The sequence below is a fragment of the Dendrobates tinctorius genome, unplaced genomic scaffold (genome assembly GCF_039654945.1).
Source record: "Dendrobates tinctorius isolate UK_male_01 unplaced genomic scaffold, ASM3965494v1 ptg000019l, whole genome shotgun sequence".
In the NCBI taxonomy this organism is placed as follows: Eukaryota; Metazoa; Chordata; class Amphibia; order Anura; family Dendrobatidae; genus Dendrobates; species Dendrobates tinctorius.
This window is the reverse complement of record NW_027361687.1, coordinates 9,560,582-9,632,670: the sequence shown is the minus strand read 5'-3', so window position 1 is coordinate 9,632,670 and position 72,089 is coordinate 9,560,582.

The window sequence follows — 72,089 nt, the reverse complement described above, 5'->3', positions numbered from 1 at the left end:
TGGGTCTGTGTTTTTAATTGTTTTTTCAGTATGTGTGCCAATAAAGCTTTTTCCTACAATTTTGCATAATAATTGGTGTAGTGTGCATGTTTATGGTAGTGCTTTCGCTCCCCTTTTTTCAATCAATGGCTGCCTGTAGATGAACTAATTACCGTGGGAAAGTTTCTGACTTTTCTCCCACGGTCATTAGTTAATTCACAGATCAGCCAGGGGACTCCCCGCAGCCTCAGTGACGTCAGCAGGAGTCCTCGGCTGATCTGTGAATGAACTAATGACCATGGGAAAAAAGTCAGAAACTTTCCCACGGTAATTAGTTCATCTACAGGCAGCCATTGAGGCTGCGCAGAGCTGAATCAATTCATTTTGTTGTAGATTACAGTGAGGCTGGTCGCATTAGCACCGGTCCTCATTGTAAACTATTTAACCCCTTCTGATGGATTGCAGCGTGGGACATGACTGAACAGCGGAGGGGTAAGGATAGTGATGATTTTTTATGTTATTTTTGTTGCAGGTCATGGTTTTATTTTGGATTACCAGAGTAATAAAAATTTGTGAGAAACTTGGCGTCTTTATTTCATTAAAATACTTTTTAATTAATGTCTGTATGTGTTTTTAACCCTTTCATAGTCTAGGGTTAATAATGGATTGGTTGTTTATTGACACCTCCTCATTATTAATCGGCTTACTGTCACCTTACAATCGAATGGTGACATTAACCCTTTGTTCTATTAACCCATTCGCCACCACTACAGGGCAATGGGAATAGAGAGGATAAGTGCCAGAATTGGCGCATCTTATAGATGCACCATTTCTGGGGTGTCTGGGGGCAGATTTTTGTAGCCGGGGGGGGGGCAAAAACAATGGTCCCTCTCATGGCTATTAAAATCTACCCTCACTCACCTGCTTTACCTCTCTGGTTGACAAATTACAGCGGGAGCCTACGCATTTTCTTACAATGAATTAACCCCTTAAATTAACACCTACACCTCCCAAATTTTGCACACACAATTATAAGTCAGGGACATATAAAAAACATGAAATGAAATGGTTTACTGTATGTAAACCATGTGTCATTTCATGTCGGGTTGGGGAATGATTTGACAGAAGCCGGCAATTGAATTAGCGGCTATTCTGCTATGAAGAACTCTGTGAAATATAAATATATAAATATATATGTGTCTCAATGACATGTGTGTATATATATATATATATATATATATATATATATATATATGTATTCTATGTATCTAGATCTATTCTTTCATTTCTTTATTAAACCTGTCAGTGTGATTTTACTGTATCGCTCACTGAATTGCCAGCTTTTCTAAAAGACACCAGGTGCGTATTTCTCGCAAGTTACACATGTGGTCCATGTGTAATGCGTATTTTTAGCGCACCCATAGACTTGCTTTGGCGCACTACGGCCGTTATACGCTGACAATCGCAGCATGCTGCGATTGTCACGGACCGTAAAATATACGCAACAAAAATACGGCTGATGGGAGCTGCCCCATAGAGAATCATTGGTCCGTGTGCAATGCGATTTTTAACGCCTCTCACTCATCCGTATTCCTCTCTAGTGTGAAGCCGGCGTAAGTCATATATTCTGATCCCAATCAATGTTTTTCAATCTTGCCTCATTTTAAGTGTATGGTACATACTGCAAGAGCAGCAGATGATATATTAGTACATAAGCAGAGACACTAGTCAGTATTGTATTGCAGGTAAATGCAAGTATTAAAACCATTGAGTGAAGTGCTCATGAGTGGCAAATTCTTCATTCATATTCAGGAACATGCTGTGTCTCTAGCAGATGGGTCATGCAGCAGTTGAAGCCCTGGGTGATTCCAATGTAAAGACTTTCTCAATTATAGGTCAATTATAGGTCTATGATCTGATTTTAAAGGCCTATATTGAATGCCTCATTGAATTTCTCTATGTGCAATATGTTTCAGATGTCTAGAACATGTTGAAAATTGTCTTTGTGTTTTACATCACTTTTAAAGTCATCGACGGCAATAGCAATAACAAGGCTGCTTTGACCTTTCCTGACAAGGTTTCAAGGAAAACAAATATATGGGGAGAAGTTTCAAGATTATTCATCTTCAAAAATCACATGTAGCGAATTGCCAGTAAAGGATGTATTCAGGACTTTTCAAAATCAAAAACAATGCCTCTAAGCACTACCAGGCTGGTAATTGCAATACAGGTGCCTGTTGTGCATGACACTCTTCTTTCCCAGCACAGAGAGGTCACAGATTGCTCCTGCCAGGAATTCCATTTCCTCTTCTGATGCGAGGAGCTGAGATTTCTCAGGTCACTCTGATTGACAGCTGGCTCCCCCAGTTAGGCAGCGTGGAATGGGCTGTCAATCAGAATTACCTCAGAAGTCCCTCCCCGTCTACAGAGCGGACTGGAAAAGAAGTCTTTGCTCTGTAGAAGTGATGTCAGAAGAGACTTCTGAATTCCCAGTCCTGAATTGACTGCTCAGTGCCGGGGAAGAATAGCCCTGTGCACAACAGGCAGGTAGGCTGCAATTACCTATCTGTTAGTGCTTAGCTAGATATATAATTTTTTTTAAAGTCCCAGATATCCATTTAACCACTTTCAGATGTGGGGCATAACAGTGCGCCCACATCGGACTCCTGTTTAGTGTGGGCTCTGGTGTGGAGCCTGCACCTTTCTGGGCACATGACTTATCTATACAATTGATGTGCCTGCAACAGACGCAAGTAGAATCACAATCCAACTGTGGCTGTTAGCTAGTTAAATGCTGCTGTCATTCTCTGACAGCGGCATTTAACTCGTGCTTACCGGAAGCGTGTCATACATACTGGCAATCGGTGACCCCGTCAAATGATCATGAGTCACCAATGTGTCGGCATGACAACCAGACGTCTGCAGCAGACATCTATGGTTGTTATTGCCGGATTGCTATGAGCGCCACCCTGTTGTCACGAGGACCCGTCCTGTGTGACGCGACCAGCAGGCCGGTAACTGAAACAACAAGACACGGCATGTGAAACTGTCCTGTGTGACACGGCCCGCAGGCCGGTAACTAAAACAACAAGTCACGGGGGAAGGGGAAACAGTTACAATGGTGGGCCCTGCGATAGGGAAACGGGGATGTGGAGACCTCCTGCACTCCCCTGAGTCAGTGTCCCTCACACTCCTAACGTTCCTTAGGCCAGTCAGGATACCTGTCAACCTAGCACACCCTACACCTATCCCTTGCTAGGGAGCTGGATGATGCAGGCACTGGCCCCAACACTGTACTAATACACACCAGGGAAAAATACAAACAGGGAAACACCACTTAGCTTTGCTCTGCTGCTCTTGCTCCCAGCAACAGAATCCACCACCAGAATGCAGCTTTCCTCCTGAATAGCTGCACCAAGCTTTGTCAGAGCTGCAAGGAATTCCCCTCTGACTCCTTCCACACCAGGGCTCTCACTGAGCTGCCAGGACCTCTCTCTAGATCCTTCCTCCACCAAGGTTGGCTGAAATGAACACTATCACCAACAGTGATTGCAACACCTGACACTCTTTTATAGCAGAGCCAGAGCAATCACCTGCTTTATCATCATGCACTAAACTAAAGAAACCAGAGTGCAATGATGCTCACCACCACCAGGGGCAAACTAGAACAAAAGACACCACTGTGTAATAATCCTAATGGCCACCGGGGGCAAAACCAAAACTTAAGCACAAGCTTAAGGAAAAAAAAGGTTACATGTGCTTTTATCTGTCATGATCCAGCATGGATCATGACAGTACCCTCCCCTTTATGAGGGGCCTTTGGACCCTCAAGACCTCATCAGGGAACCACCTACAGCAGGGATGCCCAGGTCCAGAGTTCACCCCAACAACTACCTGCACTTCAGGTTTATGACAAACAAGCACCGCTGGTGTTGGCAATGTATGTTCTGGAGGCACCACCCATCTCCAAAGCGCCGATCTGGGGAACGAGAGGTGTATGGGCAAGTATGTGGGTAGCTCCAGCTGCTAAGTCTCCGTCCCTGGACAGCCAACACCAGATACGGCCCCATCACCTGAGAATTCCAGACCCCCGCAACACACTTCCACTGGATGTTTTTGGTGGCCACCCATACATGCTCGTTCACACACAGGTCCAGACCTGAACATTTATTGCCACACATTCATTTGTCAAAATAGGGTGAACTCTTTCTGGCACTGACAGCAGAGGCGTCCCCCTGTGTCACCACACTCACACCCCCACAATTCACCAAGGGAAATGCCACCCTCCAACCCCTTTCTCCACGAGGTCTCCACCTCCCAGGGTTGGCTAATGGCGAGGGTTGAGACTTGCCCCTACTCTCGTGCAGCATCTCCGCTGCTCTCACTGGAGAGGAAGCGGACGATTGTAGAGAGACGGCAGAGACAGTAGCCCCTAGGCAGCAGACCTCACATGACTGCTCCCAGCTGACTACTTCCCTAGTCCACCAATCTAAGACCGGGGTGTGTTTTTTAGACCAAGGGGGGCCCACAATGATAGGCGCTGGATTTCCCTCCAAGACGTAGTATGGCTGGGACACATCCTGATGTCCGCTATGCAGCTCAATGTCTTCTATGACTTGGTTTAACCCCCCTGGCTCAGTGGGACAGAGTTAATGGCCTAGACGCTTATGGGTCTGTCCGGAGTCTCACACCTCAGACCATGAGTCTGGACAAACTAAGCATCCACCAGACTGACTTCAGCTCCACTGTTCACAAGCACCGGTATGCCCTCAGGTACCTCGCCAACATCACCTCTGCTGACATGGTACCTTCTGAGGGCGATGAGGAAACATACACTCCCAGGTCGTCGTCCTCCACATGACCAGGGGGGCACGGCTTCTCTGACAGTACAGAATTTTTGGCGTCAGTGCTCAGGACTAATCATTAGTCTGCTCACTACAGGGATGTACCCCTTCACCTTGGGGAACACCAGGCAGCACTATGGGGACACCGACTCCACCCACCTGCCTGGTGCGTCCGCCTGTATAAGCAAGTCCTGCTCCCCAGCAGGGACTCCATGGCACATCCTCGCTAAAGCCGTATATGGACTCTCTAGTTGAGGCAGAGGATAGGCCTCAGACCCATAATTCCGCTGCAGGTGCTGCTGAACCACATCATTCAACTCCTCACTAATCTCAGTGAGGGCCAGCAACAACTGCTCACTGGTCTGAACTTGGCCAATGGCTCACCAGAGGGAAAAAAATGTTATGTTTGGTGATAATGTCACATGGACCAGTCCTGTGTGACGCGACCAGCAGGCCGGTAACTGAAACAACAAGACACGGCACGTGAAACTGTCCAGTGTGACACAGCCCGCAGGCCGGTAACTAAAACAACAAGACATGGGGGAAGGGGAAACAGTTATAATGGTTGGCCCTGTGATAGGGAAACTGGGACGTGGAGACATCCTGCACTCCCCTGAGTCAGTGTCCCTCACACTCCTAATGTTCCCTAGGCCGGTTCCGCACCGGGCGCCGATCAGGATACCTGTCACCCTAGCACACCCTACACCTATCCCTTGCTAGGGAGCTGGGTGATGCAGGGACTGGCCCCACCGCTGAACTAATACACACCAGGGAAAAATACAAACAGGGGAACACCACTTAGCTTTGCTCTGTTGCTCTTGCTCCCAGCAACAGAGTCCACCACCAGAATGCAGCTTTCCTCCTGAATAGCTGCACCAAGCTTTGTCAGAGCTGCAAGGAATTCCCCTCTGACTCCTTCCACACCAGGGCTCTCACTGAGCTGCCAGGACCTCTCTCTAGATCCTTCCTCCACCAAGGTTGGTTGAAATGAACACTATCACCAAAAGTGATTGCACACCTGACACTCTTTTATAGCAGAGCCAGAGCAATCACCTGCTTTATCATCATGCAGTAAACTAAAGAAACCAGAGTGCAATGATGCTCACCACCACCGGGGGCAAACTAGAACAAAAGACACCACTGTGTAATAATCCTAATGGCCACTGGGGGCAAAACCAAAACTTAAGCACAAGCTTAAGGAAAAAAAAAAGGTTACATGTGCTTTTATCTGTCTTGATCTAGCATGGATCATGACACCTGTGGTCGGCACTCATAGCAAGTTAGCATTTCTGCTACACACAGGCGAACTATTGAAGCTACCAGTCTCCCATGGAGACTATTGAAGCATGCAAAAAGTAAAAAAAATGTTTTTAAAAATAAAAAGTATAAAAGTTCAAATCACCCCACTTTCACACCATTCAAAATAGAACAATAAAAAAATCAAACATACACACATTGGCATCGCCGCATTTAGAATCGCCCGATCTATCAAGCTATTAAAAGAATTAACCCAATCGGTAAATGGAGTAGAAAAAAAAATCATAACGCCAGAATTTTTTGGTCACCGCTACATTGCAATAAGATGCATTAATGGGCAATCAAAAGATCATATCTACACCAAAATGGTATCAATAAAACCATCAGCTTGGCATGCAAAGAATAAGCCCTCACCCAGCCCCAAATCACAAAAACTATGGGTATTGGAAAATGGCACCATATATACTGTATATATACAGCTCTGGCAAAAATTAAGAGACCACTGCAAAATTTTCACTTTGATTTTTCTCTTTATCTGTATATTATTGAGTAAAATGTAAATTTCTCTTTTATTCTATAAACTACTAACAACATGTCTTCAAATTTCTAAGCACTAAATTTTGTATTTATTGTCAGAAAATGTGAAATAGTCAAAATAGCAAAAAATGCAGTGCTTGCAGACCTCAACTAATGCTAAGAAAACAAGTTCATAATCATTTTGAAACAACAATACTAATATTTTTCCTCAGGTAGAGTTCAGAAATTAATATTTTGTGTAATACCCATGATTTTTAATCACAGCTTTGATGCATCTTGGCATGCATTCCACCAGTCTTTCACACAGCTTTTGGGTGACCTTATGCCACTCCTGGTACAAAAATGTAAGCAGTTCTTTGTTTGATGCCTTGTGACTAGTGTTGAGCATTCCAATACCCCAAGTATCGGGTATCGGCCGATATTCACTGTATCGGAATTCCGATACTGAGTTCCGATACTTTTAGCATATCGAATACTGGAATCAGAAGTTCCCTTAATGCTATGAGCCAGTTTGATTTGATTCAGCCAATGACAATCCTCAGAAGTGTGGGCACATCCTGTTAGGCATGTAGGCGTGTTAACTAATGGCATGGCTGTGATTGGCTGCTGAAATGATGTCATGATGCACTATAAAAGCCACCACCGCCGCCATTTCAGGTTCACTCTGCTGTGAATTTAGTTAAGGACAGGCTGCTGTTCAAGATTGTGAGGGACAGTTAGAGATAGCGATTTTTACAATCATAGTGTGCTTTACCCAGGCTACATAATCCACCACTGTAGCTTTCTTTTGCCTTGCAGCAGTGTTCACAGCTGTCCGCAAGGTCTGTGTGAGTGCAGCTCACGCTGAGTAGTGAGTCCTGCAGCCACGTCTGGTTGTAGGCCGCTCAGCGTGTGTCACTGCCTCATACATATTTTTCTTTTTTTGCTGCTCATTTTTCATTCTCCTATTAGTGTGCAACCATCCGTATCCATCTACATTGGTTGATTGCAAACACTATAGAAGTAGACAGCGGAGCCTCTCTGCAGCCTTTGAATGCTAGTGCCCAGTTTTCTGCACTGTTCACGGCTGTCTGAGAGGTCTCTGTGTGTGAGTGCAGCTCACGCTGTTGTGTGTGCTGCAGCTACGTCTGGTTGTAGGCCGATCAGCGTGCGTTACTGCCTCACACATATTTTTCTTTTATTGCAGCTCATTTTTCATTCTCCTATTAGTGTGCATCCATCCGTATCCATATACGTTGGTTGCAAACACTATATAGGAGTAGATAGAGGAGCCTTTTTTCTGGCTTGTGCCCTTCAGCCGCAGCCAGATTAGTATTACTCTATTTTTTGGAGCCTCATCTTTTGCATTGTAGGTTACCTTCCTGCATTGTAATAGCTCCGAAAAGTTTGTGATACTATCGCTTTCAAATCTTTGGTCACATTATTTTTGTTTTTTTTAAAAAACAAAATAAAGTTCACCAAACACTCCATTTGACAGTTGTGTAGGCCACATTAGCTCTTATTAAAGTGTAGTCCACACACACTTCATAAAATTAGTGTTTCCTATACCTGTTAGCAGCTGTTCAGGAATAAGCACACTAAGCCCCACTTTGTACTTTTCTGCCTATCTTTATCAGTCTACCGAGATGAAGAAGGCAGGGAGTAAGGCACGTGGCCGTGGGGTTTCAGCAGGGAGAGGACATGGGGATTTTGCAGGGAGAGGACGTGGGGATTCTGTGCCTGCTGCGGGCACCAGTGAGTCAGCATCCCCCAGTTTTACCAGGCAACAGCCCTTTATGCGCAGCTTTGTAGGACCTCGCCATACCCCACTACTGCGGGAGGAACAAACTGAAGCCGTTGTCGGTTGGATGGCAGCTAACGCATCGACTTCAATGACTTCCACGTCCTCTCAGGGCCAGAGCACTGAAGAGCAACCAACTGTCTCTTCACCACCTGCCAAAGTGCCCAGGCAGTCAGAGAGCCCTGGACAGGAGCCATCACAGTCTCTACTTCTGTTCTCTGAATCTGTTGGCATGGAAAGAGGGGGCCAGCCAAGCAGCATACAAGAATGTGAAGAAGAGGGAGTATGCATTGATGCGCAACTGCTTTGTCCCTCTGAATCTGAAGAGGCAGGTGGGCCAGTGCCTATGGTCAGCACACCTCAGTACGCATCAGATGATGACGAGACTTAGGTGCCACTTTCTGGTGCGTACGGTGCTGGCGAGACTACCCAGGAGAAGTAGGTGTTTGAAGAGGGGAGTGTAGATGATGAGGTCCTTGACCCATCATGGCGTGAGGAACAGGAAGGTGGTGGGAGCAGCTCTGAGGAAGAGATTCCCCGAATGGCCAAAACAGGAGGGAGAGGGAGGGGGCAGATTTGGTTGCCTGTAGCCTCCACTTCGGCACCCATTAGGAGCATTCCTATTCCAAAAGCCAAAACGGGCGCTCCCAAGACTTGCAGTGCGTGGTCCTTTTTTCACACAGTTGCAGATGACATTTGCTTTGTCAAATGCAAGCTGTGTCATCAGAAAGTCAAAAGAGGGAAAAATGTCAGCAACCTCAATACCACAAATATGTGGAAACATGTGCGGACCAAGCACGAGCTGGAGTTACACAGACACACTGAAGACGTACAGCACCATCTACCACCTCTTCAGCTCGTGTTGGGGCCTCTTCCTCCAGCTCACACACAGCTGGTTCGGCTTCCTCATAGGATCGCCAAGGAAGAACCTCTGGCACTGTTGTCCAGAGACCCAGTGACATTCCACCTACAGCACCACGTTCCCAGTCATCCTCACACTCCCAGGCCACTCTACAGCCATTGGTAGCACAGGCATTGGATAAAAGGTGGCCATACTCGGCAAACCATCCCCGAGCACAGGCTCTGAATGCTGGCATTGCCAAACTACTGTCCCTTGAAATGCTCTCATTCAGGCTGGTGGAGACTGAAACCTTCCGGAACTTCATGGCATTGGCAGTCCCACAATACACCGTGCCCAGCCGCTTTTATTTCAGCAAGCAAGCCATCCCTGCCCTGCAAAAGCATGTGGAGGGAAAAATAAAACATGCGCTACTAAATGCCGTCAGTAGCAAGGTCCACCTGACCACCAATGCGTGGACCAGTAACCATGGACAGGGATGATACCTTTCCCTCACTGCCCATTGGGTCAATGTTGTGGAGCCGGGTACTGATCTGGAGAGTGGCGCTGTACGTGTTCTGCCAACTCCATGGATTGCAGGAATCCAGTCTGTACACATTGACTCCTCCTCCTACTCAAGTTCATCAGAATCAGTGCTGCAGGAGCCTGTTACGACCGATATGAGCACAGCCGAGGCCAAACATCAACAGGCCGTACTGAAATTAATTTCTTTGGGAAATCGAAGCCACACAGCGCTGGAGCTCTGGAATGCCATCAAGCAGGAGAGCGACATGTGGTTTCTGCCAGCGAATCTCCAGCCAGGCTTGGTAGTGTGTGACAATGGCCGAAATCTGGTGGCAGCTCTGGGCCTAGGCAACCTCATTCACATCCCATGTCTGGCACATGTGCTCAACTTGGTCATGCAGAGCTTTCTGAGGGACTATCCGGATCTTGATGCACTGCTGCACAAGGTCCGCATAGAGTGCGCTCACTTGCGGCGTTCCAGCACAGCAAGATCACGCCTTGCAGCTCTGCAGTGCTGATTACGCCTTCCGGAACATCGCATCATATGTGACCTACCCACCAGGTGGAATTCAACGTTACATATGTTGGAGCGGTTGTGTGAGCAGCAGGCAGCAGAAATGGAGTACCAGCTGCATCAGGTGCAAACAAGTCGCACTGTGCGCCGGTCACACTTCAGCACCACTGAGTGGGCCTCTATGAAGGACATCTGCCTCATTTTGCGTGCCTTCGATGATTCCACGCGGATGGCGAGTGCAGATGATGCACTAGTCAGCATGACTGTCCCACTTATCTGCCTGCTTCAAAAAACACTGCAAGCACTAAGGGAGGAGGTTTTGGAAGAGGTGGAGGATGAGGAGACCCAAATGCCATCTGCTTCTGGACAGTCTGCTCTACGTGGTTCCTCACAAAGGCCTAGGCAGGGGACACTTTGTGAGGAGAATGAGGAGGGGTCAATGGAGGAGGAAGACATCTCTCCAGAGGAGGGAGGTACACAATGCTCTAGTCAGTATGTACAGCGAGGGTGGGGTGATGCAGAGCAGGCAGAGATGACGCCTCAAGCAGGGGACAGCGTTTCTTGGGCAGTTGGGAGTCTGCAGCACATGGTTGATTTCATGCTGCAGTGCCTGAGAAATGACCGCCGCATCGCCCACATTCTCAACACGGCTGATTATTGGGTGTACACCCTCCTAGATCCTCGCTACTGGGACAACTTACAAAGCCTCATAACACCGTTGAACCGGGAGCGTAAAATGCGGGAGTACCAAGACACTCTGGTGCAGTCCATCATGTTCTCCATTCCACCCGAGAGCAGTGCTGCTAGTGCTTTACAAAGCAGCTCTGTGCGTCGAGGCAGTGGAGGAAGCTCTGCACAAAGAGGGAGCAGAGGCAGCGCCTCAGCACAAGGCAAGACCAGTATGGCCCAAATGTGGCAAAGTTTTTTGTGTCCGCCACGAATGTCTACACCATCACAGACGGCTCCAGTCAACAGGAGGCAACATTTCCGTCAGATGGTGACAGACTACATATCTTGCCCTGTCAGTGTACTCCCAGACGGCTCTTCCCCCTTCAAGTTTTGGGTCTCTAAGCTGGATACATGGCCAGAGCTTAGCCAGTATGCATTGGAGGTGCTGGCTTGCCCTGCTGCCAGTGTATTATCGGAACGCTTCTTTAGTACCGCAGGTGGTGTACTAACAGACCGTCGCACGCGACTATCCTCCGATAACGTTGATTGGCTTACTTTTCTGAAAATGAACAAGGCCTGGATCTCACTAGAATTTGCCAGTCCTCTTCCAGAATAAATAATTGGTTGGCAACAGTATCCAGGTCTCCTGTTGTGTTCATGTTTCTACCACCTGAACTGTAATCCCTGGGCTTCAACACAGCCAATTGTTGCTCAGAAGTGCTGTCTGCACAGAGAAAAACACTAGCTCCTGTGTTAGTGGGGTTCAGTCACGCCAGCTGCTCCCCTGCTGTGTGGACGTCAAAGTCTCCTGCTCCCTCCACATTGACACAACATCCGATTTTCTACTTGTTCCAAGTAGGCCTCAGCCTGCTGCACCATTGATCCTGGGCTTCAACACAGCCAGTTGTCGCTCGGAAGTGCTGTCCGCACAGAGAAAAACACTATCTCCTGTGTTACTGGAGTTCAGTCATGCCAGCTGCTCCCCTGCTGTGTGGACGGCAAAGTCTCCTGCTCCCTCCACATTGACACAACATCCGATTTTCTACTTGTTCCAAGTAGGCCTCAGCCTGCTGCATCATTGATCCTGGGCTTCAACACAGCCAGTTGTCGCTCGGAAGTGCTGTCTACACAGAGAAAAACACTAGCTCCTGTGTTAGTGGGGTTCAGTCACGCCAACTGCTCCCCTGCTGTGTGGACGGAAAAGTCTCCTGCTCCCTCCACATTGACACAACATCCGATTTTCTACTTATTCCAAGTAGGCCTCAGCCTGCTGCATCATTGATCCTGGGCTTCAACACAGCCAGTTGTCGCTCGGAAGTGCTGTCCGTCCAAAGAAAAAGACTAGCTCCTGTGTTAGTGGGGTTCAGTCACGCCAGCTGCTCCCCTGCTGTGTGGACGGCAAAGTCTCCTGCTCCCTCCACATTCACACAACATCCGATTTTCTACCTGTTCCAAGTAGGCCTCAGCCTGCTGCATCATTGATCCTGGGCTTCAACACAGCCAGTTGTCGCTCGGAAGTGCTGTCCGCACAGAGAAAAACACTAGCTCCTGTGTTAGTGGGGTTCAGTCACGCCAGCTGCTCTGCTGCTGTGTGGACGGCCAAGTCTCCTGCTCCCTCCACATTGACACAACATCCGATTTTCTACTTATTCCAAGTAGGCCTCAGCCTGCTGCATCATTGATCCTGGGCTTCAACACAGCCAGTTGTCGCTCGGAAGTGCTGTCCGTCCAAAGAAAAAGACTAGCTCCTGTGTTAGTGGGGTTCAGTCACGCCAGCTGCTCCCCTGCTGTGTGGACGGCAAAGTCTCCTGCTCCCTCCACATTCACACAACATCCGATTTTCTACCTGTTCCAAGTAGGCCTCAGCCTGCTGCATCATTGATCCTGGGCTTCAACACAGCCAGTTGTCGCTCGGAAGTGCTGTCCGCACAGAGAAAAACACTATCTCCTGTGTTACTGGAGTTCAGTCATGCCAGCTTCTCCCCTGCTGTGTGGACGGCAAAGTCTCCTGCTCCCTCCACATTGACACAACATCCGATTTTCTACTTGTTCCAAGTAGGCCTCAGCCTGCTGCATCATTGATCCTGGGCTTCAACACAGCCAGTTGTCGCTCGGAAGTGCTGTCCGCACAGAGAAAAACACTAGCTCCTGTGTTAGTGGGGTTCAGTCACGCCAGCTGCTCCCCTGCTGTGTGGACGGCCAAGTCTCCTGCTCCCTCCACATTGACACAACATCCGATTTTCTACTTGTTCCAAGTAGGCCTCAGCCTGCTGCATCATTGATCCTGGGCTTCAACACAGCCAGTTGTCACTCGGAAGTGCTGTCCACACAGAGAAAAACACTAGCTCCTGTGTTAGTGGGGTTCAGTCACGCCAGCTGCTCCCCTGCTGTGTGGACGGCAAAGTCTCCAGCTGCCTCCACATTCAAACTACTACTGATTTTTAACTGTGCTCCACTTAGGCCTCTGGCTCCACTGTCTCTAGTATTTCCCCTGGCCTCCAACCACGCCAGTTGCTGCTCAGAAGTGGCGTCTGCACAATCCACACTTGTTCCTGTGTTACTGGGGCTCAGTCACATCAGTTGATCCCCTGATGTGTGTCCGGCAATGTCTCCTGCTTTTTCCACATTCCCATTACTAGTAGTGGGAAGGTGGACAGAGCAGGAGACATTGGGGAAACACAGCAGGGGATCAACTGATGTGACTGAGCCCCAGTAACACAGGAACAAGTGTGGATTGTGCAGACGCCACTTCAGAGCAGCAACTGGCGGGGTTTGAGGCCAGGGGAAGTACTAGAGACAGAGTGGAGCCAGAGGCCTAGTTGGAGCACGTTTGAAATCAGTAGTAGTCTACAACAGATATTAAACTTGATGAAATTAGGCCTCAGCCTGCTCCATGACTGATCCTGGGCTTCAACACAGCCAGTTGTTGCTTGGAACTGCCATCTGCACAGAGAGAAACACATGCTCCAGTGTTAGTGGGGTTCAGTAATGCCAGCTGCTCCCCTGCTGTGTGGACGGCAATATCTCCTGCTGCCTCCACATTCAAACTACATCACCTATAAAACTTGCTGCAATTTGGCCTCAGCCTGCTCCATGACTGTTCCTGGGCTTCAACACGGCCAGTTGTTGCTTGGAAGTGCCGTCTGCACAGAGAAACACATGCTCCAGTTTTAGTGGGGTTCAGTAACGCAAGCTGCTCCCCTGCTGTGTGGACGGCAATATCTCATGCTGTCTCCACATTCACACTACTACGGATTTCAAAGTTGCTCCAATTAGGACTCTGGCTCCACTCTGTCTCTAGTATTTCCCCTGCCCTCCAACCCCGCCAGTTGCTGCTCAGAAGTGGCGTCTGCACAATCAACACTTGTTCCTGTGTTACTGGGGTTCAGTAACGTCAGCTGAACTCCAGATGTGTGTCAGGCAATGTTTCCTGCTCTGTCCACATTCCCACTACTAGTAGTGGGGATGTGGACAGAGCAGGAGACATTGCCTGACACGCATTAGGGGAACAGCTGACGTTACTGAACCCCAGTAACACAGGAACAAGTGTTGATTATGCAGACGCCACTTCTGTGCAGCAACTGGCGGGGTTGGAGGCGAGGGGAAATACTAGAGACAGAGTGGAGCCAGAGGCCTAGTTGGAGCACGTTTCAAATCAGTAGTAGTGTACAACAGATATTAAACTTGATGAAATTAGGCCTCAGCCTACACCCTGATTGACCCTGGGCTCCAATATCGCCAGTTGCTGCTTAGAAGTGTCTTTGGCACAGGTACTCCCTTCCGCCCATCCTGGTTCCAGCATGCCTGCTGTTTCCGGGGACTGTCAACGTCACTTTGCCACCAATACGTTGTCCTGTCGTGTTGCGGTCAGGTTAGCCAAACCTATGGTGCCTGCAGTTTAGATGCTTCCTATGTGGGCTGTGGGTTCTGGTAATAAAGGCTGGTTCCGTAGTGCCAATAGGACAAGCACCCCCTGTAGGACTGTGGGTTTCGGTAACTGGGGCCTGCTCACGGCCTTGCAACTTTGTTTATCATGGGTACCTTCTGCTACCCATCCGGGTTCCAGCACCATCAGCTGGTTCTCAGCAGTGCCTTTGGCAGAGGTGCCTCCTTCTCGGTATCCAAGTTAAAAAATTAAAATTAAATCAAATTTATTTTCGCCAAGTACATATTACATATATACAAGGAATTCTTTGTGGCAAAGAGGCAACATAATATATAACAACAGATACAACAAGTAACATCTAACAAGACAGATACAGTATATAGTCTACACATGACGATTTAATTGTTGAACAGAGAGTGGATAGAAGCTGTTCATATGGCGGTTGGTGCTGCATTTGGGGACTCTGAAGTGACGTCCTGAAGGGAGTAGTTGGAATGAGGAGTGTCCCGGGTGAGAGGGATCGGATGAAATTTTCAATGCGTGGGATCGAATACTCTTATCATAAAGATCCTGGATTTTAGGCAGGGGGAAACCTATAATTCTCTCTGCTGTTCTGAAAGTCCTTTGTAAGAGGAGTTTGTCATGCGCAGTGGCTCCCCCATACCAGACTATCAGAGAGGAACAAATCACAGATCTGATGACAGCATTAAAGAATAAGATCAGCAGATTCTTAGACAAACCATATCTTTTCAGCTGACGCAGGAAGAACATCCTCTGTTGTGCATTCCTTATAACAGCATCCACGTTTTTCCCCCATTTAAGATCATGAGAGATGATGGTCCTTGGTAGTGCTTTGTAGCACAGGTACCTCCTGCTTAGTAACCGTGTTCCAGCACCGTCAGCTGGTCCACAGTTGTGCCATTGGCTCTTGTTCCTTCAGTTGTCACTCTGGGTTCCAGCGCCGTCAGCTGGTTCTCGGTAGTTCCATTGACTCTTGTAGCTTCTGCTACCCATCCGGGTTCCAGCACCGTCAGCTGGTTCTCGGCAGTGTCTTTGGCACGGGTACTCCCTCCTGCCCAGCCTGGTTCCAGCACGCCTGCTGTTTCCAGGTAGTGTCAACGTCACTTTGCCACCGACTCGTTGTCCCGTCGTGCTGCGGTTGGGTTAGCCGAGTCTATGGTGCCTTCAGTTTAGGTGCTTCCTATGTGGGCTGCGGGTTCTGGTAATAAAGGCTGGTTCCGCAGTGCCAATAGGACAAGCACCCCCTGTAGGACTCTGTGTTTCGGTAACTGCGGCCGGCTCGCGGCCTTGCAACTTTGTCTTTTTCATGGTTACCTTCTGCTACCCATCCGGGTTCCAGTACCGTCAGCTGGTTCTCGGCAGTGCCTTTGGCCGAGGTGCCTCCTTCTCGGTATCCGAGTTCCAGCAACGTCTGCTGGTCCTTGGTAGTGCTTTGTAGCACAGGTACCTCCTGCTTAGTAACCATGTTCCAGCACCGTCAGCTGGTCCACGGTTGTGCCATTGGCTCTTGTTCCTTCAGCTGCCACTCTGGGTTCCAGCACCATCAGCTGGTTCTCGGCAGTGCCTTTGGCCGAGGTGCCTCCTTCTCGGTATCCGAGTTCCAGCAACGTCTGCTGGTCATTGGTAGTGCTTTGTAGCACAAGTACCTCCTGCTTAGTAACCGTGTTCCAGCACCGTCAGCTGGTCCTTGGTAGTGCTTTGTAGCACAGGTACCTCCTGCTTAGTAACCGTGTTCCAGCACCGTCAGTTGGTCCACGGTTGTGCCATTGGCTCTTGTTCCTTCAGCTGCCACTTTGGGTTCCAGCACCAAACCTGGCTCTCGGCAGTGCCTTTGGCCGAGGTGCCTCCTTCTCGGTATCCGAGTTCCAGCAACGTCTGCTGGTCCTTGGTAGTGCTTTGTAGCACAGGTACCTCCTGCTTAGTAACTGTGTTCCAGCACCGTCAGCTGGTCCATGGTTGTGCCATTGGCTCTTGTTCCTTCAGCTGCCACTCTAGGTTCCAGCACCGTCAGCTGGTTCTCGGTAGTTCCATTGACTCTTGTAACATCTGCTACCCATCCAGGTTCCAGCACCATCAGTTGGTCCACAGTTGTGCCATTGGCTCTTGTTCCTTCAGCTGCCACTCTGAGTTCCAGCACCGTCAGCTGGTTCTCGGCAGTGCCTTTGGCCGTGGTGCCTCCTTCTCGGTATCCGAGTTCCAGCAACGTCTGCTGGTCCTTGTTAGTGCTTTCTAGCACAGGTACCTCCTGCTTAGTAACTGTGTTCCAGCACTGTCAGCTGGTCCACGGTTGTGCCATTGGCTCTTGTTCCTTCAGCTGCCACTCTGGGTTCCAGCACCGTCAGCGGGTTCTCGGTAGTTCCATTGACTCTTGCAGCATCTGCTACCCATCCGGGTTCCAGCAACGTCAGCTGGTTCTCGGCAGTGTCTTTGGCACGGGTACTCCCTCCTGCCCAGCCTGGTTCCAGCACGCCTGCTGTTTCCGGGTAGTGTCAACGTCACTTTGCCACCGACTTGTTGTCCTGTCGTGCTGCGGTCGGGTTTGCCGAGTGTATGGTGCCTGCAGATTAGGTGCTTCCTATGTCGGCTTCGGGTTCTGGTAATAAAGGCTGGTTCCATAGTGCCAATAGGACAAGCATCCCCTGTAGGACTGTGGGTTTCGGTAACTGCGGCCGGCTTGCGGCCTTGCAACTTTGTCTTTTTCATGGGTACCTTCTGCTACCCATCCGGGTTCCAGTACCGTCAGCTGGTTCTCGGCAGTGCCTTTGGCCTAGGTGCCTCCTTCTCGGTATCCGAGTTCCAGCAACGTCTGTGTCATGATCTGACAGTTTTAAATTGCACTGGGTGAACTTTTTTTACTTTGGAAAGTTCCAAGGTGTCTTGACTGTCCCCGGTGGTGGTTAGTGGTATCACACTTTAGGTTTTTGTGCACGTAATTATGGATCAGGTGTGACACCCTATAAAGGTGTGCTAGGGGTGTGCAATCACTGCCTGTGATATTGTGAGATTGTGTTCACTCTGAGTTTGAGAGCCTGGTGGAAGGATGGAGCTGGAGAGGAGTCCTGCGCAGCTTAGCCAGGGGGGACGTGTTTCAGCTATGGTGTCTGGACGAAGGGCTGGCATGGCGTGGTGGGGTCGCAGTGATGGTGTCGGCAGGAAGTGTCTGCATGGACTGGTGGAGTGGCGACTATGGAGAGTGGCACTCACCATGTGGGACTTGGCTGCTGAGCTGGACTCAAGCATGCTCGACTTCGTGGCAGAAGCTGGACTCATCTTGGGGACTCTGTTACTAAGCAGCAGCAACTGGTGGTGGACTCTGCTCCAAGGCTTCACTAAGGTGAAGGATCCTGTTATGGTGATGGATCCAGGTGGAGGAGAAGATGCACGCAGGTGGTGGGCTCTGTTGCTAGGAGTGCACGCAACAGAGCAAAGCTAAGTGGTGTTCCCCCTGTATTGTCTCTTTCCTCATGTGTGTTATTAGTGCAGTGGTGGGATTAGTCTCCGCACCGACCCATTCCCTAGTGAGGGTTTAGGGTCAGGGCGAGCAAGGGGTTAAGGTTCGCGTGCGGCGACAGGCACGGAGCCTGTATAGGGAATGTTAGGAGTGCAGGGACACTGGCTCAGGGGAGCTTAGGTGGTCTCCATCTCCCCATTCCCTATCGCAGGGCCCACCATTGTTAATGTTTCCCAGGTTCCCCCTTATTATTTAAATTCGCCTTACTGGAGGCGGGGTTTCCAGAATTATTGTATAACGTGTAATACCTAAATTCGCCAGGTGGAGGCGGCGTATCCACCTGCACGTTTTATTATTTAAATGCGCCCCACTGGAGGCGGTGTTTCCAGGGTCACGTGTGTTATGGGTTCGCCTTGCGGTAACCGCTGCGTCCAGAGACACGTGACCATGACATTATCACAGGCCATACAGTTTTTTTTTCTGGTGAGCCTTGGCCATGTGGAGACCTGTTAGTAATTGCTGCCGGGCCTCACTGAGGTGAGTGGGGAGCGGCATGGTGTGTTAGAGCCGCTGCAGCAGCAGTTATCAGGGTCTGGGGCCTCTGCTCAGCTAACCAGAAAATAAAAAAAATAAAAAATGGCGGCTGCGGTCTGGCTAAACCCCTCTAGAGTTGCTGCTGGGGAGAGGGACTGGTTCATGCATGCGGGCGCACCCAGGCAGGTGGGAGGAATGGTGCCCCATGGAGCTGCCTGGTATTCCCCGAGGTGAAGGGGTACGCCCCTGTGGTGAGCTGACTGGTGTGATAGTCCGCGGGGTTTACGCCAAATCTGCTATACCATCGAAGAAGCCGCCCTCCTAGTTGTGTGGAGGTGACCAGCGAGTGTATATTTCCTCCATTTCCCGTCCCCTTCTCCTCCTGGTGTGTGCAGCAGGTGTGCTGCGGGGGAGTAGGGACAAATCTCAACCCTCGCCATTGGCCAACCCTGGAGGCGCAGGCCTCATGGTGAAAGGGTTGGAGGGTGGTGTCCCTTGGTGAATAGCGGGGGTGTGAGTGTGGTGACACAGGGGGACGCCTCTGTTGTCGAGTCCAGAATGAGTTTACCAAATTTATGACAAACAAATGTGTGCAATAAACATTCAGGTCCGGACCTGTGTGTGAACGAGCGTGTATGGGTGCCACCAAAAATCATCTTGTGGAAATGTGTTGTGGAGCCTGATCAGCTCATAACAAACAAACATACACATACATAAACTCGTTCCCCAGGTCAGCGCTGTGGAGATGAGTGGTGCCTCCAAAATGAACATATATTGCCAATACCAGCGGTGCGTTTGTCATAAACCTGAAGTGTCAGGTAGTGGTGGGGTGAACTCAGGATCTGGGCATCCCCGCTGTAGGTGTTTCCCTAATGAGGGGTGGTCTTGAGGGTCCATAGGTCCCTCATTAAGGAGGGGGTACTGTCATGATCTGACAGTTTTAAATTGCACTGGGTGAACTTTTTTTACTTTGGAAAGTTCCAAGGTGTCTTGACTGTCCCCGGTGGTGGTTAGTGGTATCGCACTTTAGGTTTTTGTGCACGTAATTATGGATCAGGTGTGACACCCTATAAAGGTGTGCTAGGGGTGTGCAATCACTGCCTGTGATATTGTGAGATTGTGTTCACTCTGAGTTTGAGAGCCTGGTGGAAGGATGGAGCTGGAGAGGAGTCCTGCGCAGCTTAGCCAGGGGGGACGTGTTTCAGCTATGGTGTCTGGACAAAGGGCTGGCATGGCGTGGTGGGGTCGCAGTGATGGTGTCGGCAGGAAGTGTCTGCATGGACTGGTGGAGTGGCAACTATGGAGATTGGCACTCACCATGTGGGACTTGGCTGCTGAGCTGGACTCAAGCATGCTCGACTTCGTGGCAGAAGCTGGACTCATCTTGGGGACTCTGTTACTAAGAAGCAGCAACTGGTGGTGGACTCTACTCCAAGGCTGCACTAAGGTGAAGGATCCTGTTATGGTGATGGATCCAGGTGGAGGAGAAGATGCACGCAGGTGGTGGGCTCTGTTGCTAGGAGCGCACGCAACAGAGCAAAGCTAAGTGGTGTTCCCCCTGTATTGTCTCTTTCCTCATGTGTGTTATTAGTGCAGTGGTGGGATTAGTCTCCGCACCGACCCATTCCCTAGTGAGGGTTTAGGGTCAGGGCGAGCAAGGGGTTAAGGTTCGCGTGCAGCGACAGGCGCGGAGCCTGTATAGGGAATGTTAGGAGTGCAGGGACACTGGCTCAGGGGAGCTTAGGTGGTCTCCATCTCCCCATTCCCTATCGCAGGGCCCACCATTGTTAATGTTTCCCAGGTTCCCCCTTATTATTTAAATTCGCCTTACTGGAGGCGGGGTTTCCAGAATTATTGTATAACGTGTAATACCTAAATTCGCCAGGTGGAGGCGGCGTATCCACCTGTACGTTTTATTATTTAAATGCGCCCCACTGGAGGCGGTGTTTCCAGGGTCACGTGTGTTATGGGTTCGCCTTGCGGTAACCGCTGCGTCCAGAGACACGTGACCATGACAGTCTGCTAGCACCGTCAGCTGGTTCTCGGCAGTGCCTTTGGCCGTGGTGCCTCCTTCTCGGTATCCGAGTTCCATCAACATCTGCTGGTCCTTGGTAGTGCTTTCTAGCACAGGTACCTCCTGCTTAGTAACCGTGTTCCAGCACAGTCAGCTGGTCCACGGTTGTGCCATTGGCTCTTGTTCCTTCTGCTGCCCCTCCGGGTTCCTGCGCCGTCAGCTGGTCCTCGCTAGTTCCATTGGCTCTTGCAGCTTCTGCTACCCATCCGGGTTCCAGCACCGTCAGCTGGTTCTCGGCAGTGCCTTTGGCCTAGGTGTCTCCTTCTCGGTATCCGAGTTCCAGCAACGTCTGCTGGTCCTTGGTAGTGCTTTCTAGCACAGGTACCTCCTGCTTAGCAACCATGTTCCAGCACCGTCAGCTTGTCCACGGTTGTGCCATTGGCTCTTGTTCCTTCTGCTGCCCCTCCGGGTTCCTGCGCCATCAGCTGGTCCTCGCTAGTTCCATTGGCTCTTGCAGCTTCTGCTACCCATCCGGGTTCCAGCACAGTCAGCTGGTTCTCGGCAGTGCCTTTGGCCTAGGTGCCTCCTTCTCGGTATCCGAGTTCCAGCAACGTCTGCTGGTCCTTGGTAGTGCTTTGTAGCACAGGTACCTCCTGCTTAGTAACCGTGTTCCAGCACCGTCAGCTGGTCCACGGTTGTGCCACTGGCTCTTGTTCCTTCTGCTGCCCCTCCAGGTTCTAGCACCATCAGCTGGTCCTCGCTAGTTCCATTGGCTCTTGCAGCTTCTGCTACCCATCTGGGTTCCAGCACCGTCAGCTGGTTCTCGGCAGTGCCTTTGGCCGTGCTGCCTCCTTCTCGGTATCCGAGTTCCAGCAACATCTGCTGGTCCTTGGTAGTGCTTTCTAGCACAGGTACCTCCTGCTTAGTAACCATGTTCCAGCACCGTCAGCTGGTCCACGGTTGTACCATTGGCTCTTGTTCCTTATGCTGCCCCTCCGGGTTCCAGCACCGTCAGCTGGTCCTCGCTTGTTCCATTTGCTCTTGTTCCTTCTGCTAACCATCCGGGTTCCAGTACCGTCAGCTGGTTATCAGCAGTTCCTCAGCCTTCTTGTACCTTCTGCTACTTTTCCAAGTTCGAGCTTGTGGAAATGGTTTTTGGTTCTCACTCTGGATCTCCCTGACGACGACCCTGAAGACCACACCGAAGAAGACCAAAAAGATGACCCTGAAGAAGATGACCAAGAGGACAAAGAACATGAAGACAACCACCAAGATGCAGAACAACAAGAGACAGAAGACCAAGAAGCAGAAAAACCAAAAGCAGAAGAACATTAAGCATAATACTAAATATAAGAGAAAATGATATTATCTAAATTATAAGCAGAAGAAGACTAAGCAGTGTATGGGGGAAAGTCCGTTCCTCCTCGTGGTGCCCCTGAAAAAATGCCTACTGCTGCAGGCCAAACTGAACGCGGACAAATCCTGTTGTAAATCTTTTGTGACAGGCAGAACGGAAGATGTAATCTTCAAACTTTTATAGATAACAACTACAGGAATGCCTGTCACAAATAAGAATATGATGAAGAAGAATAGGAAGAAGATGAAGAAGTAGAATATGAAGAATAATAGTTGAATAAGAAGAATATGTAGAATGTAAAAAAAAAGAATAATAGGAAGAAGGTGAAGAAGAATAAGATGAAGAAGAAGGTCATGAAAAAGATGCTGCTGCTGCTGAGCATCATGAAGGAGAAAGTGTGGGAGAAGTAAAAAAAGAAGGTGAATAGCATGGAAGTAGTGAAACATACATATCTGACAAAATATAATAGAGGTTAACATAGTCAATATCTTTGTAACTCCGAACATCTTTAAAAAAAATAAATAATTCCTGCTATTCCATTTGATTGGGCTAAACCTCTATGGCTTTAATGTCTCCTCCACCTCTCCCAATACATTCTACATTATTATTAGTTGTTTTTCTTCATGTAGAATTAACCTACAAGGAAAGAAAGGTTCTTTCTTAATTCCGATATTTCGGTCCCATTGACTTGAATTCGACTTCCGGGATCGGAATCGGCGATACCCAATACTTTTTGGATATCGGCCCATCCAATCCGATCCGATATTTTTCAATATCGGATGGTATCACTCAACACTACTTGTGACTATCCATCTTCCTTTTGATTACATTCCAGAGGTTTCCAATGGCGTTCAGGTCTGGAGATTGGGCTGTCCATGACAGGGATTTGATGTGGTGGTCCTTCATCCACACATTGATTGACCTAGCTGTGTGGCATGGCACATTGTCTTGCTGGAAAAAACTGTACCCAGAGTTGGGGAACATTGCCTGAGCAGAAGGAATCAACTGTTTTTGCAGGATAACCTTGTATGCGGCTTGATTCATAAGTCCTTTGCAAAGCTTAATCTGCCCAATTCCAGCCTTGCTGAAGCATACCCAGATTATCACCAATCCTCCACCAAATTTCACAGTGGGTGCAAGATACTGTGGCTTGTATGCCTCTCCAGGTCTCCGTCTAACCATTAGATGACCAGGTATTGGGCAAAGCTGAAAATTAGACTCATCAGAGAAGATTACCTTACTCCAGTCCTCTATTGTCCAATCCTTATGTTCTTTGGCAACCTTCAGCCTGGCTCTCCTTTGCTTCTCATTGATGAAAGGCTTGTTTCTAGCTTTACATGACTTGTGCCCTGCCTCTAGGATCCTGTTATGAACTGTTCTTGCCGTGTACTTCACCCCAGCTGCCATTTGCCATTCATTTTGTAGGTCACTTGATGTCATCTTGCGGTTGCTGAGTGATATTGGAATAAGATGACGGACATCCCGGTCAGTGGAGAGTCGTTTTTGCCCTCTGCCGGACTGTAGCTTTGTTGTCCCCAATGTCTGCTGCTTGACCTTGCTGTAATGGACTGCCATCTTAGAAATTTTAAGGATGGAGGTAACATGACGCTCACGGTATCACCCTGCTAGTAAAGCCAGAATTGAGCCCTTCTTCCCCTCACTCAAGACTTTTCTTTTCAACTTTGGCATGGTTAAAAGTTATTTTTTTCATTCCTTTTTCTTTTGAGATATTACTAGCACTTGTTTTGCCATCCAGCTTGTCCTATTGCGAGAGGATTGTGAACACCACAGCAGGGTTTTTTATGCTTTCCCTCCCTTTTACCACTTAAATTAAAAAAATCTATACATGTTTGGTGTCTGTGAACTCGTAATGACCTGAAGAATAATAATGGCAGGTCATTTTCAGCAGTCAACATGCTGATAAAAAAAACTGTGGAATTGCACTTTTTTTCTGCAATTTCAGCACACTTGGAATTTTTTTTCCTGCTTTCCTGTACATGATATGTTAAAGCCAGTGCTGTGGTTCAAAAGTACAACTTGTCCGACAATAAAACAGCTTTCACCTGGCCATATTGATGGAAAAATAAAAAAATTATGGCTCTGGGAGGAAGGGGAGCAAAAAAACAGAAATCTGAAATAGCCTTGGTCTTTAAGGGGTTAATGTAAAATTAATGAGAAAAACATTTGTGTCTTTCATTTGATCTGATGTGTTAATTTTCTATAAATAATTTTCAGGGTTTTTCCTAGTTGTTAAAGACAATCTAACCTTTTGAAATTTATATTCTCCAGGTTCAGCAAATTTTTCCAAAAAATTCAACTTACGATGAAAACATTTGCTACTAATCGCAAGTAGGACAGTTTCCCTGGAAAGATGTGTCTATCCCTCCAAGGTCTCCTAGAACTGTATCCATTCCCTTTCATCTCACCACAGACACATTCTTAGTAATGTAAGGCTATGTGCACACGTAGTTTTTAGGTTGTGTGGATTTTGTTGAAAAATCCGCAGGTACATCCGCCGGACAAAAGACCTGCGAATTAGCCTGCGGTTTTGCCCTGCGGTTTCACGCCTCATAATGGATAAGGTGTGAAACCTCAGCGGAAACCGCACAAAGAATTGACATGCTGCGGATTGTAACCCGCAGCAAATCCACGCGGAAAAATCCACAGCATGTCGTGCACTGCGTTTTTCAGTTTACCATTGAAAACAATGGTACTGTACAACACACCTAAATCTGCTACAGACCTGCAGAGCCTGAAACGCTGGGGATCCGCAGCAGAATCCACACCATGTGCACATAGCCTAAGGGACCTCACTTTACAAACAGATGGTTACCTGGCAGTAACAACCAGCCCATTTAATAACTTTGACAGACTTTTTAGCTTTTTTTTTAACAACAAAATATTTTTCCTCTTAGTATTTTGTGATCAGGAAGATCATCTGTGGAAAGCACTCAAACTGTTATAAGTAACATAATTTTTCTGTGGCTGAGATAAGTGATGTGCCATACATTCCATAATGTTCCCCATTTCCTCCCCACTTATCTGCTTGCCAGAATCAAACAGGCCAATTGTATCCTGCATTTGGTAGTATTACTGACATCTGGTACCAATTTTGGAGGTCGTGCTTTGCTGAGCTATGTTTTTTTCTTCTTTGAATAAACTTGTCCATTGCCATTGACACCTTTAGGGTATGTGAGCACGTTTCGGATTCTGCATCTCTTGGCAGAAAATGCAGGTAAAAACCCACACGTTTTTGATACAGATTTGATGCATTTTTGATGCGTTATTTATGTGGATTTTCATGCGTTTTTGTAAGCTAAATAAAGCTATATTATTTAACAAAAATAAAAAGAGCTGTCATGTCATTTCCTTGTCCAACCTCTTCTTTTACATACTCCATTGAAGAATAATGTTTACACACAGATAGATAGCTAGATCCATAGATAGCTAGATCTATAGATAGTGGAAAAAATGAAAGTAAAAAAATGTCGCTTTAATTCAGACCCACACAGCAAGTGACATTTCGGCTCATACTGAGCCTTTTTCAAGCAGTGAATCTATTACAACAGTGAGTATATATAAGAATACAACAATTGCTCCAAATTATTCCAAAAAGTGCAAATAACATGTAATATTAAAATTTTCATGATTTCATTTAATGTGCCAATCCATGATATTTTCCTTTAGCAAATTGCCTTGTGCATAAAGTGCCGTTTATACAGTGTGTCAAAAATTCACAATAGGGATAATTGGATCAATATTACAAAATCAGTGCAGCTGTGTAAATATACAGATACGTAAAACTCACTTTATCATGGTTACTTCGATACACATAGAGGACGCCAAGTTAGCCATTATCAGCGTGTATGACTTACTACTACTAGTGATGAGCGAGTATACTTGTTGCTCGGGTTTTTCCGAGCATGCTCAGGTGCCCTCCGAGTGTTTGTCTACAAGTCACAAATCATGCAGATGAGATGAAGAAAACTAAATCTCCGAGCACGCCAAAATACTCGGAGGACACCCGAGCAACGAGTATACTCGCTCATCACTGATTACTGCGCATGCCTCTAGCCCTCATTGCATCAGCAAAACTTTTAAATTTACATTAGTGTCACCCAGAGAAACTTTACAATTTCTTGATGTGTCAGTACAACAAAGAAATGGGGAATTAACCACTACCCTCTTTAAGGGTAAGTGCACACGTTGCAGATTCTGCTGTGGATTTTTCCGTGCGGATTTGGCTAAATCCGCAGGTCAAATGACCTGCATTTTACCTGCAGATGTAGTGCAGATTTTGTGCGGATTTCCCTTGTGTTTTTACACCTGCGCTTTCCTATAGTGGAGCAGGTGTAAAAATGTTGCGGAGCCGCAAAAAGAATTGACATGCTGCGGATTTGAACCCACAGCTAATCCCCACGGAAAAATCTGCAGCATGTGCACAGCGTTTTTGAAAATAGGCTGACATGAATGGTACTGTAAACGCAGCAGAATCTGCTGCGGACCAAGAGGGCCAAATCTGCTGAGGATCCGCAGCAGAATCCGCAACCTGTGCACATACCCTAAGGGTGTGTGCACATGCTGCGGAATGGTCTGCAGATTTTTCCGCGAAGATTTAGCAAAATCCAAAGGTAAATCCGCAGGTCAAAAGACCTGCGGTTTATCTGTGGATTAGCCTGCGGTTTTGCTCTGCGGTTTCACACCTCTACAATGAAGCAGGTGGCAAATTGCAGCGGAATCCGCAGAAAGAATTGACATGTCAATTATTTCTGCTGATTTGAAATCGCAGCAAATCTGCACGGAAAATTCCGCACAGTGTGCACTGCGGATTTCATTTTCCATAGGCTAAAAGGGTACTGTGCAACGCAGCAGAAACTGCTGCAGACCCACAGGGCCAAAACCGCTGCGGATCCGCAGCAGAATCCGCAGCGTGTGCGCACACCCTAAGTGAGGAGGAGATAGGGAGCGTATCTTGAAACAAAAAGAACTAAAGTGGATACATGAATTGAATACATTGAAACCTATGGGGAAGAATATTGATTTCAAGATACACACTGTCTTCTGAATCCTGACACATACCGTATGGGTAGATGTAATTCATTCCAGCAGTGTAGAAGGAATACTTATAGTATCTTTAACAGAAGGATAATTTTATGACATGCTTTTTTAATAAGAGTTTTTTTTTATGTGATAACAATGTCTTTATCATTCTTTTTTATAGATACACAGTGCACACTCACCAGAAGGGGGCACAAGGACTTATGGAGGATGAGTGCAATATTTTTCTGTCGCTTTTTTTGTCAAAATTTCTTTTTATTTTTAGTTTTTTCTTTATAATATTTTCCCCGTGTGAAAGCAACCTTCGGCCAGTATCTAGTGAAAGGAAATTATGGTGAATGCATAGTTGGAGCTTAACTATGGGGACTTGATTGAACACATCCATCTATATGGACTTTGGTTGAGACACCTTTGTCTTGGCGGACTGAGGAGTCACCCAAAACTAAGTGTGAACAGGTCCTATTTTGTTTGATTGAAAATGAGTTGGTGACTCTAGGTTAAGCACCTGTTCACACTATGCTTATGCTTGGATGTGACGGTCAGTTTTTGGAAATCTGTATTCATTAACCTTCTGACTGAGCACTCCACCTCTTAGCCGCAAGCGTTTTTAATCACAGCAGGGCCACCACCCCTCCACTGAGATATAGATTTCAGTCTAAGGAGAGGATTTACATAGGTTCCCATAAAGATGAAGACTTTAGTCTAATTGAGGATTGGCATTAGGTTAGGGTCTTGGAAAACGAGAAATGCCTTACCGTGGCTTCCAGGTACACATAAATTGGCCATTTTATGCACTAAACTTTCTTAATTGTTCATGTTTCTAATGCAGTATTGCAATTAATTTTTTATATTTCATGTTTGCATGCTATGGTGCTACAGTGTGCTTCCTTTTTTGTTTGAGTGTATATGAGTTGGTGACTCTAGGTTAAGCACCTGTTCACACTTAGTTTATGCTTGGATGTGATGGTCAGTTTTTTGAAATTTCTATTGCCAAAAAGGACATAATAAGAACTGTTACAACTAAAAAGCCTGCACATGCAACATGGTGAGCTTTGATGTGGCATACAGTGGGTACGGAAAGTATTCAGACCCCTTTAAATTTTTCACTCTTTGTTTCATTGCAGCCATATGATAAATTTCAAAAAGTTCATTTTCTTTTCTCATTAATGTACACTCTGCAACCCCATCTTGACTGAAAAAAACAGAAATGTAGAAATTTTTTCACATTTATTAAAAAAGAAAAACTGAAATATCACATGGTCATAAGTATTCAGACCCTTTGCTCAGTATTGAGTAGAAGAACCCTTTTGACCTAGTACAGCCATGAGTCTTCTTGGGAATGATGCAACAAGTTTTTCACACCTGGATTTAGGGATCCTCTGCCATTCTTCCTTGCAGATTCTTTCCAGCTCCGTCAGGTTGGATGGTGAACGTTGGTGGACAGCAATTTTCTGGTCGCTCCAGAGATACTCACTTGGGTTTAGGACAGGGCTCTGGCTGGACCAGTCAAGAATGGTCACAGAGTTGTTTTGAAGATGCTCCTTTGTTATTTTAGCTGTGTGCTTAGGGTCATTGTCTTGTTGGAAGGTGAACCTTCAGCAAAGTCTGTTTTCCAGAGCACTCTGGAATAGGTTTTCATCCAGGATATCTCTGTACTTGGCCACATTCATGTTTCCTCCAATTGCAACCAGTCGTCCTGTGCCTGCAGTTGAAAAACACCCCCCCATAGCATGATGCTGCCACCACCATGTTTCCCTGTTGGGATTCTATTGGGCAGGTGATGATCAGTGCCTGGTTTTCTCCACACATTCCGCTTAGAATTATCACCATAAAGTTATATCTTCATCTCATTAGACCTTCATGTGTTTTTTAGCAAACTCTATGCAGGTTTTCATATGTCTTGCACTGAGGAGAGGCTTCCGTCAGGCAACTCTGCCGTAAAGGCCCGACTGGACTGGTGGAGGGCTGCGGTGATAGTTGACTTTGTGGAACTTTCTCACATCTACTGCATCTGTGGAGCTCAGCCACAGTGATCTTGGTGATCTTCTTTACCTCTCTCTCCTAGGCACTTGTCCCACAATTGCTCAATTTGGCTGGATGGCCTGGTCTTGGAAGACTTCTGATGGTCCCAAACTTCTTCCATTTAAGGATTATAGAGGCCACTGTGCTCTTAGGATCCTTGAGTACTGCAGAAATTCTTTTGCAACCTTGGCCAGATCTGTGCCTTGCCACAATTATGTCTCTGAGCTCCTTGGCCAGTTCCTTTGACCTCATGCTTTTCATTGGTCTGACATGCACTCTGACCTGTGAGGTCTTTTATAGACAGGTGTGTGCCTTTACAAATCAAGTCCTATCAGTTTAATTAAACACAGCTGGACTCCAATGAAGGAGTAGAACATCTCAATGAAAAATAATTTAAAGGGGTCTGAATACTTTCCGTACCCTCTGTATATAGATGCAAAATTTGACTGATGAAACAGATGTGCAAAATAAATTGCTTGTGACATGCACAGTTTGTGAGGTAGATAGTCGCAGTTAAATGTCTGAATTTTAGCAAATTTTCTTTTGTATTTTTAAAAAACAGTGATTTCCTCTTTATAACAATGCACATGAACTTTAATAACTCTGTACAGCACACCATTTGACACTAATTCTTATTTATCTTTTGAGGAAATAATATTATACTGTCTTGCTGTTGCTTTCCAGTGCATTAATAATGGAGAAAAAAAGTGTATTTGTAATTAGAGTACAGACCCCTACCACGGAGCTTCGAGCTGACGATCTGGCCAATTACTTCAAAGAAAAAATTGACCAGATCTGAGAGGAAATTATCTCCCACTCCCTCCCCCACTGCATCTCGCTCACTCTCTGATTTTGAACCAGTCACAGAAGAAGTAAGCAGGCTCCTTGCATCTTCTCACCCAACCACTTGCACCAGTGACCCACTTCCGTCACATCTACTCCAGCCCCTTTCCCCTGCTGTCACCCCTCACCTAACTAAAATATTTAACCTCTCTCTCTCTTCTGGTATCTTTCCCTCCTCATTTAAGTATGCCATCATACATCCACTACTTAAAAAACCATCCCTCGACCAAAACTGTGCCGCGAACTATAGACCTGTTTCTAATCTTCCCTTCATCTCTAAACTCCTGGAACGCCTGGTCCACTCCCGTCTTATCCGCTATCTCTCAGAAAACTCTGTTCTCGACCCTCTCCAATCCGGTTTCCGCTCTTTACACTCTACTGAAACTGCCCTCACTAAAGTCTCTAATGATCTACTAACAGCTAAATCAAATGGTCATTACTCCATGCTAATTCTCTTGGATCTCTCTGCAGCATTCGACACTGTGGATCATCAGCTCCTCCTCACTATGCTCCATTCCATTCGCCTCAAGGACACCATTTTCTCCTGGTTCTCCACCTATCTCTCTCTCCTTTACTGTATCTTTTGCTGGCTCCTCCTCCTCTCATCTTCCCCTTACTGTCAGGGTTCCTCAAGGATCAGTCCTAGGCCCCCTCCTCTTCTCTTTGTATACTGCCCTTATTGGTCAAACAATCAGATTTGGTTTCCAGTACCATTTCTATGCTGACGACACCCAATTATACGCTTCTGACATCACGCCAGCCTTTCTAGAAAACACCAGCAATTGTCTAAACGCTGTGTCTAACATCATGTCCTCACTATATCTGAAACTGAACCTGTCAAAGACTGAACTCCTTGTGTTTCCTCCCGCTACTAATGTACCTATACCCGACATTGCCATTTCCATGTGTGGTTCCACTATTACTCCCCAGCAACATGCCCGCTGTCTTGGGGTCATACTTGACTCCGAGCTTTCCTTTGTCCCCCACATCCGATCACTGGCTCGCTCTTGTTATCTGCACCTCAAAAACATTTCTAGAATTCGACCTTTTCTTACTTTTGACTCTGCAAAAACTCTGACTGTTTCTCTTATTCATTCTCATCTCGACTATTGTAACTCCCTTCTAATCTGTCTCACTCTTACCAAACTCTCCCCCTTACAATCTGTTTTGAATGCTGCTGCCAGGATCATAATTGTTACACCTATGCCTCAACCTTGTGCCAGTCATTACACTGGCTATCCATCCACTCCAGAATCCAGTACAAACTTATTACCCTCACCCACAAAGCTCTTCATGGCTCAGCACCACCCTACATCTCCTCCCTTGTTTCAGTATACCATCCTACCCGCGCCCTCCGTTCTGCTGATGACTTGAGGTTAGCATCCTCAATAATCAGAACCTCCCACTCCCGTCTTCAAGACTATACATGTGCTGCGCCAATTCTTTGGAATGCACTTCCCAGGTCAATATGATTAGTCCCCAATCCCCACAATTTTAAGCGTGCCCTGAAAACTCATTTATTCAGACTGGCCTACCGCCTCAACACATTAACCTAATCTATCCTTATGTGGCACAGCCAAAAGTTTTTTACCATAACCATGTTCCGCATCATGTTCCCACATGCTTTATGCATCCATTAGCCCTCTGCATCTGTACTGTTACACACTTAACATTATGGCTGGTCCATACAATCAGGGCAATTGTTACCACCCACCTTTAGTGTCTCCCCTTTTTTCCTCATAGATTGTAAGCTTGCAAGCAGGGCCCTCATTGCTCTTGGTATCTGTTATGATCTATGTGATTATTGTTATGCTGTAATGTCTATTGTCTGTACAAGTCCCCTCTGAAATGTAAAGTGCTGTGGAATATGTCGGCGCTATAGAAATAAAATGTATTATTATATTATTATTATTATTATTATTATTATTATTATTATTATTGATATGCAGCATGAGAAATGCCAACTACTCCAATTCCCTGATCAATAACACAAAGACTGGCACGGTTACTGCTGACACCTCTCCTTTCTCTATCTCCCCTATCAAATGAATTTGTGTATTATTCAGTCTTTCATATTCTTTACAGTTGCAACAATATTAATGTCTGTTAATTTTACTGTCTGGAGTATTTTTTGCAGTGTTTTAAGTATTTCTCTTCATGACTTTATTCATGAGCTGTAAGCTTTGACAAACTCTCACTATCCTAAAATCACCCTAAAATGTCTGCTGCATACCCTGCATTGGCTTTTATACAGTCTATGATAGTCACTCCTGATTGGCTGTGCTGTATCATGCAAAATGATAGCTGCAAGGCACTATGGGGAAGCTTGCACAGTGGCACCTAAGGTAATTTCAACTTTTAATGACTGATGCAATCTTGTGCAATATCTAAAAAGAAGGCAGGCTCTTTTTTTCATGACACAAAATGCAAATGGTTCAAATTTTCTGCTACGTGTGAATTACATAAAATGCTAATAAAATGTAATTTGTATTGAACAGTTTTGAACACCTCTACTAGTTTTATGTGTGTCTAGAAAAGATGTGCGAGAATAATTATCCCCTTCCTTAAGTTATACATTAAGGGCTCATACTCACATGTGAGAAACTCGGACAAGTCTCGCACGTCAATACCTGGCACTGCTGCCGGCACTTGGATCGGAGTGTTCAGCTACATGTTATTTCTATACAGCCGCATGCTCCGGTCCCGAGTGCCGGCTGCAGTGCCGGGTATTGACGTGCGAGACTCGTCCGAGTCTCTCGCATGTAAGTATGAGCCCTTATACAGAGAATTTTTCATGCACCATTAACCATTCAGGTGCCTGGAAAAGCCAAATATTGCTGTGATGTCTCCTAGTTATGTTCATGACCAGCTTTCTTAGATACTCATACAATGCATTTCATAAAACGGGTGAATAAACAAAAGCTTGTATAAAAGATAACAGTAAAATGTAATTCTGTGCTGTTGTAATTGAAGAAGAAGGCCCCGGCAGGGCATTACCTAGATATTTCATTTTATACTGGCTGCAAATATCAGCATCTGACAAATTCTGGCATAATAAAGGATTGTCGTAATATTTAGCATAAACGATAATATAAATTTTGTTATAATTCTTGAGCTACACAGCAAAGTTTTGTGTTTATTATATTTTTTTTTATTTTTATTCCAAAAAATAGGTTTGTGGTTTTAAATCGCCACTAGGTGGCAGAATCCTCATCCTCACCCCAATAATATCACATTGAGTCAACATTTCAGTTGATTTTAAATGTCTCAAAGTTGCTGATAATTGTTAGAAATTAGGTCCTGGATTAATTACATTATAGGAGAGCAGTTAATTGAATTACTGACTTTGACCTGCAGATCAATTTGAATCTGCAATTCTTCCTTGTCTCATCAATCTGCTCATGTCCTGCTCCAAGACTGAAACTTGAAGTGATGACTGTTTGCGAAGGGCAGAATGAAAAACACTCCAGATATTGACTCCTTTAAGGCTTTCTAATGACTAATTCTAAATCTTAATGGGCAAATAAAATGGAAACACATGAATCTAGTGTGGCATCTTCATATGGCCAGTATTTGCATTGTCCCGGACAGTAGAGCTCAAAGTTAATGCTGTATCTGATACATTGTAGAATTGGTTGTATGTAAAAAGTGAAATCCCAAATCTTGCAATTACTAATTTCCAAAAAAAGGAAGTTCCCTCTAATTGGAGTGTGAAGGATGATTGGCTGCAGCGTTCACGAGACAGAAATAATGTCTCAAGATTGCAGGAAGACCATACATAGAGTGGAGGAGGAACACCAGTCCGGGAGGTAAGTATATATTTTTATTTTATTTAGCACTCTAGGGCATTCAACAGGTATTGTGTAGCCCTACTAATTTTTATCCAACTTACTGGAAACTTCTTTTTATGTTCCATATTTTTTTTAAAAAAACAAGATGGAGCGGGATTTGATGACAGTTGCCTATTGAAGTCTCCAGCGAAAAGAGGTGGGGAAGGGAGGATCTGAGTCAGAGGTACAGTAGGCAGAGAGGAGGTTCAGTAGCTTTCTAGTAAGTGTTTTATCCCACCTTCTGGGCAGAAGTACAGTGCTTTTTCCACTCATAAGGACATATTTAAACATTTTTGCAGGATCCTTGGACCATTAATAAGGGGTTATTCAGTGCTGGACAACTCTTTTAACAGTACACCAGAACGTAGGGAAGCACAAAATTTTTGGTTTTCGTAATTCCCACCTCAGTGCCCCTAGAGTCAGAAGGTGAAGATTTAGTAATGGGTCCCAAAGTTGCAATGAGGCATCAGAATTTTCCCACAATCGGATTCAATAACCCTAATTATAGCGCATTGACATAACTTAGTACGTTAGACTCCTCTACAAATTTAGCTCCACTACTGTACTGTACTCCAAAATATAATAACATTGCGATAATTATTCATTTTAATGCGCACAATAGGATTGTTTTTTTTTTAAAAAAGAACTCCAATAAACTTTCAAGACCACTTAGTCTCAATAGCACAGGAAAAATAATGAATTTTTCAATTGGAGTCACCTCGAGAGATTGCGGGGAAATGTATGTTTAGCATAAAATTGCTGGTGACAAGCATGGCAACGGATAATGAGTCCTGACTGTCCATACCTTATGAAACCCGCCCTCCTTCTTTTCCCCGACGCAAAGAAAACACTACAAACCCATATTTTCAAAACACAACTTTATTAGCGAGTAATCAGTTACAACATCGCTACTCTCTTTAACCCCTTCACCCCCAAGGGTGGTTTGCACGTTCATGACCGGGCCAATTTTTACAATTCTGACCACTGTACCTTTATGAGGTCATAACTCTCGAACGCTTCCATGGATCCCGGTGATTCTGACATTGTTTTCTCGTGACATATTGTACTTCATGTTAGTGGTAAAATTTCATTCAAATAACTTGCGTTTATTTGTGAGAAAAACGGAAATTTGGCGAAAATTTTGAAAATTTCGCAATTTTCCAACTTTGAATTTTTATGCCCTTAAATCACAGAGATAAGGCACACAAAAAACTTGATAACTAACATTTCCCACATGTTTACTTTACATCAGCACAATTTTGGAACCAAAATTTTTTTTTGTTAGGAAGTTATAAGGGTTAAAAGTTGACCAGCGATTTCTCATTTTTACAACACCATTTTATTTTTAGGACCACATCACATTTGAAGCCACTTTGAGGGGTCTATATGATAGAAAATACACAAAAGTGACACCATTCTAAAAACTGCACCCCTTAAGGTGCTCAAAACCACATTCAAGAAGTTTATTAACCCTTTAGGTGCGTCACAGGAATTTTTTTGAATATTTAAAAAAAAATGAACATCTAACTTTTTTTCATAAAAAAAATACTTCAGGTTCAATTTTTTTTATTTTACCAAGGGTAACAGGAGAAATTGAACTGCAAAAGTTATTGTGCAATTTGTCCTGAGTACGCAGATACCTGATATGTGGGGGGGAACGACTGTTTCGGCGCATGGCAGAGCTCAGAATGGAAGGAGCGCCGTTTGACTTTTTCAATGCAAAATTGGCTGGAATTCAGATTGGACGCCATGTCACGTTTGGAGAGTCCCTGATGTACCTAAACAGTGGAAACCCCCTACAAGTGACCCCATTTTGGAAACTAGACCCCCCAAGGAACTTATCTAGATATGTGGTGAGAACTTTGAACCCACAAGGGCTTTACAGAAGTTTATAACGTACAGCGGTACAATTAAAAAATCATATTTTTTCCACAAAAATGATCTTTTCACCCCAATTTTTATTTTCCCAAGGGTAACAGGACCCTAAAAGTTATTGTGCAATTTGTCCTGAGTACGCTGATACCCCACATGTGGGGGTAAACCACTATTTGGGCGCATGGCAGAGCTCGGAAGGGAAGCAGCGCCATTTGACGTTTTTGGCTGGAATTGAGATCGGACACCATGTCGCGTTTGGAAAACCCCTGATGTACCAAAACAGTGGAAACCCCCCACAAATGACACCATTTTGGAAACTAGACACCCTAAGGAACTTATCTAGATGTGTGGTGAGAACTTTGAACCCCCATGGGCTTCACAGAAGTTTATAACATAAAGCCATACAATTAAAAAATCATATTTTTTCCACAAAAATGATCTTTTCACCCTCAATTCTTATTTTTCCAAGGGTAACAGGACCCTAAAAGTTATTGTGCAATTTGTCCTGAGTACGCTGATACCCCACATGTGGGGGTAAACCACTATTTGGGGGCATGGCAGAGCTCGGAAGGGAAGCAGCGCCATTTGACGTTTTTGGCTGGAATTGAGATCGGACACCATGTCGCGTTTGGAAAACTCCTGATGTACCAAAACAGTGGAACCCCCCACAAATGACACCATTTTGGAAACTAGACCCCCCATGGAACTTATCTAGATGTGTGGTGAGCACTTTGACCCCCCCAGTGCTTCACAGAAGTTTACAACGCCCGGGCGTGAAAATAAAAAATTCGTATTTTTTCCACAAACATGATCTTTTAGTCACCATTTTTTATTTTCCCAAGGGTACCAGGAGAAATTGGACCCCAAAAGTTGTTGTCCAATTTGTCCTGAGTATGCTGATACCCCATATGTGGGAGAAAACTACTGTATGGGCACACGTCGGGGCTCGGAAGGGAAGTAGTGACGTTTTGGAATGCAGACTTTGATGGAATGGTCTGCGGGTGTGATATTGCCTTTGGAGAGCCCCTAATGTACCTAAACAGTGGAAACCCCCCACAAATGACACCATTTTGTAAACTAGACCCCCCAAGGAACTTATCTAGATGTGTGGTGAGCACTTTGACCCCCCCAGTGCTTCACAGAAGTTTACAACGCCCGGGCGTGAAAATAAAAAATTCGTATTTTTTCCACAAACATGATCTTTTAGTCACCATTTTTTTATTTTCCCAAGGGTACCAGGAGAAATTGGACCCCAAAAGTTGTTTTCCAATTTGTCCTGAGTACGCTGCTACCCCATATGTGGGAGAAAACTACTGTATGGGCACACGTCAGGGCTCGGAAGGGAAGTAGTGACGTTTTGGAATGCAGACTTTGATGGAATGGTCTGCGGGTGTCATGTTGCCTTTGGAGAGCCCCTAATGTACCTAAACAGTGGAAACCCCCCACAAATGACACCATTTTGTAAACTAGACCCCCCAAGGAACTTATCTAGATGTGTGGTGAGCACTTTGACCCCCCCAGTGCTTCACAGAAGTTTACAACGCCCGGGCGTGAAAATAAAAAATTCGTATTTTTTCCACAAACATGATCTTTTAGTCACCATTTTTTTATTTTCCCAAGGGTACCAGGAGAAATTGGACCCCAAAAGTTGTTTTCCAATTTGTCCTGAGTACGCTGCTACCCCATATGTGGGAGAAAACTACTGTATGGGCACACGTCAGGGCTCGGAAGGGAAGTAGTGACGTTTTGGAATGCAGACTTTGATGGAATGGTCTGCGGGTGTCATGTTGCCTTTGGAGAGCCCCTAATGTACCTAAACAGTGGAAACCCCCCACAAATGACACCATTTTGTAAACTAGACCCCCCAAGGAACTTATCTAGATGTGTGGTGAGCACTTTGACCCCCCCAGTGCTTCACAGAAGTTTACAACGCCCGGGCGTGAAAATAAAAAATTCGTATTTTTTCCACAAACATGATCTTTTAGTCACCATTTTTTTTATTTTCCCAAGGGTACCAGGAGAAATTGGACCCCAAAAGTTGTTTTCCAATTTGTCCTGAGTACGCTGCTACCCCATATGTGGGAGAAAACTACTGTATGGGCACACGTCAGGGCTCGGAAGGGAAGTAGTGACGTTTTGGAATGCAGACTTTGATGGAATGGTCTGCGGGTGTCATGTTGCCTTTGGAGAGCCCCTAATGTACCTAAACAGTGGAAACCCCCCACAAATGACACCATTTTGTAAACTAGACCCCCCAAGGAACTTATCTAGATGTGTGGTGAGCACTTTGACCCCCCCAGTGCTTCACAGAAGTTTACAACGCCCGGGCGTGAAAATAAAAAATTCGTATTTTTTCCACAAACATGATCTTTTAGTCACCATTTTTTTTATTTTCCCAAGGGTACCAGGAGAAATTGGACCCCAAAAGTTGTTGTCCAATTTGTCCTGAGTACGCTGACACCCCATATGTGGGAGAAAACTACTGTATGGACACACGTCGGGGCTCGGAAGGGAAGCAGTGACGTTTTGGAACGCAGACTTTGATGGAATGGTCTGCGGTTGTCATGTGCGTTTGGAGAGCCCCTGATGTACCTAAACTATTGAAACTCCCCACAAGTGACCCCATTTTGGACACTAGACCCCCCACGGAACTTATCTAGATGTGTGGTGAGCACTTTGAACCCCCAAGTGCTTCACAGAAGTTTATAACACTCGGACGTGAAAATAAAAAAATCATTTTTCTTCCACAAAAATGATATTTTTGCCCCCAATTTTTTATTTTCCTAAGGGTAACAGGAGAAATTGGACCCCAAAAATTGTTTTGCAATTTGTCCTGAGTAGGCTGATACCCTACATGAGGGGGTAAAACACTGTTTGGGCGCATAGCAGAGCTTGGAAGGGAAGGAGCACCATTTGACTTTTTCAACTCAGAATTGGCTGGAATTGAGATCAGACGCCATGTTGCATTTGGAGAGCCCCTGATGTGCCCAAACAGTGGAAACCCCCAATTCTAACTCCAACCCGAACCCCAACACGCCCCTAACCCTAGCCCTAACCCTAGCCCTAACCCTAGCCCTAGCCCTAACCCTAGCCCTAGCCCTAGCCCTAACCCTAACCCTAGCCCTAACCCTAGCCCTAACCCTACCCCAACACACCCCTAGCCCTAACCCTAGCCCTAACCCTAATGGAAAAATGGAAATAAATACATTTTTTTTATTTTATTATTTTTCCCTAACTAAAGGGGTGATAACGGGGGGTTTGATTTACTATTTATGGCGGTTTTTATGTTTGGCGGCTGTCGCACGCTAAAAGACGCTTTTTATTGTAAAAATAGTTTTTGCATCACCACATATTGAGAGCTATAATTTTTCCGTATTTTGACCCACCGAGTCATGTGAGGTCTTATTTTTTGCGGGACGAGTTGACGTTTTTATTGGTACCATTTTCGGGCACGTGAAATTTTTTGATCGCTTTTTATTCCGATTTTTGGGACGCAGAATGAACAAAAACCAGCGTTTCATGAATTTCTTTTGGGGGGGGTGCGTTTACACCGTTCCGCGTGCGGTAAAATTGATAAAGCGCTTTTATTCTTCGGGTCAGTACGGTTACAGCGATACCTCATTTAGGTCGTTTTTTTATGTTTTTGTCGGTTTTATGCAATGAAAACTATTTTATATAAAAAATAATTATTTTTGCATCGCTTTATTCTGCGAGTTATAACTTTTTTATTTTTTTGCTGATGATGCTGTGTGGCGGCTTGTTTTTTGCGGGACAAGATGACGTTTTCAGCGGTACCATGGATATTTATATGCGTCTTTTTGATCTCGCGTTATTGCACTTTTTGTTTGGCGGTATGATAATAAATCATTATTTTTTGCTTCGTTTTTTATTTTTATTTTTTAAGGGGTTCGCTAAAGGGGTTAACTAATGGGACAGTTTTATAGGGCAGGTCGTTACGGACGCGGCGATACCTAATATGTGTACATTTATTGTTTTTTTTTTTTATTATTTTAAAAAAATGAATTTATTGGGGAATATTTTTTTTTTTTTTTACTAATTTATTTGGCGATTTTTTTTAATTTATTTTTACACTTTTTTTTAAATTTTTTTTTACTTTATTACATAGTCCCAGGTGGGACATCACTGTCCTGTGACAGATCGCTGATCTGTCACATCACAGATCACTGTGACAGATCAGCAATCTGTCACAGGCAGTGCACAAGGCTTCCTCATGCCTGCGCTTTGCAGGCACTGAGGAAGCCAGCTTCCCCAGGCCCCCGAAGGCCCCCGTCGCCATCTTGGATTCGGGGGCCTGGAGGATAGGAGTCCCCCGCAGCAGCGCTGCACATTGCGCTGCCGTGGGGGGCTCAGGGAAGCACGGAGGGAGCCCCCTCCCTGCCGATGCTTCCCTTTAACTCCCGGTACACCGCGATCGCGTTTGATCGCGGTGTGCAAGGGGTTAATGTGTCGGGGGCGGTCCGTGACCGCCCCTGACACATAGTGCCAGGTGTCAGCTGTGATAATCAGCTGACACCCGGCCGCGATCAGCGGCGCTCACCACGTGGGCGCCGCTGATCGCGGTAGACGTACTATCCCGTCCCCGGTCATACGGGCCCGGGTACCGTGGACGGGATAGTACGTCTCATGTCAGGAAGGGGTTAAACACCCATCGTTGGAGGGGTAAGGTTGCAGTTTATCATGTTAAACCATCCAGAAATTTTGTGGGGATATGTCACCGGCCTCCCGGCACATGTTACCCAGCCTTGTTTTCTTCCGCTAACACTGCGACTTCATACAGCTTTAAACAAACAACCATACTATAACCCTAAAATAACAAACAAAAGGGGAGGGAGGGTGGGCTGCTCTCGAACACCGACATCAAAGAGGGAGGGATCACCAGAGCACACCAATTAATAACCCTTGAGAGGGGAGGATCAATCACCTGGGTAACCCTCTCTTGTCCATTGAAAATTCACCTACCGCACAGGTAAGGTCCAAAAAATTATTAACCCTTTCCTTGCGCCTCAGGGAAAAAGAAGGCAGGCAGAAATTACCCTCTTACCAAGCTTGCTGGCCAGTCAGGGGTCCCCAGCAAATAAAGCCGTGCCCCCTCATATTTGTGAATTCCTGCACTGAGTGGTATGTGGCTCAATAATTTATATATTTTACAGACATAATCAACTCTTTAATGACCAGACATGCCTTTTCGCATTTAGTAGGCCAAATCTTTTAAATTAAAATTTTCACTGGTATAAGTGAATGAGGCCTTGATTTATATTTGTGAAATGTTATTACTTCCAACATTTTTGTAGATTATGATATATATTCATATAACACAAATTATATATACAGTAAATCTACAGTGTGTATATATATATATATATATATATATATATATATATACAGTGGGGAAAAAAAGTATTTAGTCAGTCAGCAATAGTGCAAGTTCCACCACTTAAAAAGATGAGAGGCGTCTGTAATTTACATCATAGGTAGACCTCAACTATGGGAGACAAACTGAGAAAAAAAAATCCAGAAAATCACATTGTCTTTTTTTTTTCATTTTATTTGCATATTATGGTGGAAAATAAGTATTTGGTCAGAAACAAGCAATCAAGATTTCTGGCTCTCACAGACCTGTAACTTCTTCTTTAAGAGTCTCCTCTTTCCTCCACTCATTACCTGTAGTAATGGCACCTGTTTAAACTTGTTATCAGTATAAAAAGACACCTGTGCACACCCTCAAACAGTCTGACTCCAAACTCCACTATGGTGAAGACCAAAGAGCTGTCAAAGGACACCAGAAACAAAATTGTAGCCCTGCACCAGGCTGGGAAGACTGAATCTGCAATAGCCAACCAGCTTGGAGTGAAGAAATCAACTGTGGGAGCAATAATTAGAAAATGGAAGACATACAAGACCACTGATAATCTCCCTCGATCTGGTGCTCTACGCAAAATCCCACCCCGTGGGGTCAGAATGATCACAAGAACGGTGAACAAAAATTCCAGAACCACGCGGGGGGACCTAGTGAATGAACTGCAGAGAGCTGGGACCAATGTAACAAGGCCTACCATAAGTAACACACTACGCCACCATGGACTCAGATCCTGCAGTGCCAGACGTGTCCCACTGCTTAAGCCTGTACATGTCCGGGCCCGTCTGAAGTTTGCTAGAGAGCATTTGGATGATCCAGAGGAGTTTTGGGAGAATGTCCTATGGTCTGATGAAACCAAACTGGAACTGTTTGGTAGAAACACAACTTGTCGTGTTTGGAGGAAAAAGAATAATGAGTTGCATCCATCAAACACCATACCTACTGTAAAGCATGGTGGTGGAAACATCATGCTTTGGGGCTGTTTCTCTGCAAAGGGGCCAGGACGACTGATCCGGGTACATGAAAGAATGAATGGGGCCATGTATCGTGAGATTTTGAGTGCAAACCTCCTTCCATCAGCAAGGGCATTGAAGATGAAACGTGGCTGGGTCTTTCAACATGACAATGATCCAAAGCACACCGCCAGGGCAACGAAGGAGTGGCTTCGTAAGAAGCATTTCAAGGTCCTGGAGTGGCCTAGCCAGTCTCCAGATCTCAACCCTATAGAAAACCTTTGGAGGGAGTTGAAAGTCCGTGTTGCCAAGCGAAAAGCCAAAAACATCACTGCTCTAGAGGAGATCTGCATGGAGGAATGGGCCAACATACCAACAACAGTGTGTGGCAACCTTGTGAAGACTTACAGAAAACGTTTGACCTCTGTCATTGCCAACAAAGGATATATCACAAAGTATTGAGATGAAATTTTGTTTCTGACCAAATACTTATTTTCCACCATAATATGCAAATAAAATGAAAAAAAAAACAGACAATGTGATTTTCTGGATTTTTTTTTCTCAGTTTGTCTCCCATAGTTGAGGTCTACCTATGATGTAAATTACAGACGCCTCTCATCTTTTTAAGTGGTGGAACTTGCACTATTGCTGACTGACTAAATACTTTTTTTCCCCACTGTATATATATATATATATATAACTAGCTGAAGAGCCCGGCTTTGCCAGGGCATAGTAATTAACTGTGATTAGTAAAAACAAATTACAACAACACCTCAGACTCCTCTTCCACATACAATTAGAAACACTAGCTTCTGAGAGAGATTGCACTAATTGCAATAAAGCATATCATATACACAATCTAGTATAGACTGTATGTGGGGCTAGTAACTGTTGAAAAGAGAGATGAACACTTGCTGCAAATTAGGATGATGAAGGAAACTGTGTTTTTTCCGAAACTAGTAGGAGAGGAATTGGTCCACTCTGCTCCCTGTAATCTATCACATGACCGGTGACATCATGAAGGTCCTATTGGCTCATCTCATGCCACAGCTTCACATCGTGCACACTGCACGCCGGCGCGCCGCTGGAAGAGGGGAGCGTGGAGTGTTTGTCACTGGCCGGGACAGCACTCTTGAAGAGCCGTGGCATTAACCCATGTTTATCTGGCAAACATCATTCAATCTGACTTCACATCAAGACACACAGTGCTCTTTACTGGTCCTCTGGAGTCCAGACATTCGCTCAGATTACACCTTAAGGTAATAACTACCTAACTTGGAGCAATTAAATTCATTTGTGTGTATTTTTTAGGTCACTAAAAGCTAAAGGGGTTCATTATTAAGCGCAAATTTTAGTTATTTATTTATAACATATACACAGCCTACTTCTGCAGCACCACACAGCAGCTTCCTGTTATGAGCGGTGTAATCCATGAGGCTCCTCCCTGTTCCCTTGATATCATGCCTCGCAGGAGCAACTCCATTCTAGACACAACGGAGCTAGATGTGGCCTGTGCCTGCCGTGCACTGATACTATGAAGGCGGCGGCCCTGATTGTAGCTCGCAGCGGCTAGGACGTCACAACCGGTGAGTTTTGCAGGGTTGCTTTCGAGGTGAATGTGTCTCCTCGCATGTGCGCTAACAGCGTGGACCGTGTGGAAGGGGCTTTGCATGTGGAGTGAGTGTGGTTATGTGGAGTGGGTGGGGCTATGTTGAGTGCGCGTGGCTTGATACCTACACACATACATACACTCAGCTTTACATACATACTGTATATACAGTCATGGCCAAAAGTATTGACACCCCTGCAATTCTGTCAGATAATATTCAGTTTCTTCCTGAAAATGATTGCAATCACAAATTCTTTGGTATTATTATCTTCATTTAATTTGTCTTAAATGAAAAAACACAAAAGAGAATGAAGCAAAAAGCAAAACATTGATCATTTCACACAAAACTCCAAAAATGGGCCGGACAAAAGTATTGGCACCCTCAGCCTAATACTTGATTGCACAACCTTTAGCCAAAATAACTGCGACCAACCGCTTCCGGTAACCATCAATGAGTTTCTTACAATGCTCTGCTGGAATTTTAGACCATTCTTCTTTGGCAAACTACTCCAGGTCCCTGATATTTGAAGGATGCCTTCTCCAAACTGCCATTTTTAGATCTCTCCACAGGTGTTCTATGGGATTCAGGTCTGGACTCATTGCTGGCCACCTTAGAAGTCTCCAGTGCTTTCTCTCAAACCATCTTCTAGTGCTTTTTGAAGTGTGTTTTTGGTTATTGTCCTGCTGGAAGACCCATGACCTCTGAGGGAGACCCAGCTTTCTCACACTGGGCTCTAAATTATGCTGCAAAATTTGTTGGTAGTCTTCTGACTTCATAATGCCATGCACACGGTCAAGCAGTCCAGTGCCAGAGGCAGCAAAGCAACCCCAAAACATCAGGGAACCTCCGCCATGTTTGACTGTAGGGACCGTGTACTTTTCTTTGAATGCCTCTTTTTTCTCCTGTAAACTCTATGTTGATGCTTTTGCCCTAAAAGCTCTACTTTTGTCTCATCTGACCAGAGAACATTCTTCCAAAATGTTTTAGGCTTTTTCAGGTAAGTTTTGGCAAACTCCAGCCTGGCTTTTTTATGTCTCGGGGTAAGAAGTGGAGTCTTCCTGGGTCTCCTACCATACAGTCCCTTTTCATTCAGATGCCGACGGATAGTACGGGTTGACACCGTTGTACCCTCGGACTGCAGGGCAGCTTGAACTTGTTTGGATGTTAGTGGAGGTTCTTTATCCAACATCCGCACAATCTTGCGTTGAAATCTCTTGTCAATTTTTCTTTTCCGGCCACATCTAGGAAGGTTAGCCACAGTGCCATGGGCTTTAAACTTCTTGATGACACTGCGCACGGTAGACACAGGAACATTCAGGTCTTTGGAGATGAACTTGTAGCCTTGAGATTGCTCATGCTTCCTCGCAATTTGGTTTCTCAAGTCCTCAGACAGTTCTTTGGTCTTCTTTCTTTTCTCCATGCTCAATGTGGTACACACAAGGACACAGGACAGAGGTTGAGTCAACTTTAATCCATGTTAACTGGCTGCAAGTGTGATTTAGTTATTGCCAACACCTGTTAGGTGCCACAGGTAAGTTATAGGTGCTGTTAATTACACAAATTAGAGAAGCATCACATGATTTTTTCGAACAGTGCCAATACTTTTGTCCACCCTCTTTGTTATGTTTGGTGTGGAATTATATCCAATTTGGCTTTAGGACAATTCTTTTTGTGTTTTTTCATTTAAGACAAATTAAATGAAGATAATAACACCAAAGAATTTGTGTTTGCAATCATTTTCAGGAAGAAACTGAGTATTATCTGACAGAATTGCAGGGGTGTCAATACTTTTGGCCATGACTGTAGATGTACAATAATAATAACTTTTTTTTACTAAGCACATTTTTCACATTTCTTTGAATAATTTTTTTGTTACAAACAGTAGATATGAACAGAGATCTACTGAACCATGTTAAAATGCCAGTAGTTTCTCATGTAAATAAATTATACCAAGAAAAAGCATTTAAGAACTTTTTCTACCTTTAATGTCACTCTATAATTTGTACAATTTAATTAAAAAAGAATTATGTACAAACAAAGATAAAGAACAAAAATAATCAGGCTGCATAAATATGCACACCCTTAAACTACTGCTTTGTTGAAGTTCCCTTTGAATTTATGACAGCATTCAGTCTTTTTGGGGAGGAGTATATCAGCATGGCACATCTAGAATTGGCAATCTTTGACCACACTTCCTTGCAGTAGCTCTAAATCTGTCAGATTGCAAGTTTATTTCTGTGTACCTTGCCCCCTTCAGGTAAATCCATGGACTTTTATTTGAGTTCAGGTAAGGGATCACTATGGGCCATTTCAAACCTCTGATCTTCTGACAAAGAAAGTCGTTGCTTGATTTGGAGGTATGCTTAGGGTTGTTGCGCTGAAAGGTGAAATTCCTGTACATCTTCAGCTGTTTAGAAAAGGCCTGAAGGTTTGATTGCAAAATTGACTGATAATTTGGAACTGTTCATAATTCTTTCCACCTTAACTAAAGCCCCTGTTCTAGCTGCAAAAAAGAGGCCAAAAACATAATTCTGCCTCTATCATATTTCACTGTGGGTATGCTGTTTTTTAACTGTACTGGCTTTGCACCAAACATGCCTTTTGGAATTAGGACCAAAAAGTTCAACCTTGGTCTCTTCAGACCATAACCTGTTTGCTCTCAAGCTTTCAGCAGAATAAATGCTGGTTTTGGCAACACAGGTAGTCTTGGATGTTTTTTTTTTTTAAAAAGACTTTCGTCTTGTCACCCACAGGCCAGGCATATAAAGAATTTGGAAGATTGTTGTCACATTCAGAGCACATCCAGTACTTGGCAGAAATTCTTGTAGGTTCTTCAGTGTTGCTGTAGGCCTTTTGGCAGGCTGTCAGACCAAATTTCTTTTTGTCTTTCATTAATTTTAGGGGGTCTTCAAGTTTTTACATAATGTCATTGTTGTGCCAAATTTAAGCTACTTTTTTATAATATTTTCATAGTGTTCCATGGTATATCTAATTTCTTGGAAACCTTTTTCTATTCTGACTAATAACAAAAGATAAGCAAACCTTTCAAGTTTCGGTATGGCCAACGTCCTGATGTTTGCCGAACATACCCAAACTCCATTGAATTCAATGGAAGGCAAAACCAACGTGTAGACAACACCTTAAGGGGAACTAGAAAACTTCCCAAACAGCTCAAATTAGGGTTAGACACTAGGAAAAGTAGAATCAATTGATCCAGAGTACAAATAGTATAATTGTGTACATGGATACATGGGGCTTGGTGAAACATTGATCAATAACTGGAGGATGAGTGACAGTTGTAGGCCTGGTGCTCTGAGAAGCCTGCCAAATTCAGGCCACACACATGAAGGAGACCCAACTTGTAGTCCAAACAATTCCAAAAATTAGGGGCAGACAACAGGAAAAGTGGCATCAATTGACCCACAGTAGAAATTTGATAATGGCACAGCAGCAGTCAGCCTTGGGCCATGCATGAGGTATGAGTGTCTGTGGGAGCAATTACATTTTTTAATTTAAGTTTCAATTAAGATGAGGTGAGTGAGGGACTGGTGTAAGCCTGCTTTACTGGGAGCCTTGATATTTCATGCAACAGCTCAAACTGCTTTTCTAATCAATACTTAGGTGCCACAAATATCAGTTTGGTAGACCACAAATGTTAGAAAAAAATAATGCTAACAATAAAGGTAGTTGACTAATGAGTTCATCCATTGTAGATATTTGATGATGACACAGCAACAGTCAGCCATGGGTCATATATGAGGTATCAGGGTCTGGGACTGCATTTAGAATTTTTAATTTTAAGTTTAAATTAAGACAAGGTGGGTCAGGGACCGGTGTCAGCCTGCTGTGCTGGGAACCGTGATCCGTTATACAACAGCTCTAACTGCTTTTCTGCTCAGCCACACTTAGGTGGCACAAATATCAGCTTCGTAGACTACTATTGCTCTAAACATTTAAGGATAGTAACAAAGGTAGCTATTTTGGAAATTATCTTCGTGTAAATCCGTGGGCTACCGACACCCCGATGGGAAGACATTGGTATTGTAAATGAGTGGGAACTTGTCCAGTCTCCACCACCAACCTTAGGTACTGCTGATATTCCCCACAAATTGGTACATGGTAGTAAACATCTGTCAGATCTATTACTGCCATGTAACAGCCTGGATAAAGTAGCCTTACTGCTGATTTTAGAGTTTCTATTTTGACGAAAAACCGAAGTCTTACCCCCACCAGAAATTTGGCGTCATTGGTGCTTGGAATCTGGTTTAGAGGGAGGCTTATTGAAGAGGAACCCTCTGTCTTTCCTCTCTATCCAGGATTTGCCTCACATGGACCTGTCGTCTGAGCGACCTCGACTTCCTCTATTCCCTGACCCTGAAAGGGCAGCCGAGAGTCACCCCAATGACGTCTAGAGAAGGGGACGGTGGGAAACGTTTTTTCTTGTCCGTCGCTTCCTCCAAGATTTCATCCAATGCTTTCCCGAACAGATACTGTCCTTCACAAGGGACCGCACAGAGCTTAACTTTTGATTGAAAGTCTGCGGCCCAGCTTTTTAACCACAGTGCTCTGCGACCTGAATTGGATAGGGTGCATGCACAGGCGGCACATCGGACGGAGTCAACCGCGGCATCACCTAGAAAACCTACCGCTTTTTGCAATGAAGTTATTGCCTCCAGTAGCCTTTCTCTTGGACATTTGTCCTTTATTTTCTCACTTAACTTCTCTAACCACTTGACCACATCACGAGCTGTACAAGTGGTGGCTACTCCAGGTTTAAATGACCATGCTGATGCTTCCCAAGCTGATTTTAGGAATGCATCAGCTTTCTTATTGAGGGGATCTTTTAAGGCACCAATGTCCTCAAATGGAAGAGCTATTCCCCTATAGGTACTAGCAATAGCAGCATCCAGCCTAGGAGCTTTTCTTCATTTTTCACAGATTTCTTCATCAAATGGGTAGTTGCATTTCAGGGTCTGCGGAACTGACATTTTTTTGGTCTGCTTTTTCCCTTCCCTCTTAATCATATTCAACAGGTTATCATGAAAGGGAAGGACCCTACGATTTTTCCCCTCCAGGCTTCTAAACATGGAATCTTGGATTGATCGCTGCTCTCTAGGTGTTTCAACCCCCATAGTAGACCTGACAAGTTTAAGTAACTTTCTGATGTCCTCGGATAAAAAACAAGGGTGGTCATATTGGGGGCACGTGTGCGGGTCAGGCACGTGTGTCTCCCTGTAGCATAAGTATCACTGCAGCAAAAGTATCTGAAGATGCAGTTATTACTACGGCCGATAATTAACATCAAGCTCCTCTCCTCTCTTCACATAGGTACAATCTCTGCTCCTGCTACAATCCCTGTTTGCAGTCATCTAGTACAACCTTTCATTTAATGGTACAATCTCTGCTCCTGCTACAATTCCTGTTTGCTGTCATCTAGTGCAACCTTTCATTTAATGGTACAATCTCTGCTCCTGCTACAATCCCTGTTTGCTGTCATCTAGTGCAACCTTTCATTTAATGGTACAATCTCTGCTCCTGCTACCATCCCTGTTTGCTGTCATTTAGTGCAACCTTTCATTTAATGGTACAATCTCTGCTCCTGCTACAATCCCTGTTTGCTGTCATCTAGTGCAACCTTTCATTTAATGGTACAGTCTCTGCTCCTGCTACAATCTCTGTTTGCTGTCATCTAATACAACCTTTCATTTAATGGTACAATCTCTGCTCCTGCTACAATCCCTGTTTGCTGTCATCTAGTGCAACCTTTCATTTAATGGTACAATCTCTGCTCCTGCTACAATCCCTGTTTGCTGTCATCCAGTGCAACCTTTCATTTAATGGTACAATCTCTGCTCCTGCTACAATCCCTGTTTGCTGTCATCCAGTGCAACCTTTCATTTAATGGTACAATCTCTGCTCCTGCTACAATCCCTGTTTGCTGTCATCTAGTACAACCTTTCATTTAATGGTACAATCTCTGCTCCTGCTACAATCCCTGTTTGCTGTCATCTAGTGCAACCTTTCATTTAATGGTACAATCTCTGCTCCTGCTACAATCTCTGTTTGCTGTCATCTAGTGCAACCTTTCATTTAATGGTACGATCTCTGCTCCTGCTACAATCCGTTTGCTGTCATCTAGTGCAACCTTTCATTTAATGGTATATAACAGTGCCTACTGAATGTTTGCTAATCCTCTTGCCAGATTCTCCCTGATGTATTGAGACATGGCCTCTGTCTCCGGGAGAGATAGGGGATAGACTCGACCCCGGGGAGGCTCAGCACCAGGCAGGAGGTCAATAGGACAGTCATAGGGGAGATGCGGTGGAAGGGTCTCCGCCACCTTTTCGGAGAACACGTCAGCATATTGTCGATAGTGTTTGGGGAGCGAGGAGAGATCTGCGGGAACCGCGGTGGAGGCAACCTGAATGCACTCCCTCAGACATCTACCCTCACATGATTTACTCCACCCAATAATTCTCCCTGAGGACCACTCTATATGGGGGGAGTGGTGCCGCAACCAGGGGACTCCTAGAAGTACCTGGTCAATACCCTCGGGCATGACAAAGAGGGATATCATCTCCTGATGAGATGGAGCCACTGAGAGTAACAAGGGGGTGGTCTGGTGGGTTATCTGTGAGGGTAGAGTGGCGCCATTCACCACTCTGACGGTGACTGGTGTAGACATCTTAACCAGGGGTATAGCGTGCCATTGAGCGAAGGCTGCCCCAGAATCCACGCAAACCTCCACCGCCAGAGTGGAAGAACCAAACCCAAGTGTCCCCTTAAAGAACAACTTGGGGGAAAACGCCGCGGATTCTAGTGAGCCGCCTCCTACGGCCACTAGGGGCGAGCGTCTTCCCAGCCGCTGTGGGCACTGGTTGGCAAAGTGACAGGACTGCCGGCAACCATGACAGATCACATGGGCTCAAACGGGCCGGGGCCTGGATCCCTCGCTGGAAGCCCCCTGACGCTCGGACGCCCGATCGGGAGATTCCAGAGGTTTAGCAAAATTGGGTGCCAACTAAACCTCTGCCTACACTGTTTCCGCTCCAACCTTCGCTCGGCAAAGCGAAGGTCTATACGGGTGGAGATGGTGATAAGCTCCTCCAGTGTAGCAGGAATCTCCCTGGTAGCCAGAACGTCCTTCACATGGCCAGCCAAACCTCTCCAGAATGCTGGAATGAGGACCTTATCTTGCCACTCTAACTCAGAGGCCAGCTTCCGGAACTGGATGGCAAAGTGGCTGACCATGGATGAACCCTGTGACAATGCCAGCAGCCAGAGCGCGGTGTCATGGGTGACTCGCGGTCCCAGGAAGACATGAGTGTCCAGGAACTGAGAGGCACTCTGCACCACATGATCACCACGCTCCCATAGCGGTGTGGCCCACTCCAAAGCTCTGCCCTACAAGAGGGAGATAATAAATCCCACTTTGGCCCACTCGGTGGGGAATCGTGCTGCCAGCAGCTCCAGCTGTATCGAGCACTGGCTCACGAAACCCCTACAAGAAGCACTATCACCCGAGAACTTTTCGGGCAGTGGGAGGCGGGACAAAGTCGGGGCAGGGATGGCAGTGGTCACACGGGAGACAGCCTCTGTGGCTGCCTGAACAGCGACCGCAGTAATATCCGCAGCTGAGGCTGGACGCTCGAGAGCCGCCAACCTGCCCTGCAGCTGCCGGATGTACTGCAGCAGTCGCTGTTCGTCCGCCATTACTAACCAGACCCTGGCGCTGGGATAATGTTAGGGCTGGCGGAACGCACCAAATTATAAAATAATAGTAGGTGCGTTTGCAGCCTGGGGTCCACCGTGCAGAGGTGGTACACTGCTGCTAGGTAATGGTGGAAGAATAGAGCGGTGTAAAAACAGTCACACATTGGTTACGTCACCCAATGTGAACAGGTGCGAACTCTGTTAATGCACAGAGTCGCACAACTGCTGAACGTAGATGCCGGAGCCTGTTTAGCTCACAGAGCCCGGCCAAAAGAGCGTACAGTGTACGGCCACAGAACTCTACCTCAAGGACATGGGGTTAGAGTCCTTCTAGGCCCACTGAGCATGTGGCGTCGCTGCCGCGAGCGCCGCTATAGACGCTGGCTATGAAGTGGAGCACGTGCACTGAGGTGTGCCGAATCCCTGGTGAGGTCTGATTCCTGACTCAACCTCTGTCCTACCTACACCTAAGCCTGGGCGCTAGCAGGCTAGGCTGCACAACATATGCATACCAAGGTGTCACGGGGTCCTTCTCTTGTATCACACAATCAACAGAGCAAGCGAAGAGTCAACAATTCCAAGACCTTTATTCAGGCAAAAATACTAAAAGGTCCATATTCAGTCCACCACACAAAGGATAAGATAGTCCAGAATAAGAATGCAGTCCAGTATCAGGATAAAATGTCCAGGGAAACGAGATTTCAAAACTCTAGCACCAGAGGATAAAAATGGGTCCTGTTATGAATGAGTAACCGTAGGAGGCAAAAACAGAAATGCTAGCTAAGTCCAGAAAACCAGAGAAGTTGGCAGCTATCGGATTGCAGACCCCTGAACCTATCAACACAACTAGCAGTAGCCGTGGGGGGTTCCTACGATGCCCTAGACCCCTCGATCACAGCCGGAGGACTATATAGCCTAAAGACAGAAAGGGAAATCTAAACTGCCCCAGAGCAGACCCCAAAGCAAAATGCAGCCCCCAACATATAATGACGGTGAGGCAAGAAGAAAGAACACTAACACAGACAGAAAGATAGACTGAGCAAAGACGGGGCCCAAGCTAACTAGATAGGGAAGGACAGGAAGGCTGCTGTCTGCAATCCGTGAAAAACCCTATGAAAATAAGAGCCAACAAACTGACAGTGAAAAAAAGGCCCTGAAGCCGCTGAGCTTCAAAAAGCTGTGTCAGTACTCAGGAATATTCTGAAGACAGAGCAACCGGCAAAAGGAGATTCAGCTCACCCCAGCAAGGAATGGCAGAATCCAGAAAAGCAAGGCAAACAAAAACAAAACACAAATGCTAACAGGCAAAGCAGAAAACTTAGCTTTAGAGGAGCAGGAATCAGACTGGTCTCAAAGAAGTCCACAGAGAAATCACCCGCAGGGCAGAAGGGCGTCGGCAGCCTTATATCCAGTCCGTGACTCCACTCAGCCAGTCATCATTATTAGGCTCAGGTGCCTGATAATCAGGCTCATTACCTTCCTTTACCAGAATAGGGAGTTCACCAGACCTCAGTGACGAAGGGGAAAATGAACTCACAACAGTACCTCCCCCCTTGAGGAGGGGTCACTGAACCCTCAACCACACCACCAGGGCGATCAGGGTGAGCCCGATGAAAGGCACGCACCAATCTTTTGGCATGAATATCAGAGGCAGAGACCCAGGAATTATCCTCCTGACCATAACCCTTCCACTTAACCAAATACTGGAGTCTCCGTCTAGCCAGACGGGAATCCAGTATTTTCTCTACCTCATATTCCATGTTACCTTCAACCAATACAGGGTCCGGAGGTGCCACCCCAGGAACAACTGGTTCAACAAACCTCTTCAACAAGGACTTATGGAACACATTATGGATCTTAAATGTGACAGGAATAGCCAAACGAAAAGAGACCGGATTAATAATCTCCAAAATCTTGTAATGTCCATTAAATCTAGGCTTAAACTTAGGAGAAGCCACCTTCATAGCAATATTTTTTGATGATAACCACACCATATCACCAATCTTAAACTGGGGACCAATGGTCCTATGTCGATTTGGAAAACCGCTGGGCCTTTTCCTGGGAGAGATAACTTATCCACCACTTGGTCCCAGATCTGGTGCATTCTCTCCACCACAGTGTCAACACCTGGGCAGGCAGAAGGCTCCACCTGCCCTGAAGAAAATCGAGGATGAAACCCAAAGTTACAAAAAAAAGGTGACATCAAAGTGGCAGAACTAGCTCTATTATTTAAAGCAAATTCGGCCAAGGGCAAAAATGAAACCCAATCATCCTGATCAGCGGAAATAAAACATCTCAAATACGACTCCAAGGTCTGGTTTGTTCTCTCTGTTTGCCCATTGGTCTGAGGGTGAAAAGCAGAGGAGAAGGACAACTGAATTCCCAGCTTGGAACAGAAAGTCCTCCAAAATCTAGACACAAACTGAACTCCTCTGTCAGATACAATGTTCTCAGAAATCCCGTGCAAGCGAACCACCTGTTGCAAAAACAGGGGCACCAACTCAGAGGAAGATGGCAACTTAGGGAGTGGTACAAGATGAACCATCTTAGAAAACCTATCACAAATCACCCAAATAACAGTCATTCTTTGAGAGACCGGCATATCAGAGATGAAATCCATTGAAATATGGGTCCATGGCCTCCTGGGGACCGGCAAAGGCATCAACAACCCACTAGAGCGAGAACAAGATTTAGACCGGGAGCAAGTCCCACAGGACTGCACAAAATTCCTGACATCATGAGACAAGGTGGGCCACCAAAAAGAGCAACTCACCAGATCTCTAGTACCAAAGATACCTGGATGACCAGCCAATGCAGAGCAATGAACCTCAGACATCACTCTCTTCTTCCACTGGTCAGGAACATACAACTTTCCACTGGGACAACGCTCAGGTTTGCCCTCCTGGAACTCTTGCAGAGCAAGTCTCAAATCGAGAGAGATGGCAGAAAGAACTACCCCTTCGCCTAAGATGGTAGCAGGCTTGGTCACCACAGGAGAATCAGCAAAGAAGCTCCTAGAGAGGGCGTCTGCCTTGACATTCTTAGTTCCAGGAAGAAAAGAGACCACAAAATCAAAACATGTAAAAAACAAGGCCCACCTAGCCTGTCTAGGGTTCAAGCGTTTAGCCGACTCTAGGTAAATCAAATTCTTGTGGTCAGTGAGGACCACAACTTGATGTTTAGCTCCCTCCAACCAATGTCTCCACTCCTCAAATGCCCATTTCATGGCCAACAGTTCCCGATTCCCTACATCATAGTTACGTTCAGATGGAGAGAACTTTCGGGAAAAGAAAGCACAGGGCTTCATTTTAGATGTTACAGGATCCTTTTGGGACAAAACAGCTCCTGCACCAATCTCAGAAGCATCCACCTCTACCTGGAACGGGAGTGAGACATCAGGTTGCCGCAAAACCGGGGCGGAGGTAAATCTTCGCTTCAGCTCCTGAAAGGAAGCAACAGCCTCAGGAGACCAATTCAACACATCAGCACCCTTCTTAGTCAGATCAGTCAATGGCTTGGCAATACTAGAAAATTTTGCTATAAATTTCCGATAAAAATTAGCAAAACCCAAAAACTTCTGGAGGGCCTTCAAAGAAGTGGGCTGAACCCAATCATAAATGGCCTGTACCTTGGCCGAGTCCATTTCAATAGTTGACGGAGACAAAATAAATCCCAAAAATGAAATCCTCTGTACTCCAAAAAGGCATTTCGATCCTTTGACATACGGGGAATTCTCCCTCAAGATCCGGAACACAGTCCGAATATGTTCCACATGAGAATCCCAATCCTTGGAGAAGATCAAAATATCATCCAGATAGATAATCAAAAATTTATCGACAAAGTCTCGGAAAATATCGTTCATGAAGCACTGGAAGACAGAAGGGGCATTAGTGAGCCCAAAAGGCATCACCAGGTACTCAAAATGTCCCTCCGGAGTATTAAACGCCATCTTCCATTCATCCCCCTGCTTAATGCTGATAAGATTATACGCCCCCCTGAGGTCAAGCTTGGTAAACCAGCAAGCACCTCTAACTCTAGAGAATAGATCCGAAATCAGGGGTAACGGATACTGATATTTAATAGTAATTTTGTTGAGGGCACGATAATCAATACAAGGCCTTAAAGAACCATCCTTTTTGGCCACAAAAAAAAAACCGGCACCTAAGAGTGAAGAGGATGGTCTAATATGACCCTTCTCCAACGCCTCCTTAATATAGGATCGCATAGCCTCGTGCTCGGGTACAGATAAATTGAAGAGCCGACCCTTGGGAAATTTACACCCCGAGCTCAGTTCAATTGCACAGTCATAACTCCTTTTTCGGAGGCAAAGATGCAGACTCATTCTCACTAAATACATCATAAAAGTCCGCCAAATAGTCAGGAACATCATGCGACTGAGGAGAGGTGGAAAAAACCGGAGTCTCACTAAAGGCACACCGACAACCCCAACTCACCACAGACACAGATTTCCAATCCAAAACTGGATTATGAATTTGCAACCAGGGAAACCCAGAACAACGGCATCATGCAGACCATGCAACACCAAAAATCTGCAATTTTCTTGATGGTCTGGGGCGACCCGCATGACCACCTGGGTCCAAAACTGAGGTTTATTTTTAGCCAAAGGAGTAGCATCAATCCCCCTCAAAGGGATAGGCGTCTGCAGAGGTGTCATCGGAAATCCACAACGTTTAGCAAAATCCAAGTCCATTAGGTTTAGCGCTGCTCCTGAATCCACAAAAGCCTTGGCGGAAAATGTGGACAGGGAGCAGATCAGAGTAATTGCCAGAAGAAACTTAGGTTGAACACCACCAACAGAAAACGTGTGTGCAAAACGTTTCTCTCGTTTATTACAAACAGAAATAATATGCGAGGCATCTCCACAGAAAAAACACAGCTTATTACGCCTTCTGAACTCCTGACGTTGCGCCCTAGACAAAACTCTATCACATTGCATAGATTCAGACGTCTGTTCAACCGGTGGCAACACCTCTCGTGCAATCCTGCGTTCACGTAAACGCCGATCAACCTGAATGGCTAATGGCATAGAATCGTCCAGACCAGAGGGAACAGGAAATCCCACCATAGTATCTTTTACGGCTTCTGACAAACCCTTCCGAAAGAGAGCAGCCAAGGCATTATCATTCCAGGTAGTAAGGACCGCCCACTTTCGGAACTTTTGACAGTACAACTCTGCAGAATCTCAACCCTGGTTCAATGCCAACAGGGTCTTTTCAGCCTGATCAATAGCATTAGGTTCGTCATACAACAACCCCAAGGCTTGAAAGAATGCGCTCACATTAGTCAGAATAGGATCATCTGGTTTCAAAGAAAACGCCCAATCCTGGGGATCGCCACGCAGCAAAGAGATGACAATTTTAACCTGCTGCGCGGAGCTCCCTGACGAGTTAGGCTTCAAGGCAAAAAATAATTTACAATTATTTTTGAAACTCAAAAATTTAGATTGATCCCCAAAAAATACATCAGGTGTACGGATCTTTGGTTCAACAGCATGCAAACGAGCAAGGTAGGAGGAAATTCCCCGCACTTCCGCAGCGAGCTGCTCCACACGATCAGACAATTGATTTATCTCCATTGAGAGAAAAAAAAAAAATTCCCCCTACGGCCTCAGAGATATAGAGGAAAGAATATACACACTTCTTTTTTTTTTTTTTAAACACAATTCTTTCCTGCTATTGAGTACCCTAGGATCTGCGGTATGGCGAGTGATTCTGTTATGAATGAGTCACCGTAGGAGGCAAAAACAGAAATGCTAGCTAAGTCCAGAAAACCAGAGAAGTTGGCAGCTATCGGATTGCAGACCCCTGAACCTATCAACACAACTAGCAGTAGCCGTGGGGGGTTCCTACGATGCCCTAGACCCCTCGATCACAGCCAGAGGACTATATAGCCTAAAGACAGAAAGGGAAATCTAAACTGCCCCAGAGCAGACCCCAAAGCAAAAGGCAGCCCCCAACATATAATGACGGTGAGGCAAGAAGAAAGAACACTAACACAGACAGAAAGATAGACTGAGCAAAGACGGGGCCCAAGCTAGCTAGATAGGAAAGGACAGGAAGGCTGCTGTCTGCAATCCGTGAAAAACCCTATGAAAATAAGAGCCAACAAACTGACAGTGAAAAAAGGCCCTGAAGACGCTAAGCTTCAAAAAGCTATGTCAGTACTCAGGAATATTCTGAAGACAGAGCAACCGGCAAAAGGAGATTCAGCTCACCCCAGCAAGGAATGGCAGAATCCAGAAAAGCAAGGCAAACAAAAACAAAACACAAATGCTAACAGGCAAAGCAGAAAACTTAGCTTTAGAGGAGCAGGAATCAGACTGGTCTCAAAGAAGTCCACAGAGAAATCACCCGCAGGGCAGAAGGGCGTTGGCAGCCTTATATCCAGTCCGTGACTCCACTCAGCCAGTCATCATCATTAGGCTCAGGTGCCTGATAATCAGGCTCATTACCTTCCTTTACCAGAATAGGGAGTTCACCAGACCTCAGTGACGAAGGGGAAAATGAACTCACAACAGGGTCCTTCTCTCTGAAATGCAGCCTTTTCACCATTTTGTCTCTACCGGAACTGACTTGTCCAGCTGCCGTTCTTCCCCCCACCCCATTCTTGTCCAGGGGTAGTCAAACAAGTTGCCTCCCAGAGGAGAACAAAAGGCCTTAGGGATTAATGCACTACAGGGGCTCATCAAGAGACAGATACAGTGAGGCTGTAGGCTTACAATGTAATAAGAAAAACACTATGAAAATAACTGGAATTGTTAAAAATAGGAATATACAAAAAATGACATCCACATAACATATCACACCATCACAACCTCCCCCCCCATAATAAGTGAGCACGCCATGAGGTCTACACAGACCTCTGGCCTGCTCACTTTAGTCCACATTGCTCAGTTATTTATAGTTCCTTGTACAGTGGCAGGGGTAGGTCGGCCTGGGGAGCCTATGGTTCTTCTTGTCGAGACAGTCCATCGGCGTTCTGGTGTTGGCTTCCTCGCTTGTATTTAAATGGAGAAGCTGTAGGGTTGTAAGGACAAGCTCCACCGCAGCAATCTTCCATTGTCCCCTGATACGTGATTCAGCCATGTGAGTGGGTTGTGGTCTGTAACAATTGTAAAGTCTCTGCCATACAAGTAGGGCTGCAATTTTTTTAGCGCCCATACGATGGCAAGCCACTCCTTTTCAATAGTGGCATAGGCAACTTCCCGATCCAGTAGTTTTCGACTGGCAAAAGCAACAGGATGTTCTTCTCCGGCGGCGTTCACTTGGCTAAGTACTACCCCAATCCCAAAGGTGGATGCATCTGTCTGCACGAGGAACCTGCGTTTATAGTCCGGGGCAGCCAAGACAGGAGCAGTGACGAGGGCAGTCTTTAACGCTGAAAAGGCATCCTTGCATGCCGTCGTCCACGTCACATTCCTAGGCATGTTCTTGCAGGTCAGGTCGGTTAGGGGCTTGGCCAAGGTGCTGAAATTAGAAACAAATTTGCGATAGTAACCAGCAGTTCCTAAAAACGCAAGTACCTGCTTTTTGTCTGGGGTCTATACTAGTTGCTAATGGCTTCCACTTTGGCAGGCTCAGGCCTTAGTGTCCCACCCCCTCCTCTATGCCCGAGGTACTGCACCTCAGCCATCCCTATTTGGCACTTATCAGGGCGAATGGTCAGTCCTGCAGTAAGGGTACAGTCCAGCACTATGCCCAAGTGTTTAAGATGTTCCTCCCAGGTTGTGCTAAAAATGGCGATGTCGTCTAAGTAAGCACAGGCAAAGTCCTGACATTGTTATAACAGTCGATCCACCAGTCTCTGGAAAGTAGCGGGGGCAGTTTTCATCCCAAAGGGCATTCCCAGGAACTCATAAAGCCCAAATGGAGTAATGAAGGCTGTGCGCTCCCGAGCGTCCTCCGTTAGGGGTAATTGCCAGTACCCCTTGCTCAAGTCTAACGGGGTCACAAATTGGGCACTGGCCAGACGATCCAATAGATCATCAATCCTGGGCATAGGATAAGCATCACTCTTGGTGGCATCCTTTAGTCGTCTGTAATCAACGCAGAATCGTGTTGTACCATCCTTCTTGGGGACCAGGATGACAGGAGAGGCACAAGAACTGTGAGATGGCTGAATAACTCCCAGCTGTTTCATCTCCTCCAGTTCGTTCTTTATCATGCCTTGAACAGCCTCTGGAACCCGGTAGGCAGCCTGCTGGATGGGGCATTGTCCGGGGGTTTCTACATGGTGACTGGTGAGAGTAGTCTTCCCCGGCTTTGAGGAGAAAGCAGCAGCCTTCGGCCTTAGTACGGCGACAATATCGTTCTTTTGTATATCCGATAAATGGGAGCCCAGGGGCACTTGTTCCAGTGATCCTCCCGCTTGGGCAACCTGGAGGAGATCTGGGAGATACTCGTCGGTGGCGGTATCACTAGGGGGGTGGCAGACAGCTAGAACAGGCAGAGATCGATCGTGGTAGTCTTTCAGCATGTTAATGTGGACGGTTTTCTGTCGTCGACCACTAGAGTCCAGGGCAATAACATAGTTAGTGTCATTAATTTTCTTGACAACCTGATAAGGGCCTTCCCACACTGCTTGAAGCTTGTTGGCAGGGGAAGCAGTAATCATGAGCACTTGCTGTCCTTCCATAAATTCCCGGTTCCTGGCATTACGTTCATACCAGGTTTTTTGTCTGGACTGGGCCATTCGCTGATGTTCTTTAGCGAAGGTAGCTAGCTGGGCGAGACGGTCTCTGAGCTCTAGAACATAGGGAACGATGGGCATTCCGGTATCTGAGATGTCTCCCTCCAAATGTTCTTTCAGAAGAGTGAGAGGCCCACGGACCTTCCGGCTAAACAGTAGTTCGAAGGGAGAGAACCCTGTGGACTCTTGGGGAACCTCCCGATAGGCGAAGAGAAGATGTGGCAGGTACTTTTCCCAGTCTTTTTCAACGTCAACAAAAGCCCTCAGCATATTTTTTAGGGTTCCATTAAAGCGTTCACATAGTCCGTTGGTCTGCGGGTGGTATGGGGTGGTGCAAATGGCTCGAACACCACAGGTATGCCATAGGGACTGGACCAGATCTGACATGAACTGAGTGCCTTGATCCGACAATATTTCACTAGGAAACCCTACCCGGGTAAAGATGGTAACAAGGGCCTCGGCTACCTTTACTGCTGTAATACTGGACAGGGCCACAGCTTCAGGATACCTAGTGGCATAATCCACCACGGTCAGGATATATTTTTTCCCTGACCTGCTGGGGTGGGCCAGAGGACCTATGATGTCGACGGCTACACGTTGAAATGGTTCCTCAATTATGGGCAGGGATTGCAGGGGTACCTTATGTCGAGCTCCTGGATGCCGCATTTGCTGGCACACATCACAGGTGCGGCAATAATGGGCTACCGACTACGAGACGCCCAGCCAGTAAAAACTTTGGGTGAGTCTCTTTTCAGTCCTTTTTCTCCCTTGATGCCCAGCCAAGGGGATGTCATGGGCCAGTTGAAGTAGCTGTGCCCTGTACTTCTGAGGGACAATGAGTTGCCTGGTTGTTGCGTCAGGGTTGCACTGGTCACTGCCCTTTGTTACACGATAATACAGTCCGTTTTCTCGAGTGAAGCCATCCCCATTATCTCCCATGTGCCCAGTTTCTGCCTTTCTCCTAAGGGCTGCTAAGATAGTGTCACCCTCTATTTCTCTCCTAAACTCCTCTCTGTCCCAAGACTCTCCCAATGTAGTAGCAGCGAAAGTATTGCTTACCGACTCTGATGCGGTTCGTGGTGGTTGCTCCCCGGTGGGGTCCGGATGACGTAGTGCTTGAAGGGCCTGTAGTCGGGTGACTGCTCCCACAAATTGGCACTGTAACTCCCCAATGTCATTCCCAAGGAGGATATCTGCAGGAAGTCCTCCCATAACTCCAATCCAACACAGTTTTTCTCCACAACCATAATCCAAACGCACAGAAGCTCGCTGTATATATTTGCGGGCACCGCCCGCCAGGACAATGGGAATTCCCCGACCCTGGTAAATTGCCTCGGGTCGAACCACACAGGGGTCAGCGATAGTCAAGAATGCCCCCGTGTCTCTAAATCCCGACACTTTGTATCCATCAATAAAGACATCCTGCAGGTGGTGTTGCTGTTGCTCTGAGTAGCTAAAGGACAGAGGCTGGAGTCGGTACACTCCAGGAGGGATATCTATGGTGCCGTGGTCGGTGGTCCACTCTGGTGGGGGTGGTGGTAGCTCTTCCTCAGGTGTGGTGGAATGTACAAGATGCACTGGACGAGGTGTGGCTGCGTGGGGCTCCCTCCGAATCCTGGAGGGACAGCCAGACTGCAAATGTCCAGGTTGCCCACACCCATAACACCTCCTCTCTGTGATACCCCCAGGTCGTGGTCGGAACTGTTGGGGCCTAGGATTCTGAGGCGTGATTGTCATCGGCTTGCGACTAGGTGGAAGGGCAGATATAATTGGAGGGGGACGGGGCGTGGGAGCAGGCCGTGGTTCATTGTCCAGAAGCCTCCTCCATTGCGGCAGGATAGTAAGGGCTTCATCGGCCAGGGCTGCAGCTCTATCCACGGTACACGGCTCCCGGACCCATTCCCGTACCTCTGCAAGGCACTTGGCAAGAAATTGTTCTATAAGGAATGCATGTATAACACCTTCCACAGTAAAGGCGTTTTCTGCTGATGTGCATACATCCTAAACGATCCCCCCGTGGTGCATGGGAGGTCTCGGAACTTGGCCCTATATGAGTCTGGGGTGATAGCATGGTAATCTAGGATAGTCCCCTTTACAATGTTGTAATCCCAATTCCGCAGTGCATCAATGGTTCAGTAAGCCTCCGCCAAGCTTCCGTTCAGGAGCCCCACTAACAAACGCATCCAGCTAGAGTGGGGCACCTCCATCACAGCACACTGCTGCTCAAAGTCTTTGAATAACCCCTCCACATCTCCAGAAGCCTCATCAAATGGCTTAAACTCTGTCTGGGTGATCCGTACAGGCTCCCAGATTGTTGGGGTTACTCTCCACATTGCGTTACTCCCTTGTTCAAGCTCCATTGCTTCCTGTCTCCGCTGTGCCCGGCGGGCAGCCTCCTCCTTGTACTCCTGAGAGACGCCGGGGCCCAGAACCGCCATCTCTTCTTCATACCACACCAACCACTGGCTTTTCTGGATGGGGATCCCTGTCTCCAGTGCTCGTCCTTCAGACATCTGGGAGGAGGTGGCCGGGCTAGCGCCCACCAGTAGATCGATTAAGGCCTCTTTAGTCAGTCCCTGGTAGTTCAGGCCCAGGTCTCTGGCTCTCTCCTGTAAACTGCATACAGTCCAATTTCTGTACTCACTCTGTGGGTGGTTCTCCATTGGGTGACGCTCTGTTGATCCCACTGCTGCCACCAGTTGTCACGGGGTCCTTCTCTGGTATCACACAATCAACAGAGCAAGCGAAGAGTGAACAATTCCAAGACCTTTATTCAGGCAAAAATACGAAAAGGTCCATATTCAGTCCACCACACAAAGGATAAGATAGTCCAGAATAAGAATGCAGTCCAGTATCAGGATAAAGTGTCCAGGGAAACGAGATTTCAAAACTCTAGCACCAGAGGATAAAAATGGGTCCTTCTCTCTGAAATGCAGCCTTTTCACCATCTTGTCTCTACCGGAACTGACTTGTCCAGCTGCCGTTCTTCCCCCCACCCCCTTCCTTGTCCAGGGGTAGTCAAACAAGTTGCCTCCCAGAGGAGAACAAAAGGCCTTAGGGATTAATGCACTACAGGGGGTCATCAAGAGACAGATACAGTGACCCTGTAGGCTTACAATGTAATAAGAAAAACACTATGAAAATAACTGGAATTGTTAAAAATAGGAATATACAAAAAATGACATCCACATAACATATCACACCATCACACAAGGGTAGGGGTTTCTTAATGAGTCATTCACCAGAGACATTCATACGTGCATACATCACTCACTCCACATTTGCTGTAAATAGTCTTAGCGGCCATGCGAACCTTTTATAGCCGGGAGCGCCTGGGACCTTCCTGGCTTCTCGGATGGGCCAATCCGAACACGAGCAGGACCTGAGCACATGACCTTCAATCTCCAATGGGAGATCACTCCACGGGCATGCTCAGTGGCCCGACATGGGGACTTAGTCCCTGGAGAATCTCGCTGCTGAGCAGCATGTATTGCCATAGATGTGCCAGAGGTGGCAGCAAAAAGCAAACCCACGGAGCTGGTCTGGGCAGAGCGCCTGGACTGATGAGTTTGCTGAGCAACCTTCTCTATCGCTGGAGAGGAATGGGAGACTGCTGGAAGTAAGGCTCGGGATTCTCGCTGTGCAGCGACAGAAATCTGACGCCTAACACCCTGTGCCTTTGATTGTCTAACCTCCCCTGGTGTGCTAGGCAATTGGTAATTTATTCCAAATCAGTTCCCACAATCCCTCTCACCTGATCCTCTACTCAGTCCTATATATTCAGATGCTGCCTAGGTGGGCATGTGTGCGTGTCAGGCACGTGTGTCTCCCTGCAGCAGAAGTATCTGAAGAAGCAGTTATTACTATTGCAGTTAGTCTCGGCAGGAGTCAGGACCCCACACTATCTACCTGTCTCTTTTGGGTATGTCTGCTGAGTAAGCCCTTCTTATTACTTGGACTTAGCTTTTCTTAACCTATCTTATTTCTTCACCATGTTTACATATGCCCTCACATTGTTTGCTCCTTTAATCCTCACCTTCGCTATCCCCAAACCCCAGCACCCTCTAACCAAATAATCATCTCCCCTTCCCTCTTCCCTCCCCACCTGACCTCCTCTGCTGAACTGCTGCTCAAACTCAAATCTGTCCGAATGAAACATAAAACAAGCTGCCCACTCTCCTTCTCCCATCTGCTCTCCATTTCTCTGCTTCTCCTCACTGCTGGTTACATATCTCCCAATCCTGGACCCCCACAGCTCATACCCCCATTACTACCCCTTCCTACCGCTCCAGATCTAATAAGAACAACCGCAATCTTTCCAACTTAAAACCTGTGCCATTGACACCCAACCCCCTGCTCCCTCTCTTGGGAGCACTTTGGAATGCCCGCTCCATCTGCAATAAGCTCCATGTGATTCATGACTTCTTTCTCTCTTGCAATCTTGCCTTCCTCGGCCTCACAGAAACATGGCTGACATCCTCTGACACCGCCTCCCCTGCTGCGCTGTGTTACGGCGGCCTCCACTTCATCAACACTCCTCGCCCTGGCAACAGACACGGTGGAGGAGTGGGTCATCTCCTTTCTTCCAACTGCACCTTCAACCCAATCCCACCTCTTACCTCCCTAATCCTCCCCTTTTTTGAAGTCCACTCTGTCCGCATCGACTCTCCCTCCAACCTCCAAGTGGCTGTCATATACCGACCTCCAGGCCCGACCACTGCCTTCATTGACCAATTCTCTACCTGGCTTCTTCATTTTCTTTCAACTGACACCCCCACTATCATCATGGGTGACTTCAACATCCCCACTGATACCCTTCAGTCAGCAGCCTCCAAAATCCTGTCCCTTACTTCATCCTTTGGACTTACTCAGTGGTCCTCCTCAGCCATCCACACAGACGGACACACATTAGACCTGGTCTTCACCCGTCTCTACTCTCTTTCTAACTTCACCACCTCCCCTCTCCCTCTATCTGACCACCATCTACTCACTTTCTCATCCCTGTCCTCCTCACCAGGCACCCAGGTCCAGCAACATGCGCTCCCCCGCAGAAACCTTTCGCACCTAGACACCCACGCCCTCTCTGACTCTATTCTACCACTGGCATCCATATCCTCACTCCATGACACAGACAGTGCCACTGCTTTCTACAATGCCACTCTCGCATCAGCTATTGACGCAGTTGCCCCTCTTGTTCATGGCAGAACGCGACGTATCAACAGACAACCCTGGCACAACAACACCACTAAAAAGCTCCGGCAAGTGTCCAGGATTGCAGAGCAGCGCTGGAAGAAAACAAATTTGCAAGATGACTTCACCATATTCAAACAGGCAACACTCGATTTCAAATCTGCCCTCACCTATGCTAAACAGGCTTACTTCACAACCCTCATATCTTCCCTATCTTACAACCTCAAACAGCTATTCAAAACTTTTAACTCCCTCATCCGCCCACTACTTCCTCCTCCAACCTCCCTCATCTCTACCGAGTACTTTGCCACACACTTCAAAAACAAGATTGACCAAACAAGGCAAGTCTTCATCACTCAACCACCACAACCCCTTTGTATACCAGACCAATGCCCAAACCCATAACCTCACTCTCCAACATCACTGAAGGGGAGCTTAGTCGTCTCTTCTCCAAATCGCACCTCACAACCTGTGCACTCGACCTCATCCCATCCCACCTCCTCTCCAACCTCACCACCACACTTATCCCATCCCTAACCCACCTCTTCAACCTATCACTAACGTCCGGTACCTTCCCTTCTGCTTTCAAACATGCCACAATCACACCTATCCTTAAAAAGCCAACCCTCGACCCAACCGCTATGTCCAGCTATAGCCCAATATCGTTGCTCCCATTCGCTTCCAAACTCCTGGAACAGCACGTCCATGCTGAACTTTCCTCCCACCTATCATCTAACTTGCTCTTTGACAATCTACAATCTGGTTTCCGCCCCCGTCACTCCACTGAGACACCCCTGACCAAAATTATTAACGACCTACTTACAGCCAAATCAAATGGACAATACTCTATACTCCTGCTTCTAGACCTGTCCTCTGCATTCGACACAGTTGACCACTGCCTCCTACTACAGATCCTCTCCTCCTTTGGCATCAAAGGCCTTTCCCTATCCTGGATCTCCTCATACCTTTCCAATTGCACATTCAGCATCTCCCACTCCCACACCACCTCCTCATCCCATCCTCTCTCTGTTGGAGTCCCCCAAGGCTCTGTTTTAGGACCCCTACTCTTCTCAATCTATACACTTGGTCTGGGGCAACTCATAAAGTCCCACAGATTCCACTACCACCTTTATGCTGATGACACCCAGATCTACCTCTCTGGCCCAGACATCAGCCATATCCTCCTTCTTCTCCTCTCACTTCCTCAAGCTCAATGTGGACAAATCTGAACTCATCATCTTTCCTCCATAGCTCAGATCTTCCTTACCCGACCTAGCTATTAAAATTAATGACATCACACTTTCCCCAGTACCGGAAGACCGCTGCCTTGGAGTAACCTTTGACTCTGCCCTGTCCTTTAAACACATCCAAGCTCTTTCTACCTCCTGTTGCCTCCAGCTCAAAAATATTTCCAGAATCCGTCCTTTCCTCAAACCTCAGTCTACTAAAATGCTTGTGCATGCCCTCACCATCTCCCGCCTCGACTACTGCAACATCCTTTTCTGTGGTCTCCCTGCTAACACCCTCGCACCTCTCCAGTCCATCCTTAACTCTGCCGCCTGACTAATTCATCTCTCTCCTCGCTACTCCTCCGCTACTCCCCTCTGCAAATCTCTTCACTGGCTCCCATTCCCTCAGCATATCCAGTTCAAATTACTAATACTGAACTACAAGGCCATCTATAACCTGTCTCCCCCATATGTCTCTGAACTAATCTCCCGATACCTTCCCTCACGTAATCTCCGGTCCTCCCAAGACCTCCTTCTCTCTTCCACACTTATTCGCTCCTCACCCAACCACCTTCAAGACTTCTCCCAAATAGCCCCTATTCTCTGGAATTCTTTGCCCCAACAAGTCCGACTATCAACCACATTTGGATCCTTCAGACTGAACCTGAAACCCCACCTCTTCAAGAAAGCCTACAGCCTGCAATAACCCTGCTACCTCCTTCTCTCTCACCACTACCAGTGATCTCACCTCAACCAACACCGAAACTGCTGCAACTCACCAACCTACTGTCTCCTTCCCCACCATCCTGTAGCATGTAAGCCCAAAAGGGCAGGGTCCTCTCAACTCTGTATCAGTCTGTCATTGTTAGTTTGTTTACTGTAAGTGATATCTGTAATTTGTATGTAACCCCTTCTCATGTACAGCACCATGGAATCAATTGTGCTAAATAAATAAATAATAATAATAATAATAATAATAATAATAATAATAATAATAATAATATACTTCTTCTGAGGCGTCCAAATCTAAGTAATCAGAGGGGGATAATTCTCCAGGTTTGTCCTCAGAATCCATATCAGGGATTTGGATAGCTGTAGGAGGGGGACGGGAGGGGGGGTTCCCAAAACTGAGTGCATTATGCTGCTTCATTTGTTCCTTTACTGTGGTCTTCCCCTCATCCCTAATAATAGATTTTATGCTTTGAAGTAAGGATGGCGACTCCTCAGCCACAGTTTTGTTAATACATGAGCGACAAATTAGTTTCCCATATGTTGTAGGGAGGGTTTTGCCACAAAGTGCACAGGCTCTGTTTTTCTGTTTAGATGTAGCTTTCTTCCCCTAAACAAACGAGACACAGAAAACATTATTACCGACGTGTTTGCCTTACAAAGGCACTCACCCACCAGAGCCCTGGGGTACCACGGTAGCCTGTGGCAGAGGAGCAAAAAAATCACTAGAAAAATGCACAGAGCTAAAGCTGTGGCAGGAAAACTGGTCGCCATCTTCATAACAGTGGTGTTTTTTCTTTGGGTTAGGATTAGTTGGGGTAGGGTTAGAGTTTATGGTTAGTAGGGTAAGGGTTAGGGTTAGGGGTTAGGGTTAGTTAGGGTTATGATTATGGTTAGGGTTAGTAGGGTTAGGGTAAGGGTTAGGGGTTAGGGTTAGTTAAGGTTAGGGTTATGCTTATGGTTAGTAGGGTTAGGGTTAGGGATTATGGTTTTTAGGGTTAGGGTTAGGGGTTATGGTTAGTAGGGTTAGGGTTAGGGTTAGGGGTTAGGATTAGTAGGGTTATGGTTAGGGGTTAGGGTTTAGGGTTAGTAGGGTTAGGGTAAGTGTTAGGGATTAGGGTTAGTGGTTAGGGTTAGTTAGGGTTAGGGTTAGTGGTAAGGGTTAGGGGTTAGGGATAGTTAGGGTTAGGGTTAGTGATTTTACATTATTAAATTAAAACTGCTGGTGGTGGTGTCAATATTCCCTTTGTCTGATGTCTGTCCGCGTTCAGCTCACCTTGCTTTGCAGGGAGTTTCCAGGAGCACTGTCATGATCCAGGAAGGGGTTTCGCTTTGGCCCATCCTGGTCTGACTGGGGGTTAATTGTTCCGCCTCTCCCTGGCAGAGGGCGGCTATTTAATGCTCACTGGACCTAGGTCCGGTGTCAGTTATATTCCTGCCCTCGGCTGAGTTAGTTGACCTTGTGCGTACGTGTGCCTTGTGCCTGATATCTTGCTTGCTTGTTTGGCTTTGATCTGGTTCTGTCCCTGTTACGAGTTCTGCCTGTCCCTATTGTACTGCGCTACCTCTCGTGTATGACTCTCTGCTTGTGACCCAACTTCTCTCTGCTCGTCCCTTTGGAACCGCACCGCTCTCTTGTATATGACCTTTGGCTTTGTCTGACCTCCCGTCTGTTTATCCCTCCTGTACCTCGCTGTCCATACTGTGTATGAACTCCATTTTGCCTAACTCTGAGTTTTCTGTCTTCTCTGAAAGCAGGACGCTAAGCCCCGCCCCCTTGCAGTCACGTGACCGTAGGTTTCGTGTCGACTTGCTAAACTTCATCACTCAGGTCCTGTGCACCTATACTTTCTGGCTGTCCTGATCCCCCAGGGGTCCCTACAGTGCGGGTGAGTCCCTGTACGCCGGCGCTGTCAGGATCCTGAAAAGCACCACGTGGAGGAATGGATACACTCCCTTTAAACCATGCTTAGTCTTCTTCTGCTGTTTATATTACTGTTATTCAGTAATACTGCATATTGATATTCTGCTTTTGGTTCATGTACATCTGCTCCTACTGCTTCCTAAACCTCTGTCTATGGTTATTCTGCTATTGACTGGTCGCAGAATGTCCCAAACCCAGAGGAAATATGCAGAAGTAACAGTAGGCACAGGAACTTGAGAGAACCAGCTGGTGAGTCTGGAACCTGTACAGGTAGCAGAAATCAGCAAAACAGCCAATGGAACTAACGGGCACCAGCTGACGTTACCGGAGGCCGTTAACTAAGCAGGACGTACCTGTGCCAGAATGCACTACCAAGGACCAGCAGATGTTACTGGAACTCAGACACCACAAAGGAGGGACCTAAGCAATTGACTCTACTGAGAACGAGCTGACGTTACTGGAACCCAGATAAGCAGCAGAAGGTAAAAGTGCCAGTGGCTGTACTGGTACCACAATATAGTAGTGACATAAGCCAAAAGCACTGCCGAGAAGCCCAAAAAACCCCCACAAAGACGCAAGTTCAAGAGCAAAAAGACTGGAGTCCGGGGACATCTCCATCTGTCTTCTTGTCGTGGGTCTTCTGCATCTGTCTTCCTGTCTTGGGTCTTCTGCATCTGTCTTCCTGTCTTGGGTCTTCTACCGGAGTAATGTCTTGTCGGCAGAAGGTGCAAGAGCCTCATTTGCCCCCGCAACCCGGACACATTCTTCTGTACTCCGCAGTCACAGCAGGGGAGGAGCAGGGCCTACTGGCACTGTCGAGACCAGCCTTGAGCACCAGGTCCCGGAGTCCACGTAGGGGGCTCCTACACTGCCGACACCACGGATAACAGCAAACTGAGCCGGAATGGTGTACGGTGTGGGTGTGGAACAGTGCGGCGGACACAACCGTGTAACGGCGAGCATTGCCATAACATGGTTTGGAGCAGGAGTTACCCGTGCCCTTGGGCACTCCCGAGAACCAGCTGGCGATGCTGGAACTCGGTTTACCCCACGGGGGAGGTACCTGTGTCCGCACTTCACTGCCAGGAAACAGCCGGCGTGGCTGGATCCCACCTCTTGTGCTTCTGCCTATAGGTGTTTGGCATCTGTTGTCCTTTTTTTCCACTTTGGTCTAACGAGGCACAGCTGGGGGTACTGTTGCCCAGAAACATAGCATGCTGTGAAATTGGCAGTCACGGAAATGGGCACTAGCTGGCGGTACTAGAGCCCATGGAAAACAGTATGAGGTGAAAGAGTCAGTCACAGAACCAGGTGCTAGATGTTGGTAGTAGAGGCCAGAGCACGGGCATAACAGATGATGCTGTGCGCAACATAGGCACATGACAGAGCATGCATACTGCTACTAACCATGCATGTAACCTTTCTACTCTGGCTCAGGGAAGCAAAAGTCACCAGAAATCCAGGCCTGGTTCATTTTTACGAATGTAAGCCAGTCCACATTTGCAGCGGATAGTCTGGTACGTTGGTCTGTTAGTACATTGCCAGCTGCATTAAAGATGCATTCAGAAATCACACTGGCACCAGGACAAGCCAGGACCTCCAAGGCATACTGGCTAAGCTCGGGCCATGTATCCAACTTGGAGACCCAAAAGTTGAAGGGGGCAGATCCATACTGAAGCACACTGACAGGGGTGGAGAGGTATTGTGCCACCATGTCACGGTAACGTTGCCTCCTAAGGCGTTGCACTGTCTGTACTGATGGTGCCCGAACTGTTTGCGGGTTCAGAAACCGTTGGAACAGGTTGGGTATTCTGAACCTGTCAGTAGCAGATGTACTGCTTCTGCTACCGGCTTCTGAACGGATTCCGCTGGGCCCAGGATGCACAGAGGTGCCTGCTAGTGCATGCGTATCACTGCTATGCGGTGGAAAAGAGTACATGAGTGAATTAACCAGTGCGTCTTGGTACTCCTGCATTTTACGCGCCTGGTTCAACGGTGTAATTAGGCTTTGAAGGCTGTCCCGGTAACGTGGATCTAAGAGGGTGGCCACCCAGTAGTCATTTGTGTGGAGAATACGAGCCACGAGTGGGTCGTTTCTCAGACGCTGCAGCATGAATTGACTCATGTGCTGAAGGCTGTCAACTGGCCATGCATCGCTGTCACCAGCTGGAGAAATGTGCTTTGGCTGCTCTGCATCACCCCATCCACGCTCTATCTGGTGACTACTAGTAGAGCGCTGTGTACTTTCCTCCTCTGGCTCAATCTCATAGTCCTCCTCATCCTCCTCGCTTGCTGTGTCCTGCCTGGACCTTTGTGAGGCACCCACAGAGCTTTGTACCAACCGGGCCGATGAAGATTGCCTGGTTGGTGCAAGTGTCTCATCGTACTCCTCCTCCTCCTGAGAAACCTCATCCCTTAGTCCTTTAAGTGATGATTCTAGAAGGCATATAAGGGGAATAGTCAGGCTGAGTAGGGCAGCATCCGCACTCACCATCAGAGTGGAGTCCTCGAAGCACTTCAAAATGGTGCATATGTCCTTCATGGATGCCCACTCTGTGGTTGTAAAGTGGGAGGGTTGAGATGTGTGTCGCCTACTTTGCGCCTGATGCAGCTGCAACTCCATAATTGCAGGTTGTTGCTCACACAACCTCCGCAGCATATGCAAAGTCGTATTCCACCTGGTGGCGAGGTCAACAATGATGCTGTGCTCGGGCAGGCCCAATCTGCACTGCATGGCTGAAAGGCGCGATGCAGCCATGCTTGAACGCCGCAAATGAGAGCATTCGTATCTGACTTTGTGCAGCAGCTCCTCAAGGTCAGG